Here is a 72,089-nt window from a genome sequence, read left to right as displayed (position 1 = left end):
CAAGACTTAGAAATCACTAACAAAAATATAATATCCAAAAATGACGCAAGAAAACGTTTAGTACCAAGATCCTTAGTCAAACAAACTGAATCCCAAGTCCTGCAAAACAAATCAATAAAAAGGTCAGCAACTTGTAACAAAAAAAAATCAAATGCCACAACTATATACTAACTTAAATAATAAAATCAAAATCAAACTTACGTCATCTGAATCTTCCTTCTCTTCTACCTTCTCCTCTTTCTTAGTCTTAACGGCAGCGGCTGCAGGTGCAGCACCATCACCAGCTGCAACACCACCGCCACCAGACGGAACAGAAGCCAACTTCTCCCTTCCAGATGCAATCAATTCGGTGACATCCTTACCCTTAACTTGTGTCAAAAGCAATTCAATTTTGTCATCATCTGCATCAGCTCCAACTACATAACACAACACAAATTTCCATCATGAGTACAAAATCTCAGCGTTTTGCAGCACATAAAAAGCATAAATTTTGTGTTAAAACACTCATTCAAGTTATTATTCAGAAATGCATTTAACAAACAAAAAACAAAATTTCATACGGAACAGAAGCCACCAGACCAGCTGCAGCAGCAACTGCAACACCACCGCCACCAGACGGAACAGAAGCCAACTTCTCCCTTCCAGATGCAATCAATTCGGTGACATCCTTACCCTTAACTTGTGTCAAAAGCAATTCAATTTTGTCATCATCTGCATCAGCTCCAACTACATAACACAACACAAATTTCCATCATGAGTACAAAATCTCAGCGTTTTGCAGCACATAAAAAGCATAAATTTTGTGTTAAAACACTCATTCAAGTTATTATTCAGAAATGCATTTAACAAACAAAAAACAAAATTTCATACGGAACAGAAGCCACCAGACCAGCTGCAGCAGCAACTGCAACACCACCGCCACCAGACGGAACAGAAGCCAACTTCTCCCTTCCAGATGCAATCAATTCGGTGACATCCTTACCCTTAACTTGTGTCAAAAGCAATTCAATTTTGTCATCATCTGCATCAGCTCCAACTACATAACACAACACAAATTTCCATCATGAGTACAAAATCTCAGCGTTTTGCAGCACATAAAAAGCATAAATTTTGCGTTAAAACACTCATTCAAGTTATTATTCAGAAATGCATTTAACAAACAAAAAACAAAATTTCATACGGAACAGAAGCCACCAGACCAGCTGCAGCAGCAACTGCAACACCACCGCCACCAGACGGAACAGAAGCCAACTTCTCCCTTCCAGATGCAATCAATTCGGTGACATCCTTACCCTTAACTTGTGTCAAAAGCAATTCAATTTTGTCATCATCTGCATCAGCTCCAACTACATAACACAACACAAATTTCCATCATGAGTACAAAATCTCAGCGTTTTGCAGCACATAAAAAGCATAAATTTTGTGTTAAAACACTCATTCAAGTTATTATTCAGAAATGCATTTAACAAACAAAAAACAAAATTTCATACGGAACAGAAGCCACCAGACCAGCCGCAGCAGCAACTGCAACACCACCGCCACCAGACGGAACAGAAGCCAACTTCTCCCTTCCAGATGCAATCAATTCGGTGACATCCTTACCCTTAACTTGTGTCAAAAGCAATTCAATTTTGTCATCATCTGCATCAGCTCCAACTACATAACACAACAACACAAATTTCCATCATGAGTACAAAATCTCAGCGTTTTGCAGCACATAAAAAGCATAAATTTTGTGTTAAAACACTCATTCAAGTTATTATTCAGAAATGCATTTAACAAACAAAAAACAAAATTTCATACGGAACAGAAGCCACCAGACCAGCTGCAGCAGCAACTGCAACACCACCGCCACCAGACGGAACAGAAGCCAACTTCTCCCTTCCAGATGCAATCAATTCGGTGACATCCTTACCCTTAACTTGTGTCAAAAGCAATTCAATTTTGTCATCATCTGCATCAGCTCCAACTACATAACACAACAACACAAATTTCCATCATGAGTACAAAATCTCAGCGTTTTGCAGCACATAAAAAGCATAAATTTTGTGTTAAAACACTCATTCAAGTTATTATTCAGAAATGCATTTAACAAACAAAAAACAAATTTCATACGGAACAGAAGCCACCAGACCAGCTGCAGCAGCAACTGCAACACCACCGCCACCAGACGGAACAGAAGCCAACTTCTCCCTTCCAGATGCAATCAATTCGGTGACATCCTTACCCTTAACTTGTGTCAAAAGCAATTCAATTTTGTCATCATCTGCATCAGCTCCAACTACATAACACAACAACACAAATTTCCATCATGAGTACAAAATCTCAGCGTTTTGCAGCACATAAAAAGCATAAATTTTGTGTTAAAACACTCATTCAAGTTATTATTCAGAAATGCATTTAACAAACAAAAAACAAAATTTCATACGGAACAGAAGCCACCAGACCAGCTGCAGCAGCAACTGCAACACCACCGCCACCAGACGGAACAGAAGCCAACTTCTCCCTTCCAGATGCAATCAATTCGGTGACATCCTTACCCTTAACTTGTGTCAAAAGCAATTCAATTTTGTCATCATCTGCATCAGCTCCAACTACATAACACAACAACACAAATTTCCATCATGAGTACAAAATCTCAGCGTTTTGCAGTACATAAAAAGCATAAATTTTGTGTTAAAACACTCATTCAAGTTATTATTCAGAAATGCATTTAACAAACAAAAAACAAAATTTCATAAATCACTCGGTTATGTGCAGACAAGAACATAACCCCCCCCCCTTCCCCAAACTCTGGTCAAACTTGAATTTTTTTTACATAAAATTTAGTATATATTTGTATATTTCAAAAACTCCACAAATTCCACTTTAATAAATCCTGATTAATCACTAGAGACCCTACCCCACCGCACGACTATCGTCTAGCAAGTTCTACAACACTGTGCATAAATATACAAAACTAATAACCTCTTGATTATTATTATGAGTATTATTATTATTATTATTAATTCATATGTAAGTTTCCAGTTACCAAATTACTAACTAGCAACTATCATTAAACAAAACATAAAACTTATAAGTCTAATATATGCAAACTTTATCCTTCAATAGTAATCTACTTATAGCAAACAATGTATCAGAATCATATTACTCCCATATTATTATCAAGCACAATCATCATTATAATGGATCATGTATCTAAATTGTATTATTACCTGAAGCAAGGATGCTCTTCAAATCCTCAGCAGAAGGACTTGTGATACCTCCCAAAAGAGCCAACAAGTATGCAGCAATAACCTTCATTATGCTGCATCAAAACAACACAAAACATAACAAGATTTAATATCAAACCCACAAAATCGAACCTTGTGATTCCAAAATTGAGACCTAATTTACAGATAGATGATGATGATACCTGGAAATTAGTTACCGCCGCTCTATGATTTGCTTGGTTATGGTTAGGGTTCTAAAGCCGGCATGAAACCCTAATTTATAACAGTTTGGATCTTTTGTGGGCTTGGTTTTTTATGAGAAGTGGGCTGGTCTATTATGTGTGCGGCCGGTCCATTCTTCCTAATTAGTCTTTTTTTCTTTTAACTTATTTTGATAGAAACAAGTTAATAACTAATAAGCTTACCCAGTGTTGTAGTAATTGTTAGTCGGGCGGTAGGATGGTGGCTAGCGATTAACTAGGAATTAATTGGTAAGTTAACTTAATCGGGGTTAATTGAGATTAATCGATTATTAATTGGGATTTTCACAACTTTAAATTAATCTAATCTCAGAAAAGGACTCTCAAATGTTATTCTTTTGATAAGTCATGATAAAAAGCTGTTTTTGCTTAATTGAAAAGGCAACACCCTAAACAAATTGACCACTTTGACAAAGAACACACAAGATATTTTGATAGTGGTAAAAACAACAAATACAAAAACAAATATTGAAATCAAATAAACCAAGCCATATAATAATAAAGTTCCAGGTTTCAATTCAGGCAAAAAGGTAAGATTCAAAAACAGAGCTAAACAATAAATTGCAGCCGATCGACTTCCTAATACTCTGAACATGAAATAATAACTCGCATTACGCTAATAGCCATAATATTGGGTAGGGATGATCGATTGGAGCTTGGAATCACATAGAGAGTCTATACCTTAATCGATCGACGGTAGATTGAGATGGGGCAATTGAAGAGCGCTAGGCATGAAGTTGAAGATAAATATTGGAGATTTGAATCCATTTATGGTTGGGATTGATTTGATAGGGGTTTTGATGTTTCTGGCAATTGAGATCGACGGGGAGTAGTTTGGGCGGCGGTTCATCGATTGGACATGGTAGACTAATTGTGAAAAAGGTTTTGCTGGAGATTAATAATGGTTGTAATATTAATCACCCGTGGAATGGAAAAATAAACCCTAAATAAGGTATGAACGGGTAAATAAAATTCTAGATGATTGATAAGGGGACACATGTCCCATAATTGATTCCTTTATTAGATATAGATAGTTTAGAAGTTCATATTTAGATTTAGATGTAGATGTAGATGTAGATGTAGATGTAGATGTAGATTTCTCCATTCCATTCAAATTAATTAATTGAAGGACTATTTTACCTTAGTGAATTAATTAAATAACTATTTGTCTATATCCCCTTTCTAAAAGTATCAATTATAGAAATGAGATAATTTTAACCTTATTTTCACCTTGTAACTTATCAATATTTTACCATTATCATCATCATTTCTAATTTTAACCCAAACTGAGATAATTTACAGAAATAATGATGATAATGGTAAAATATTGATGTTTACTGTCAAGATTCAAATTTTTTTTATTTTCAGTTTTGATTTCTTGTTTCCATCTTTCAAACCAGGCATTTAATAAGAAGACGAATCTTCAATCGGTTCTACTTCATAAGAGTATTCAATCACCCTTCAATTCGAGACAGTTATTAGGTCTATTGTCACTATTGAGTTCTGGTTCCGTTGATTGTAAGGAAAGATATGAGATGGTGCAGAGTAACTAATTCATTACAGGTGTTTTCTGCTCATACTTGAGATGATTGTCGGAATTGCTACGGCGGATCTTTCTGCCGTGAGTGTGACTGCATATAAACTTTACACGAATTTCCGGCGCTGTTCCGGTCTGGAATTGAAAATGGGTTCAACATCACCGCCGATGATGAACATATATGTCAGATTTAAAAGGAATGTAAATGAAAACAAAAGAGAAAGAAGGGAGATCGAGATTTGAGAAAGGGCCGATTCTAATGGAAAGCTTGGTGAATGAGCGTTTGGTATGGAAAACTGGGTGAAAGAGCGGAAAATTAGTGATAATGATCAATAAAAGAAAAGGGGGCATTTTTGTTGTGAAATGTGATTTTATAAAGAGAGGGGAATATACGTGATTTTAGATTTTGGATTGGGGATATATGCAATAAATGAAGTTAGTAAGATCATTTAAATAACATTATAATTTTTTATTTAATTTAATATAATTATGTATTTTGCATCATATAAACAACTATCTACTTGATTTCTGAAAGATTGTATTAGTTGATTATCAAAATAAAAAAATAATAATAATAACGATCACTAGTTAGTAGTAAGTTCTACCTGTAGTCAATGGTAGTAACTAAGATCAGCAATTTGATCCATCAATGGCAAATGTTATTAACAGCTTGACCATAGACATCAAATGTAGTTTTAACTTCACAGTTGTGCTAGCACTGATTGAATTTTCAAAGCATCATCAAAAAATTGGGAAAATTTCTAAAATAGCCCTTTTTAGAGAGAGAAAGTCCAAAATAGCCCCTTTTTTACTCGGAATATTTAGAATTTAGACCCTCCAGACGCATTGAAAAAAAATAATAATATAGAGGGAGCAGGCCAAATAACTAAGGAAAGGTAGGGAGAAGACCGGATTTAGGATAATAATGAAGGGAAAGTTCAAACAATTTTGAAATCTTGGAGTAAAAGCTCAAATTTCTACTAAACCTTTTTTTCTCAAAAAACCGTCTTGAGAGACTTTTTTTTATGTTTCCTACATTTTCCGTCCATATTTTCAAATTCTAGGAAAAAGAGATTTTCAAATCTCGTATTGAGAGACGAGATTCTACCACCACTCACCGTTCGCCTTCTACCACCACCACTACCGCCACCATCCACACACCACCACCACCACCACCATCCACCCCCACCACCCACCCACCGTCCACCACCACCGTCTTCTCCATCATCATCATCACCTTCTTCATCTTCACCTTCTTCATCTTTATTTTCATCTTTACCGTCGGATGGTAGACGGTGGTGGTGGAGGACGGTGGGTGGTGGTGGAGGACGGTGGGTGGTGGCGGACGATGGTGGTGGGTGGTGATCGATGGTAGTGGCGGACGGTGGGTGGGTGGTGGTGGTGGTGGTGGATGGTGGCGGTAGTGGTGGTGGTAGAAGGCGAACGATGGGTGGTGGTGGTGGTAGAATCTTGTCTCTTAAGACGAGATTTTTTCCTAGAATTTGAAAATATGAAAGAAAAATGTAGGAAACATAAAAAAACAGTCTCTCGAGACGGTTTTTTGATTAAAAAAGTTTAGTAGAAATTTGAACTTTTACTTTAAGATTTTAAAATTATTTGGACTTTCTCTTCATTATTTTCTCAAATCTGGTCTCCTCCCTAACTTTTCTTAATTATTTGGCTTGCTCCCTGTATATTATTATCTTTCCCCAATACAACTATAAAGTTCAAATTCTAAAAAAATTTAAGAAAAAAAAAAAGCTATTTTAGGCTTTCTTTCTCTTTAAAAGATTGCTATTTTGAGAATTTCCCCTCAAAAACTTTCATTTTAATAGTGACCTGAATTATAGATATTATCCAATTAAACATAAGCATAAAACAAAAATCAAGTAGAAAGAAACAAAAGCATTTCATGAAAACACATGAAGAATGAGTCCAACTTGCATCATTCCATAATCCCAAAATTAACCCTTCCACAATAAGGGTAATAGCATAACAAAACATCAAACAAGTTCCCAAAATTTTAAAACTCTTATATTTAAAACTAAAGCTACATTCTTTCTTACTCCTCTGTCTTCTTCTTTTTCTTATCTTTCTTCTTCTTGCTTGGTTTCTCAGTTTCAGCTTCATCTTCATCATCAGCTTCTGCATGCTTTCTCTTCTTTTTCTTCTTCTCAACATTCTCCTCTTCATTCTTCGGCTCTTCAACGGCTTCGGTTTGTTTCTTTTTCTTTTTGTCTTTCTTTTTACCGGCATCTGCTGCTGCTTCTTCATCAGCAACTTTCTTTTTCTTTTTCTTCTTATCTTTCTTTCCCTCATCAGTTGGTACCATCTCCGCATCTTTCTCAGCTTCAGCTTCTATCCGTCCAAGAACCGAGTCTGCTGATGCATTATAAGTCTGCAAAAACATTGCAGCACCAATTTAGTACAATACAAATGAATGTTTGAAGTAAAATAACGAATTTAAAAAAAGTACCTTCGCAGGAGTGATCATTGCTCCATCTCCTTTCTTAAAATCTTTGTTGTAAGCCTCAATCTTCGGTTTGCCTTTAGTTGATCCAGCAGAACGACCAAGTTCCCGCCCTTCAAGATTTCTTAATCTTGTTTCAAGCTACATTTTTTGTTAAAAAAATCAGCAATTTTACAAAAAAAAAGTCAATATTTTTACAGTCTCGTAATACAAAAAGTAACAAGAATACCTTGAGGCGATTCTCCAAGCCCATGGAATTATCTTGATTATCTCCAAGAGCATCATAACGAATTGCCAATGCAGTTTTGGCAGCAAGAGAACGGGAAATCTTTCCCTTATGTTTCGGTGCAGCTTGACCGATTAAACTTGCATGATAAATAAGCCCGTATTTAGGGGTTGCATGTTTTGTCTTCAAAGCCCTAAAAAGAGCCTTTTCAGCACCAAGAATCTGAACCGTACTCCCGGGTTGTTTTGCAAGATTCAACAAACTACCACCGTGAGCAATAAGACGAGCACCAACAAGCTCTCCAACAATTGCAGTGAGATTAGGGGCAATAGTATTCATCCTGCTTTTTAGATAATCATACAGCTGTGCTCTGTATTCTGAGAGTGACAATACTTGATCACAAAGATCCTTGATATTCACTAAATCAAGATCACTGACTTCAGTTCCCATGGAAACTACTGCAGCCTCTTTTAGTTCCGCCTCAACCTCTTCAGGTAGTATCTGTTTTAACAGTTAAAAACTTATCGTAATCAACATACAAAAGGTCACAAATGAAGATTATATTGAAGTATGCACATACCTCAGAAAAATCAAGTTTTGCAGCATTTGTGCGGTAACCCATGAGCTTAACTGCTTTAGCATAAAGAATATTGTCTTGAACAATCTTAGCAAGCTCGGGAAAATGCCAACCGTACCATTCACGAACCCTCATTGCGTAAGTGTTAAGTTCTTTATCGAGATCATCCAACAAGCCGATAGCTTGAATAATCATTGTGTCAACCTGTTACAATCACATTTGTAAACAAACTTTTCAAATCGTATTCATTGAAGTATGGTATTACTAACGAAAGAGAAACGATGGGTACCTTATCTGGGCTGAACTTAAGCTTGTATCTAGACAAACTATGAGATAAACCCAAGCTCATTGGAGCTAGATCTTGTGCACCTAAACCAGTTATGAGTTCCGTCAATTGACTTCTAACTCCCCTCATAAGTTCCATCACAGTTTGGTTGTGAACACAGTCTATTTGCTGCATAATGATGAGTTGAAATTAAAATCCAAATTTATTGCAAACAATTTAGTCCTTTACAACTCTTCAAGCCATAAGTACAACTTACCAGTTTTTCCTTTATAGCATTTCCAAGTTTAGAGTCTCCAACAGCCAATGACTCGCCATCACAATGAGCACGCAAGAACTTACGCAAGTCTTTGCTGGTTTTGCTTTCAATCAAGAGTGTAGCTGCTGATAGTGCTTCTGAAGTGTTCTCAAACTTGGAGAAAGCTTTCAGCTTTACAAACTGTTGTTATTAAGTTGAGTTCATTAGTGCATGTTTTGTTAAACAAGCCAGACAAGACAACAAGTGTCTATAACAAACAATCATTTGTGAAAATGGAATGAATGACCTAAAATCAAAGACTTTCTTCAGCGTTCGCAACTTCGCTGCACGTAAAAAGTTTTGAATAATATTCCAAACATTTTTGACATGAAAACCAAAACCTAACCACAATTCTCGCTTAATTGATCATGGGTTCACCGAACAAGCGGTTGATTCGATTATTTGCGACTATGTGTATCGATCTAACCTCATAACAGTAGCAACAAAACATAGCTTGACAGTTAAAATGTCAAAACTTTATTCGGAAAACCATAATATTAAAAGTTTTTGAAGACATATATTAATACATTGTTAGACAACTAGTGTTAATAAACAAGCATATGTGAAAATGATATAAACGGCCAAAAACCAAAAATTATCACATAAAAAAAAGTGATAAAAGTATCATCACACACATCAACACAAATCATGAAAACAACATACAACTAGTTCTAAAATTGACAAAAAAAAATAAAAAAAATGAAACCAAACTTCAAATTAAACACCAAAAACACAACACTTCAAACTCTTAAAAAAGAAAAAAAACACTATTAATTAACAAAGAAAATGAATAATAAAAGTGTTAAAAAAGAACCTGTCTAGCAGTGTCGGCGGATGAAAACTCCTTCCACAAATCCTGTAAACACAAAATCCGTACAATCAGAAACACATACAGAATGTATACAATATGTATCAGCTTACATCGACTTTAGACAGCTTTCCTTCGTCGAGAACTTTGAAGAGGGCAAACCCCGCTGGGGTTTCAAAGAGGAGTAACATTGTTTCTTACTTCTAATTAGTCCTGAAATAAGACGTTAATTAATGATTTGTGGTGCTAATAATAATAATAAGAAGAAGAAGAAGAAGAAGGTTGATGTTGTGTGCGGCGAATGGGAAAGAGTAAACCCTAGAAAGAAAGAAAGAGTTATATTATTATTATTCTTATACCTCAGAAGAGAAGAGTTGCTGCTGCTGCTGCTGCCGCCGCAAAGGAGGAAGGTGGGTGATGAAGAATTAGGGTCTAGGGTTTAAAGAGATGGAGGCCGTCGGTAAATGGGTGTTTCGGTTTAAATATGCCTTTTTTGGGTTGTTTTTTATTATTATTGTTGTTGTTGTTGTTTTCTTACCCTCTAATATATAGGTTTTAATACATGAATTAATTTATAATTACTAATTTAGATGTATGTGATTTATTTATTTTAACTGTGGATAGTATATATAAAATTATCTTGTTTTTTTACTATGAGTTTTTCATACAAGGTAAAATCTAGAAATGCAATATTTGTAGATGAATCGACTATAAGTAGAAGCTTAAGAGTTACGTTCCCTAGTTTTAAGGTTAACTGTGTTTAACTTACACGAATTGACGAGGAGAATAAAGAATTAGTATACTTTAATGAGTTTTTTTTTCAAAAACTTATTCCAACTCTAGCATGCGTGATGTTTATAAGAGTATGCAAACTATGTGCGAGTATATCCTCAACTTCTTACATCTAAGAAAAACAATAAAAACTATTTTAGAATTCACTTGTGGGGTTATAAGTTTTTATTTATAATAAAACTTAACACATATTATCATACTAATTTGAGACCCGTCTACTATACGGGTAGTTCGTGAAAATACAATATTTAATAAATAATCGATATATAAGAAACAATAAACCTATTAAACACTATTAATACACAGTCGTTGTATAATAGTCTTTAAAACATTTTTAAAGTTAAAGATATTATAAATATCAAATATTTAAAAAAAATTGGAAGTAAATATTAAATTAATAAATTTTAAAACATAAATTTTAAGAATGATAAATATTATTTTACTATTATAAACATGTTAAAAATGATGAGGTTTAATGTGAGAGTGACAATTCGAAAAACTTGTAGCTTTCTATTAGAGAGTATAGATATAGATATAGATATAGATTTTTCTTTAATTTTGTCATTGGTTTGTTATACTTAGGGCTATAAGTGAACCGGGCGTTCGGTAGGAAGTTCGTTTATGTTCGTCCGTTTAATAAACGAACCAGACACGGGCAAAAAAATTTTGTTCGGTAAGCTTAGTGGACGAACACGAAAAAAGGCTGCTTTCGTTCAATAGTGTTCGTGAACGTCCGGTAACGTCCTCCCAATAACGTCCGTTTAATAGTGTTTTGAATGTTGAAATCCCTCCCCCCCCCCCCTGAAGAATGAAGAACTTGAAGCTTGTTTCTTGTAAAATACTAGAAGTTTGTGGATTTTAGACACCAAAGCATTATTCTGATATGAGTATGTGTTTGGTTACTATGGTAAGTATTTTTTAATATCATGTGACGTATTGTTCATTAGTGTTTATGTTAAGTATTTTGATATGTTTATGCTTGTTTGTTTATTAGTGTCCATTGGTGCTTGTTTGTCCATTAGTGTCCGTTAGTGTTCGCTTGTCCATTAATGTCCGTTAATAATAGTAACGGACGGACACGGACAAACTCAATTCCTTAAGGAACGGTCGTTCGGTAGGGCGTTTGTGAACCGTAAGTTTGTCCGACAAAGCTTAACGTACGAATATATTGATAGACTTACGTTTTCCAATCACATCTTAACTTTTAACATTTTATTTGCTTTTTCTTCAATTTCGTTTTCGGTATACTTATAACTCCTAGTGTATTATTAAAGAAAACTTCCAAACTAGAAATGTGTAATGTTATGATTTTCGAACATCATATTAATATCAGTAATATATATACACATATAACAAAACAATATAACAGTTAAAATAATATTTCAAAGTAAAACACGTATACCTATTAACTACTCCTAAGAGTATTCTCGGCCCATTCCTTTAAAATATGTGAGGGGAATTTGTAAATTATATGGTATGGTTATGAGTGGTTGTGAGTAGAGGAGAGAGAAAATGTTATAAGGGAAAGTTAAATTTGAGAATTCACTGTTCATACTGTATAATTTTTTAATATTTTCTAAAAATAGTTGTGAATGGAAGAAAGAGAAAAAATAATAATAAATGAATAAAAGGTATTATATAATTAAACAGCAGAGAGAAAAAAAAGTGATTTTTAGTGTAATTATATGATATATATAAATATAAGGTAAGGAATGGGTTGGAAATGCTCTAACACCACCAAACCTGCACATTGCACGATTCGAACCACTCAACCTTAGGTTGGTTAGGGGAATACACATTTATCAAAGAAGTGGGTAAATAGCAAGTCTTACAAAATAATCAAACCAACATATTTATATACTCTTGTATGCAGAGGACAACAATCAAAACAACACATCCATAGTTCAAGTCACAATATAACAATATTGTACTGTGTTGTATGTGCATATTGAATTCTTTACATAGTAATGTTGGCTATGAGACGACACAATACTCACCATATCATCCTCCTTCAAACTAAATGCTTGATGACTATCTTATGCACGCCTGTATTCATCTCCGCAGTCACCGATCACTCTCATCAGATCTTTTCCTTTACTTATAACGTCTTGAATGCTCTTTACATCGTCTTCATCAAGCGTAAGTGAGAATATAGCACTTGTGTCTTTAATATGTTCCGATAACCCAAGTCTAACACCCACCATTGACCCAGCCACAGCGGGCTGAAATCCCACAAGCGTTTACAATGTTTTAAGTAAACGCGTTATGTTTAATCCAATCAAGAAAGAAATACGGGATTGGTGAGTTTACCTGATCTAGTATGTACCTCACAGCAACAGTTGGAATCTTGACTCCATGTTTTAACGCTACCTGATTTAGCGCTTTAAGCAGAGCTTGGAAGAGACTCCATCCACCCCATGCATCCATCATCTGGCATATGTATTGCAGGTGGATAAATGTTCTCCAGTTGCATACAGTTACACTTTATTTAACTTATTCTTTATGTGAAAGTTATTTATTGAAAAGCTTCAATCTTTTGATTGTGATGAAGTGTAACATACCCTTTTGTATTTCTGAAGGGAAGGGGTGTTGAGTGGAGGTCCGGCAAAAGGGATTGACAAGTTGGTATCTAAGAACTTTTCAGATAATAGTCCGCCCATTACCGTTCCGTAACTACACCACAAACAGAACATTAATCCATGCTATAATGCTAAGTATAATGATTCCCTTATTAAAAAGATATAAGGATGTGAGAAAGAGACGTAATAAGTTTCACTCCGGTGAGTTGGCAGAGTTCTGCCATCCTTTGTTGAGGTCGCATGTCCACAAGTGAATGTTGAACCTGATGATAGTAGCAAACACATAGTAAGACTGCTTAAAGTCGGATTTCTTAATAAGATATACATATGAAAGTATGAAACTGTGTCAGGTTATTTTATTACCTGATTGCTAACAACTGGAATACCATTTTCCAATATAATCTGTAACCTCTCGGTGTCAAAATTGGTCAAAGCTACGGTCTTAATCTTACCTGCAAGCCAGAAGATGAAGTAATCCAATCTTCTCAAGAAGTTAGTGAAAACAGAAAGAAAGTAATAAAGATCAAACCTTCTTCTTTCAAATCCGTAAGGTGTTTAAGGGCATCAAGATAGCCATTATTGGAGTAATCCCACCTGGTTCATGAGGCAAACAATGTCATCTTTAACATGTCAAAAAAATATTTGAGAAAAGCATACTAGTCACAAGAACTGCATGCAAATATTTTTGTATAAAAAGAGAGAATGCAATCAATACCAATGAAATTGAAGCATGTCCAAAGAAGCAACATCCATTCTCTTTCGTGAAATATCAATGTTTTGCCTAACATAACTGCTTGTCATTTTAATTGGCGGTGGGACCCACTTGGTAAGACTGCAATTCAGCGCAAGAACACACGTTTAGATAACAAATCCCAACAGTGAATTGAGCATGTAATTTGTGTCTTCGGTGTGAGCAAACATGTAGAACTATTAACTAACCCTTTGACTTTTTCTAAAAGCTCAGGTGGACGTTCTCTGCGGACACGATTAATAAATATACCATAGAGATCTTCTGCAGGTCCATCTGCAAAATCAAAACAAATGACACGTTAAAATATGATAAAGATTGTTATCAAAAGTAGAAACCGAACAAATTAACACGAACAATAACTTGTTAACTACATGTATTGTTAGAAAATTACATATATCAGCCATATCAAAAGAAGTAATGCCAGCATCAGCATAACTAAGCATAGCATCAACCGCATTATCCCTATCAATCTTGCCCCATCCACCACTAGTCTGCCACATGCCGTTAATCACACGACAAATTTCTAACGAATCATTCCCATTCTTAACAACACACACTTTCTTATCTTCTGTCAGCACACAACAGACCGTTCGTGAAACACGAGCTCCAGTTCCAATCCCTCTGATACAGTTTAATTTAAGAGGATTCAAGACGAACCGAGTGAGCGTGTGGCTTAACACCTCAGGCATTTCAACAAACAGATGGTGCACAAGAAAAAAAAGACACAATGTTCAAAACTACCACAAATTCAAATATGCAACCTATTATAGATAACTATTTGGCAGTTTATGGTTACGGGAATCATTGATCCAGATGCTGCCACGTGTCCATCCCCAAAACACTCACCATCCTCTATAGGCTAACTAGTAACTACAGTAACTTAATTTTGTGTGTATTGCGAGTATATCAAATGGGTCGGCTTGGGTTGCTTTTAAAATTATATGGGTTGGTTTGGCTAAGATATTTTAACTAAAATGGTGGTGTGCGTGGTGCGGTTCGGTGTGGTTTTCGGCTAAAACCAAAACTTCGGTTTTTGGATTTTTGAAACCGTTCGTTTTCGGTTTTCGTTTTGGTTTCGGTTTTTACAATTTGAATTTGAAAATTTTAGGCCGAAAAGAAAGTTGGCCGAAAATATTAAGTTTAGGTATACTTAATTTTGTTAATTGTTAACTAATAGACTATTATACATTTGGCCAAATGTATTTGAGTTACATATTTATTAAATTCTTATAAATTACGTAAAATAAAAATATATATATATAAAAATATAGAAATTCGGTTTGGTTCGGTTTTTATTACATGCAAAACCAAAACCAAACCATTAGTTCATTTTTTACAAAATCATATAACCAAACTGTCAGTTTTTGTTTCAGTTCAGTTTTTCGGTTTATTCGGTTTCAGATCGGTTTTTTTCGGTTTCTTGCACACCCCTTAAATGGGTCTATTAAAGCCCATTTTAACCCAGAACCGATTTGACCCGAACCCGTTCTAACCCGGACCCGTTCCGACCCGACCCAACCCAACCTCTTTGAATGTGACCCGTTTCGACCCTAACTCGTTCCCACCCGACCCGACCCGACCCGTTTTCATATTAAGTGAGATTGGAATAATTAATGAAAATTACAGTGATCAGCCATGTCGAAGGTGGATAGACCGGCATCGGCGTAGTTTAGCATGGCATCAACGGCGACATCACGGTCAATTCTACCCCAACCGCCACTCGTCTGCCACATTCCGTTAAGTACTCTGCATATCTCAAGCGAACTGCTGCTGACGGTTTTCAGATGCGACTCCGACCGCTTCACACCGGATATGGGTCCTCCTAATTGAAGGTGTCCGAGGCTGAGGTTTGGAGTGGTTAGCAGTGGCGGACCCAGGATTTTTTGTCGACGGGGTCCCAACTTTTTCGGTTTACAAAATTTTCAGGTCGGTCGTTATTCGGGTCGGGTCGAGACGAGTAACATAATAAAACACGGAAATATGGTGTCATTGGAAACGAGTAAGTAGAAAGAATCTAGATTAGAAACTAGATAGAACATACATTTTTAATTCATTTTTATTCATACTCGAAAAACATAAACATAAGCTATATATATATATATATATATATATATATATATATATATATATGGTCTTACATAAATAACCAAGACATGAAAAACTAACTCTTACACAAATAAATTATTAATTATAATATACATACATAAGATAATTAATAAAAGAATATGTAAAACCCATGTTGTTAGTATATATGTTGGATGGTGATAATGACTATACGAGAGAAACTAAAAAAAACACAAATACCCCAACTAAATAACTAATATTGACTATGATATAAAAAAACAACAAAAACTGAGTATGGAGAGGCTTGAACCTGCAACCTCTAAAAGAAAAACAAGGGAATTTCCACTAGACCAGTTTAGCCTTAATAGTATGGGTTCCAAGTATTAATTTTTATGGGGTCCTTACAAAATTTAGTATACCGTCTCTAAGTATTTTTTAAAAAACATTGGTGTCCCGGGACCCCGATGGGACCTATGTAGGTCCGCCCCTGGTGGTTAGGACTGGTGAGGGTGTAGAGAGTACGAGCTAAGGTGGCTGAAGCCATGCTTGATTTGACAGGAACAGGAAATGGAATATACGAGGGAGAAGAAGATAATGTTGTTTCACTTGAAAACTCAAAACAATTTAGATGGGGCAAAAGGGTAAATACAAATAACAAGTAGACCAATTTAATCGTATTAAAGATTAAGCAAGTTAGTTATGTCCAGAGTGGACACCTGCTTTCATTTATTATTACCCTGACGAACAGGATCCTATGTGTGATTCCCTGATGGGTCCAATGGTCAGAGCCCGTAGCTAGGGTTAAGTTTGTAAAAAACTTTATTTCATTAATAAATGCTTCATTAATAAAAATGACTTTTAAATAAAATTGCATAAGACAGTTTTATTAAAATAATAAAGCCTAACTGTCCATCTGGATACATGCATTCATTTGTTTTGGTCACACTTCTTCTGGTTCACAATTCTCACGAAATACATACTAACTTGTTAATCTAATTTAGAATTTTCTTCTATTAAAATGTTAGGAAACCACCAAATGGCTTTTAATCTTAAGGTTTCCATACGAATCTCAAAATTCAAATGTTAATTCCTAAAATCCCTTACAAGACGTCATTACACGAACGAAGGGGTAATTAGTTGATTACTCTGGCTTTATGCAAATTATTACATATTTAACTCTTATAAGTTTCAAAAGCTACGTATTTGGGCTTTATTTCTGGGCAAATACCATACAAAACTAATATACTTTCTGTTTTTCTCACAAAAGTCTCTCAACAATTTTTTGCGTGTTAAAGTCCCTCCGCATGTTAAATTTGAACAAAAAAGTGACTTAAGTTATAAAAAGTTAAATTATGTGAAACTTATTTTCTTTTTTGCTTACGAAAGTCGGTCATCCGGTTGATGTGAAAGGAAGTGATGATAAAACCCCGTTTAATTATTTGTTCCTAGTTTCCAAGTGTTTTAATTTTGTTTTTGCTTGTTTTCTTGTATCTGCGCATGCTTAGTTAATTCTCACCATATTCTTCTTTTTTTAGTTGATAGCCATAGCAGCAGCCAAAAACTAATACAAAGAACTAGTGTTCAAAGTTATAGTATTTCTTGGTATTTTTAAGGATTCAAATAAACTACGTGATCATAATCATTTCTATTATCATTTATCTTGTTGATTTAGTAACATTTACACAATGATATGCAAAACAGACCAAGCCGACTAGCGTGATATAAACCCTACAAGGTTCTGGTTGGTGGATTACCCGACAACACATAGTTTTTATACGCTGCATACAGTTTTGTAAGTTGTGTCACTATTTTGTTCAATTTTAACATGTGGAGGGAATTTTAACGTGTAAAATATTGTTGATGGACTTTTACGAGAAAAAAATAGAAAATATGTTGGTTTTTTTATGGTATTTGTCATTTATTTTTTTGGTTTACTAACAAACTAGGATAATAACCCGTGTTACACACGGGTGGAAAACATATCAACAAACAATATAAAATATAAACTACGCATTCAGTCAATACAAATATTTGACATAAGTTTTTTACTCTCAGATGTTACAAAATATTTTAAACTATATCTATAACATAAAAAGAAAATACATTATAAATAAACAATGCAATGAATAAGAAATAATATAACATAAATAAACCATTAGACCTGAAAAAAAATAAAAAACAAATATTAGTAAAAGATTTTCTAATATTAATTGAAAACTAAGTTTACAAATGCATACTAACTCTAAACTGTATCACATTAAGTTTTTGAAAATCTCTTTGTAAACAGCTTTATTTAATTTTTTTAAATGTTCCTAATTGTTCTAAAGAACGTTTTTTTCTTTTTTCTTTTAGAGTCATCATCATCATCGTACTCAGTATATCCCACCAATAGCAATGATATGGTAGGGTCTGAGGAGGGTAAGATGTAGACAGCCTTACCTCTATCCCATAGGGATAGAGAGGCTGCTTCCGGTGAGACCCCCGGCTCGATAGTAGTTTTGCATCAAGCCTTGGACATAAGGCACATAGCACTCAATCATCGGGACACCGGCTGATTGGTGCATGTGCCCTTGTCTTTCGGCTATCAACGCCACCACATGATGCCTGATTAACCTTCCGCCACTTTTAACGTTATTTTCACGAGATTAGTAAAATAACGTCAAAATTAGTGCAATTTTACTTTTTCCCACCCGAGGGTTCACACATATATACATTATATGCGCGCACCGCAAACAGGGCGTTTTTTTTTTCTTTTAGAGTTTTTTTATAAATAATTTTTAGAGATATCTATATTTTTATAGCATTTTTCATGTCTTTTCTTAATAAATAAATAAATAAAACTTAAAGAACATTCGGTTTGATCACCATTCACCGACTCTTCTTTTTTCCTCAAGAGTAAATTAAATAATTGACAATGTGGTTATTAATTGGAATAAATAGACTTAATCATGGAGTTAATTGCATTGATTTTAATAAATAGATTTAATTGTAGAATTAATTGAATTAAATTGGAATGCTTATTTTAATTTAGTGGATTAAAAATAATTGTGAATATGTGGAATTATTGATATGGAAATGTGATTACATGAAATCCTATGTGGATAAGCTAGAATAAGGACATGTGAAGAGAATCATCTTGCTTTAATATATTAGTAAGATAAGATGTTCCTAATTGTTCTAAAGAACGTTTTTTTAATAAATAAATAAATAAAACTTAAAGGACATTCGGTTTGATCACCATTCACCGGCTCTTCTTCTTTCCTCAAGAGTAAATTAAATTATTGACAAGGTGGTTATTAATTGGAATAAATAGACTTAATTATGGAGTTAATTGCATTAATTTGAATAAATAGATTTAATTGTAGAAATAATTGAATTAAATTGGAATGCTTATTTTAATTTAGTGGATTAAAAATAATTGTGAATATGTGGAAATTATTGATATGGAAATGCGATTACATGGAATCCTATGTGGATAGGTTAAAATAAGGACATACGGAAAGAATCATCTTGCTATAATATATTAGTAAGATAAGATGTTCCTAATTGTTCTAAACAACATTTTTTTCTTTTTTTCTTTTAGAGTGTTTTTTTATAAATATTTTTCAGAGATATCTATATTGTTATAGCATTTTTCATGTCATTTCTTAATCTATATTATATATAATATGTAAGTGAAGGGCAAATTAAGACGCTAGGATTTAAGAGATTTACAAGTTATGATGCATAAGGTGCATGTTTAAGTAGGGATAAGTTTGTCTTTTACACACATATCACCCACGTTCATTTGATTTCTATAAAAATAATTACAAGTATAGTACCTCAACTTTACTTAGATGTTGTAAATTTAAGAATCAGTTACAACTTTAATCCCTCATGATTACCCATTTTTTACTCTAACTTTATTCTTTTTGGTTTTCTTGATATATGTTTACAAAAATAAGGTTAACAAAAATCTGAACATATCTATTTAAACGAGCTTATTTTTGTCGACGTTTCAATATATATTTTTTTTCAAAACAGATCGACAGTTTAAAATGTACAAGTTATTACTGCATGAATGTACAAGTTTTTTAAAGGACAAATGTTTACAATCTCATGTTTTCATATAATTACATATTTAACCCTTTATCTTTTTAACTTATTTCAATTCAAAATTTAAGTAATACTTACAACCTTGACCCCTCAGGTTTATCCAAATGTTACTCAATCCTTTCATATATGTTTTATAGAAATGCGATTAAAAGTATTCAAGTTATATAAATATTTAAAATAATTAAACGAACGTGAGTCAGGCTCGGTATGAAGTTCGAGTTGAGCTAGAGTATTGTTCCCCGCTACATCGTGCGGGCACCTGACTAGTAAATAAATAAATAAAACTTAAAGAACATTAGGTTTGATTACCATTCACCGGCTCTTCTTATTTCCTCAAGAGTAAATTAAATCATTGACAAGGTGGTTATTAATTGGAATAAATAGACTTAATCATGGAGTTAATTGCATTAATTTGAGTAAATAGATTTAATTGTAGAATTAATTGAATTAAATTGGAATGCTTATTTTAATTTAGTGGATTAAAAATAACTGTGAATATGTGGAAATTATTGATATGGAAATGTGATTACATGGAATCCTATGTGAATAAGCTAGAATAAGGACATGTGAAGAGAATCATCTTGCTTTAATATATTAGTAAGATGTTCCTAATTGTTCTAAAGAACGTTTTTTTTCTTTTTTCTTTTAGAGTGTTTTTTATAAATAATTTTCAGAGATATCTATATTTTTATAGCATTTTTCATGTCATTTTTTAATAAGTAAATAAATAAAACTTAAAGAACATTCAGTTTGATCACCATACACCGGCTCTTCTTCTTTCCTTAAGAGTAAATTAAATTATTGACAAGGTGATTATTAATTGGAATAAATAGACTTAATCATGAAGTTAATTGCATTAATTTGAATAAATAGATTTAATTGTAGAATTAATTGAATTAAATTGGAATGCTTATTTTAATTTAGTGGATTAAAAATAATTGTGAATATGTGAAAATTATTGATATGGAAATGCGATTACATGGAATCCTATGTGAATAGGCTAGAATAAGGACATGCGGAGATAATCATCTTGCTTTAATATATTAGTAAGATTTGGGCTCCATTGCTAATCTCTTAGGTCATGTTCGTTTCAAGGATTTGGAAGGAATACTAAGGAATGGGATTTTAAATCCCATGAATTGATATGTTCGTTTCATTAAATGAAAGAATGAGAATGGAAACTAAATCCATCAAATCCCACCTATTTGAAAGGATTGTTATGGAAAATAAAAACCCCTCCAAAAAAAATTCAAAAAAATTAATAAAAAAATCATAACTCAAAACATATTTATTTTTTTATTAATTTGATATTTATGTTTTGAGTTATGATTTTTTTATTAATTTTTTTGAATTTTTTTTGGAGGGGTTTTTATTTTCCATAACAATCCTTTCAAATAGGTGGGATTTTGAAATCCCATGAAATGTGAGATTTGATGGGATTTAGTTTCCATTCCCATTCTTTCATTTAATGAAACGAACATATCAATTCATGAGATTTAAAATCCCATTCCTTAGAATTCCTTCCAAATTCTTGAAACAAACAGGACCTTAATAGTTCAAACCAGGAGCACTGAATAGTAAAAATAGAAAAATCAAGGTCCGACTGTTATAGTAAAATGACCCATTCTGACCCGACACCCAGCTCGCCCGCCCTGATTTGCCAGGTATAGTAAACAAAATCATGAAAAAAACATAAAAATATTATATCTGATATTGCGTGTTTTACCCGTAAAAAAAACCCTTTGGGTCCCTGAAAATCAAGAAAAAACAGACCGCATATGGGGTGAAATAAGTAGCAACAGCAAGAAACAAACATCACAAACGACTAATCAACCACTTCATAAAAAACCATTATCCAACAAACTACTTAAACAACAGTTTATGCAAATCTTGAACTAGAATTTAACTTAACATAGGTTTTAACCATAAAGGCACCAACAACTTTTACCACTAACAAGCATTGAAATTTCATAAAACCAGCAAACTCGCACGCATCATTTCTTTGGTTCTTCCAGTTGCTTCTCTTTCTCAATGATCACATCCTGCATCTGAAAGAATAAATAAAACAATATTAAAATCATTAAAGAAACTTGTTGAAAACAAAATATTAAATGGAAGCATATATACCAGTGTATGGTTTATCTCAACCTGATGAAAACAAAATATTAAAAGCATACCATAAAAAAAATTTATCGTTCATGATAAGCATTAATGAGATGAATGTGATAGCCACCGTATCATACATTATTATGTTTGTTAGTAGTTGAATAAAATAGAGGTGTTAAACTTAATCCCTGAATTAAACAAATTCATCATATAGTATGATTCAAGAAGAGTAAAAATAAATCTAGATCATAAAAGGCGATGTACCTCAAGGTAGGTTTCAAATCTGCCTTTTGTTTTCCTGAACACACTCCTCAGACCTTCAACGGCATCTGATAAACTGCAAAATCCCAAAAAGGGTACAAATATTAAATGATTATTGCATTACAATTTAATTGAGTAACATAAAAGGTAAATAACAAAGATACAGATGATAATTTATGAGAATCATATAGAAAAACGAAAAAAAAAACATTAAGAATTGACGATGATATACAAATCTTTTAAAATTAATTAATATTAACAAAGATAAACGGTAACCCTTACCTTTCCTTGTCAAAAATCAGGCCAGCCTCGAGGACGAATTGAGATTGACTTCTTAGGTTCTTAGCACCAAGCCTGCAATGGAAATAAATCATTAAATCTTTTGTGCAATGGAAATTTATAATAATTTCTAGTTACTTGCACAATACTTCTTGCTTTGATGCTTCGAGCCGTTTTACACACATTCACGTAATCAATCTCTGGGAGTTTGCTGCAAATACAAGTAAAAAGTAAACAAAAAGTTAGTAAAGTGAATTTAATAACGCGGGAAGCTACCTGTAGCTTTCAATTTCAGTGATTTCGCGCTCCACTTCGGCACAAAACGACTTGATCTTGTCAGCAAGTTCATTAGCACTGCATTTGCTTCTTGGACTATGATATCGACAAAACATACCATCCACATCGCCCTGAAAGATATACAAGACAATCATCTCATGCTACACAACCAAATAAAAATAAATAAATAACATTACATAGATCTGAACTCTGAAGTCATACAAACGCAAGATTATATATACACACGATTTATTACCTCCTCATGCATAGAGTTAACATGCCCCAAAAGCAACTTCTTTGAAATTTCTAGGGACAAGTTATCCATGGAAATTAAAGATATTAAATAATTAAGCCCCAAATTATTTAACCCTTACAAGAGCCTATGGATGTGAAAATTTTATAAAACTAAACACATACATTTAGTCCAGAATTTAAGATTAAATAGAAAAAAAAGACTAACTTGAGCTGGTGTGACACATGTCTCCCACTCTCTTAGATGCTTACATAATCATGTCTAATAATAGTAACGGTTTAACACAAAAGGCCGATTAAAATTAGTCATTTATTGCAAGGTAATCGATTCAAAAATCTTTTTAATTTCAGAACCATGGGACATGTGATTTAGCATAGACATGTGATTCAGTTGTAATTCTACAACGAGGTGATGTCAATCACAAAACGAAGACACTTACAGAAATAAGATACTTTATTCCAATAAATCCCCAGACCCAAATTATGTACACACACTTTGAGGGGGTAAACGAATGTAAAAGTGAAATTAAACTAAAACCCATAAGTAGAATAAAGTCTTGAGAAAAATCAGGAAAAGAACGAAATTCAGCGAGCATAATGAAAGTTATCGTCATGCTAGCTAAAGCTCGTCCTTTTTTCGTGATTCTACTTCGAATTACGTTTTTAGATTTTCGTTCAATTTCCTTTCAAAGCCCATTGAACTTTTTAAAGTGAGAAAATTACTGGGGCTTAGGGGTTTCGTTATAAATGCCACCAGCCACCCTAATGGTAAGTCTTCAACAAAAAAGGCATTTAATGTGAAACTAGCCACTTATTGGATGGAAAATCAATTTAAACTTGTTCAAAGTTACAAAAACATAATGCCCGCGGTTAGCCTAGAGGTCATGAACCGTATAAAAGATTCAAAGTTCAGCAAGATGATAAACAAATCCAAGCGAAATTCCATAACAAGGTGATGCTATACGTATAATAGAAAATCTTGTAGAATCAAGATAGATTTACCCAAAACCCCCACTCCTCTAATTATTAACACTTAGAAGAATCTTTAGACATGAAAAAGAAATTAAACTAAAACCAAATCCTTTTATTCCGATCATCAGAAAAATCAGAAAAAATGAAATTCAGCTAGTCTGTCATATATCCTTTCCATCTATCCTAATAATAATAATATTAATAATAATAACTCTTCATAAAAAGACGCACTTGTAAGATGTAAACTCAATTTAAACTTGTTTAGCATTCTAGAAACATAAGACCTGGACCTGCCCTATAAGTCGTGGACTAACTGCAATTCCAAAATAAAGTGACAGTACTTACAAAATAAAATATCTTACACAATTAGGCTAATCGTGTTACAGTTACAAGAGTTCTATAGAAGTGATAATGAAATTAAACTAAAATCCAAAACCCTAATCATATCACGAGAAATATCAACTTCACGTGCCAAAAATAATAACTCGTGCAATATATGGCGTTACGTATGACTTTTCCATTCCTAATTATAGCAACTACTTACAAAACAACGCCTTTTGGGGCTAAACCTTATCCGATATAATATCAATTTGAACATGCTAACAATTTCCGAAACATCAAGCTTCGGTTCAGTACATGATTGAACAAACACCACGAAATCCACAAGGTAGCATGACGTGTGCCCTTTCCACCATTAATAATAATGATAATAACAACTCTTAAATGAAAAGTTACCATTCTAAGGTCAATCTTGTCATTTCTTTCGGTGACAAATCAATTTAAATCTGAAACCTCTTAAATCCCATAAACATAAGACTTGTGGTAAACACTTAACATAGAGGTTGTAAAGAACCTAAGCCCGATAGGGTGTGGAGTCTTTATCCTGCTTTCCAAATTCCAAGTCACGGTTTAATACAATGACACTCAAATGGTTTAAACTACGGAGTCCTGCCTATCTACGCGCCTTTGAAATAAAGAACACACGATTCATGTAATCAGATAACATCATACCATGTAAATACATAGCAATCCTCTTTATCGGTATCTACATTCAATGGAAACTACATCTTCTCATGTATCCCTTAATAATAATAACATTTTCCAGTTCAGTAATTCAATATCATCAATCTCTCAAAATTATTATTTTTATCTTGCCTTAACAACCAACAACTAACTTTTGCAGCCTTTTAACCTTTAGCATTAAAAAGGTTATTTGACATAATCACATCAAGTTCTAGCAACAATATTTAAGCTTCATTTACCTGTAAAAAGCCCAATATTATATTATTATTATTATTATTATTATTATTCCAGTTGACAGTTTATCCTAATTGTCAATCATATTGTTGTTGATGAGGTTCTTCAATATAATTAACACTAACAAAGATCATCTCTGATTAATAGCTTATGTCCAAATGTTAATAACAGCAGTCCACAAGACCTAATTAATAACTACTTCTATAAACATAATACACACACATATATATATACACACACACATATATAAAGAACAGGACAAAATCAAATATTACCGGAACCTCTATGGAGATGTGTTCGCCGGAGACATATCCAGCGGCTTTGTGAGGAGGGCATTATTGTAATTTGAATCGTTATTTTCCAAGCTTCCATATGTGTGCTCTGCTCCCAATGGTGAGGAGGTGGATTAATTGAAGACGTGGGTACTTGAATATTGCATATACCCGGATTTCACTCGACCCGAAAGGCTAAATCGGTCAGGAGAAAATAAAATTATGCATTGATAGTTAAGTGAAGGCTTATGTTATAACAGGAATTATAGTTTTTGTAGGAAGAATTTCTCTCACCACATGCAAGTCACATGCTAAATTTCTCTATCATTTTAAAACTTTCATAACTTTTTTTTACGATGTTTTTATTGAAAAACAAATTCACCATAATAACGAGCGTCTTTTTATCTTTTATATGAGTATCATATTGTAATATAAAAATAAAAAAAAAATTAGTGGGTGTTTTACAAATTGTATTTTATCGAATTATGTTTTACAAAATTGTGTTATACGATAGTTTTTTTCATTGTGTTTTTTCCATTGTGTTATTTACATTGTGTCATACAATTGTGTTTTCTATTGTGTTTTTATCATTGTGTTTTTTTTCCATAGTGTATTTTTTCATTGTGTTTTTTCGGACTTTTCCGGCGAGGTGGTGGCGGTGGGTGACGGTTGTGGTGGCGGTGGGCAGTGGAGTGGTGGTGGTTGTAAGAGATGAGTAAAGATGTAATTGGGTTTTATGTAAGTGGGTTTTTGAAATTAATTTAAATGGGTTTTGAGATTAAAGTAGGTGGGTTTTGATATTAATGTATTAGACTAAAATACCCTCCTTCCTAGCCTTCTTAGAAAAATCAAACTTCTTATTTGAACCTAACCCGTTAACTGAATACCTAATTAAAAGAATTTTTTACACTATCCGTCACTTAATGGATAAGATATAAACTCTACATTATCTTGGAGTTGATTAGCCGTCTATTCCTACTTGAAAAATCGTTTATCAAAAACTAAGATATAGAAAAACCAATCGATATAAAAATAGGTGAAACGAAAATAACATTAGATTATGATAAAATGACGACTTCTCTCAAGCTACGCGGGTGAAAATGTGATATTCAAGTATTGGTTGTACGTCAGATGCAATTAATTTGAGAGAAAAGATTGAAACGTGACCGTACATTTGTGTGATTCATGACTATATCTTTTCTAAAGCATGACGACTTCAAATATATGGTTATTCCCGTGTTGGAGCTTGGCAACTGGGAGAAATCGTCTCTCGCTGTGCCGAAGCTAATGGCATATTGGTTTGTAGCTGGTGCTCGACTCAAGTTCTCAACCTAATATCATATCATTAGTCAACAATCCTGAATCTTGGTGTGACGGGTTTTGCTTCAGCAGAACCAAAACAAGACATAGAAACAATTAAAATTTAGGTTGTCAGGTCTAATGCGTTTAACAAATAAGTCGCATTCGAGTTGACACATTTAACTCATTTAATGAAAAACACACACACTTATTTATATTATATATGTCAATACATCGGGGTTACAAATTACACGCAAGAACATTTTCTTCAATGTGTCTTAATTTCAAAGTTGACCACGGTTACAATAAAGCAAATCAAGCATAATTTATGACACTTATTCAAGGAAATACATAGAAAAAAACACAAGATAAGTTATCACAGCAAGCTTTAGGATCATTTAAATACATATTTAACAGCACCAGGAAGATGCGTAAGCTCGAAATAAATGTCCCAATTTATTATCTTGGGATCAAAATAGAACATATCGGCTTCATCATTGTTTTCTCTTACTAGTTGACGAAGTTTTTCAGTATCCAAATCATCATAACTGTTAAAAGAAAGAGAGATAAACTAATATTAAAATCAAATCAATCTGAAAGTTAATTAAATTGTCATATACGAGTGAACTTACAAGGATTTTGGGAACAAATAGGGTTTGTATAACTCCACCATCCGTAACACATAATTAGTCTTTCTTCTAAGATTTGAATGCTTTCCATTAAAAGCATGACATAAAGCTGAATTCACAACGTTCAAACCCTGAAAACACATATTTGGATATTAATTTTAAACATTCACGAATGAGAATATCAATATTATATGTATAATACTCTGCTATATAAAGCGTTACAAATTTTGTAACAAAATACTTTGGTCACTAATTTTCCATTAGAAATTCGGTCACAAATGGATTTGTTGCCCATTTTGCAACAAAAATTTCGTCGCAAGTCATGGAATGAAAGTCTTAGCAAGCATTTCTTACGTAGAATCCTACAAGAAATCATCAGAGAGTATTCCATCGCAAATATGATATACGATACGTTTTTTATCACTAAAGTTGCAAATATGATTTCATTGTGAAAAAACAAAACGTCAAACTAGTGATAGTGCGACTTGATTTGATATGATAAAAGTGTCACAACACGGGTCTTTGCCACAATATATCTCTTGTTAATACTCAATTTTGTAAGTGTATGAGAAGTCTTATTAACCTGTAATGGAAGGAGATAACGAAGAGAAAAGTATCTATGAAAGCTAGCCATGGAGTTCAACACCTTAATCTCACTAACTATAACTGGTTTGCCTTTTTTATTAATCCATGGATTCCTTGTAAAATACTTATTCGCACTTTGTTGAATTGATTTGTACTTCCATGGGTTCGATACTGAAGACCCAATATGATATACTATTTCACACGATGGTTGATTTGCGTGTGCTGCCATTGTCGCGATCATAGCATTCACTACTATGTCCGCAGGTATCTGCTCATTCATTGCTTATAAATTCATAGTTAGCGATTTTGGTCATAAAACAAACTAGTTAATTAGTTAACATCATGAATAAACTAAACCCACCGTGTCTATTATAGATTCTGAATCACCGAGGAAACATGATAGGTAGCCCTTGCCACAACCAGCTGCCAAGCTATCGATTGTCCTGAATTTTTTAAACACATACTATGGTATTATTCTATATGATTTCTTATAAGAAAATTTTGTTAGTTATTAAAATTTGGTGTATTGGTTTTTATTAATCCCAAATATCATCTTTTGGTTGCTGCCGGTCCCAACTAACAAATTGGCTGTTGATGGTATCAACTTTTAACCTATTTGTACTCAACGTTCCGCGACTAATAGAATCCTAACGTTGTTACTTGCACATCGCCGAAAAAAATGTTTGGTCGAAAAATTCACATTTTTTCGGGAAAACTCAACATTTTCGTCCCAAACATCTTTGTAACCATAGATCGGACCTTCATGAACATTTTTCTAGTAAAAACCAAAGCCTGAACCCTAAAACTACTGTCTCGATTGGTGGTGCTCAAATGGTGATGGTTGGTTGGTCGTGAGTCAGTTGGTGGTGGTGATATTGTTTAGGTTGAGTTTACCGACAAAAATGTGACTTTTCCGGCCAAAATCATTTTTTCGGCGACCTACAAGTAATGGCGTTTGAATTCGATTTGTTGCGGCTCGTTGGGAACAACTACGTTAAAAGTTAGGACCGTCAACAGTTAATTCCTTAGTTGGAAACGGCAACGACCAAAAGATAATAGTTGGGATAAATAAAAACAATACACCTTAAAATTTTCAATCATTAGAATGATGTGATGAATTAAATACCTTATGCCTTCTATCCAACCGGGGAAGGGTTCTTTGTATGTGGCCGTTATAATAGTTGGTCGAAGAATGACTAACGGAATATTTCCTTTCATGTGTCCCAGAATCATTTCTGCTGATGCCTTGGTAAAAACATAGGTATTTGGCCACCCGAATTTATGTGCCCTGTATATAATAAACGCAATGCGTAACTTAAGACACTTATAATAATTGTTTTAAATAAATGTAATCAAGGATATTAATTATTTAATTGAACTTTTTTTTAATAGCTAATGATATAGTACGTACACTATGAGGATTGAAAATGTAACCAAAGCATGATTGTGGGTTGTGTTTCGACTTGATAGGTTGAAGGTCAGCAGTCAACACAATAAGAATAAGAGCATCATGTTAAAACACACAAACCTGTACACGACTCTTGTAACCATGGATGATGGAGTGATACGGTCACAACTCACAGCCGTCTAATTAGTTTACCCTAGTTTCTTTTTCATATGGCTACTCAAGATTACAAATTAACAAAACATACAAACAACTAAAGAAAATTTGTTTGTATAGTATACAATACCTTATAAATACGTTTATAAAAATAAAATGGTCAACTGTAACGTCCCCGACCAATTTAGCTAAGTGTGTCCATGAATTTATACTAAATCTGACTCAAAACTCATTTAAACTAAGTCTTAAACCCGCAAAATCTATGTTAGGTTCATCCTGTATCAAAAGTTCATATCATAGTCAATAGGATAAATGAGAAAAGAAGAAAATATTTGAAGGTAAAAGCAAAAACATTTTTTACCTTTCAATACCCAAATCTTTCATGGCCAATGTAATTAGTTCATCTGTAGATGCTTTATCAGAGCTAAGTTCTTTCAATTTCTTTTCAATAATTTTCTGTTCTGTGTTGATGTCTAACCCGTGTGCACCGTTTAGTGCTTTTCCCAAACGATATGGAGTTTCCAATATGAGCCCAGGAGTTTCACCCGAGACAAAAGCTGAATTAGAGATGATTCTAAAATTTATTACGGTTGCAAATAGTAATAAAATTTGTATTGTTAGTATCCATAATCTAGTGTTGATCAAAGGGATTCAACAATACATATTTTCTACAGACCAGCAAAATAGCAATGAAGGATTTTAGCTTAAAAATGATAAAAAGTTTTATTCGTTTAGAGTTACCTGGCCTTTTTTTCCTTATATTATGCAAATTTTAAATTTGACATTATCTATAATCTTTATGTAAATTTTATCATGTTACTTAGACCAAGTGTTATGGACTTATGGTCTTAGAAAAGGGCGTCGCTATGCCTAAATGGATCTCCTCAGCACACAAGTCATAACATATCCACTGCGTGGCATTATGGTCCATTTAGTAAGCACTAGTACTAATATAGTAATATCAAGTGTATGTATATACTAACCTGTAGATATGTGGAGAAGCAACTTAATTTTAACACATTTGCTAGCAAAATTTAAAACATGTTTAGCTCCAAATGTATTCAAAGCTAATGCCGTGTCATATCTGTAAAAAATTTAATAAGAAAAATCAAAATCAATCTTCATAATTGTTTCTCATAAGTCATAACTATAGGTTTTTAAAGGGTGACAACACCAAATGTCTCAAAATAGACAATTTTTTCATATAAAATAACTCATAGTAATATATGATTTTAAACCGAAATCCATAGAATTTAATATTTAAGTTAGAAAATATTTGTACCTTTCATCAAAATTGGTGGTGGCAGCTACATTGACAACAACATCAATATCTTCCCACATCTCTTTAATCAAACTAGAGTCTTTTATTCCCAAATTTTCATAGGTGATGTCTCCGGCAACCGGAGTTACCTTTTCTGACAAGAAAGACTGCAGTTGTGTACCATACTTCTCTTTCAAGATATTGAACAAGTCCTTTGCTACCGCCTGTAAATGATTTTAATTATTACTTGTTTTTTTATTAGGGTTTATGTACACATATATTATTGTTCGATTTGAAAATTATTTAACTTTTCTTTTAAGTATTTATGTAATTATGTTTATTGATCTACCGTTTTATTCGGTATACTTGACGTGTCTACATGTAAGTTGGAGTTAGTTAAGCTATCAATATCAATTTCCTGAAATGGCGAGAGATCTTCTTTTTGTAACTAGTCTTGGATTTTGTTACAGTTCTAGACAATTCAAAAACTGGCCGGATTGAAATATAGAAATGATTCCGTGATCCTAACATCAAGTGATCGACATAATAACAAATTAAACAATATGATCGTATTGTATCAAATGTGCAACATTATTCTTAGTTGTAAGAAACATCCGCAACACAAACCCGAAGTATAAATAGTTAATTACATCCTTCCGTATTGAAATAACAAAATACAAACGATTGATATATACCTCCTTATTGAAACATTGCAAAGCGGTTTCGGCATCAAGAGCCCTCACAGGAAGATATAACCTTTTCACATTCGGTTGAACTCTAAGTATCTTCTCCACAAATACTACACATTATACGTACACAAATAATATGATGTTTGTGAATAACATTAACATACACACACACAAATAGAGAGAATGGATACTTTTAGCAAGAAAACCAGTGGCACCGGTGATTAAAATGGTCTTGCTATCAAGAAAACCAAGAATGCTATCCAACTCCATTCGTCGCAAGTATGGCAAGAACTGAAGAACACAAACCCTTTAGAGAGAGAGATTGGTGAAGAACATAAGAAGGAGGTTATATATAAAGATGGAAATTAACTAGCTAGGTTAAGGTGAGAAGGGAGTTGGAGGTAGTTGGCAGGTGATCATGTGGGTAACGAAAGAGCACACCCGATCAATGATTGGCCACAAGTAATAAGTGACTAACAATGGATGATACCCTTTTATTACGGTCATGCTTTACTTTTCCTTGTGCAACATTAATTATTACCCTTCCCCTAGTCATGTCAAACAAAATATATACTTCTTAAAATTTAGAGTTAATTGTAGTTATGGTCCATATGGTGAAATTCAAATCATAGCTTTCAACCATGTGGTGACATTTTCGCAGATAAGGCCCTTCTGGTGGTCCTTTTTTTTGCAATTTGGGTTTTCCGTCCAGTCAAATGTTTGGTTGACCATTAAATCCAGGGGTAAAGTCGTCTTTTCATGCCTAATAATAAAAATAATTAGAATAATAAGACTTAATTGCAGTTTTGAATCATGTGACCCAAATATATAGTTCACATCTTCTTCAATCTTCAATTTGCTAAAATTTTTTCTCTCTCTAGAACTCTCTCCCTTCTCTTTAGCCGCCCCCTTCTTTATGTTCATGATTTCTTCAATTGGTGGATCTAATCCACCAAATCCTCCACCCAAGCTGCCTATACCTCCTGAACGTGGCCCAAATATGCCTAATTCCCACTCTAATTTGAGAGACATCGGGTCTCCATCTCAAAAGGACGGGTGCCACTACCACCCAACTTGAGATTGGGTCCAATTTATGTACCGCATATGTTTCTACCACCTCTGATGGTCCGATTAAGGTCTCAATTGATAACCAATTGGTAGCTTTGTGTAACATCCGTCTTTTGAGAATATTAAATAAAAGGAAAGTTTTATTATTCAATGCGTGTCGTTATTTAACTTGCTAAGTAATTAAGGGCTTGAGTGGTAGGCTTAGAAATAAAAGATGGACTAAGGGATAGTAATGGGTCTTAAGGTCCATGGGCTTGGGGTATATAAACACCCTTAACCCTCCCTAAAACTCTAAACCCACATTTTTCCACCTTGCCTCCACACACTCAAAACACACACAAACACCCCTTTCCATATTTCGGCCAGATCCGAATCCAACCAAAGCAAGTTTGTGTTAGATCTTCACCTAAACAACAAGAAACAAAGAACTAATCCCGTATCTAATCAGATCCAACGCAAAACCGGATAAAAAAGGTACGTTTTAGTTAAAAAGGTTAACTGTTTGAGGTCGGTTTGCCATGAAAGTCGTTAGGATAGTAGATCGAGCTGTGAAATACAAGAAAAACATAAACTTGCCGAGCCGTGAGTTAACGGGGAGCGGTTTGGGGTGAATGAGCAACCTCCGGGCCATGTAAAAGCAAGAAGACCAAGTTGTTACGACCCAAAACTCACCAAAACAATAAAACGGGGCATAAGGATGGTTAAGGGGCAAAATGGGTAAAAGAATGGTTAAATGAAGAAAAACCCCAAATCTGATCGCATAAAGAAGAATCGCATCGCATAGTCATGCAATGCGATTAGTTGGAAAAATGCGATGCAAATCTTTGACCCACGCAATGCGATTGGTTGCATCCATGCGATGCGATTGGTTGACCTATGCGATGCGACTGGTTGCATCCATGCGATGCGATTCGTTGAGCCATGCAATGCGATTCATTGAGCCATGCGATGTGACTGGTTGCATCCATTCGATGCGATTCCTTTAGCCATGCGATGCGATTGGTTTTACATGCGATCTGAATTGTTGTAAAACTTAACTCGACCCCTTGGACCCTGCTAGGAGGGGCACAACCCTCGAACCCCCGTTCGTTAGGGACTTCACTATCCTAGAAGTATGATTTGTTTAGAAGTAGTAAATTGATACTTAAATTATTACATAGTTAGCCGTGCACAGCTAAGGAAGGGTGTCACAATTAACTCAGAAAGAAACCGACTTCAGGTGAGTTTCTAGCCCCATTTCTCTGTTACGTTTTTGGGGCTATGTGTATACTTCTATGTGATTAGTTAATACACTTACCTTAATTGGTAAGTGTATGCTATAAGAATACTTATAAATGATACTTGATGGGTATAGAAAGAGTTAAGGGTATGTGCAATGATGTAAACGGGAATATATATATACACACACACACACACACACACATATGTAAGGTTGTATGGCAAAGAATGTATGGTATGTATAGTTGTATGGCAAGGAATGTATGGTTTGTATGGTTAAAGGGTTGTAGACCCTAATAATATATGAGAAAAGTAAAAGGTTGCAGACCCTAATAATATCTGCGAGAATAAAGTGTTGCAGACCCTAATAATATCTACGAGAATAAAGGGTTGCAAGCCCTAATAATATATGCGAAGATTAAAGGGTTGCAGACTCTAATAATATATGTGAAGGTAATAGGGTGAAAGGCTCTTTAAAATATAGAACGATTATGTATGTATCATTTAATGAAAGTAAGTTAAAGTATGAAAGTACGAATGTATGAAAGTATAAAAGTAAAAATGTATATAAGTATGTTTGAATAAACGGTAAGCAGGTTAAGTATGTAATATATATCTTCGGATATATGTATGTAAGAATGTGAATGTAATGTATGTTACCTGATTAACTAGAACTCACTTAGCGTAACTGACTTTTAGTATGCACGCAGTAAATAGGTTAAAGGAGCTAGCTTAAGGATGACACATGGTAGGGACTGGGAGGATGGCATCTTGAGAAGAAGTATTTTGAAATTTTATGTTATGTTTAAGACAAGTTAACTTCTGTTAATACAAGATTTGATTATTTGTAATATATTGGTTAATGTTTTATGATTTCGTGAAAAGTTTTAATTCACTCTGATATTTAGAATTGTGTTTATCAGTAAACCCAACACCCAATGTAGGGCATCGGGATCGAGGCTTTACACTTTGGAGGTTAATTGCACCCATGTCAGCCTGAATGTGGCGTCAATTGAAGCAGAAATTGACTCCCCTAGTTTGCAAACTAAGAGCGGCGTGAAAGCTTCCCAACCTACAACCGCCACTAGCAGTAGAACAAGATCAGGAATCAAATTAGGTGGCCATCGTGGTCCTGCGAAAACAAAGAAATCAGTCAGGTATAACCCACTGCTTGATAACCTTCCTGTCAACGAATTTGTGCTACAAAACTAGGCCTGTTGGTGCAAAACCATCCCGTCAACTAATATACATTTTTATGTTATTTGGTTATTGTGATGAATATGCGGTGTGTGTATTTCAATAAACATTACCAATTTTTATCAACAATCATTTTAGTCCAGTTCGTTGCGTTTGTTGTACTTGGTATGCTAGACCCGCGTTCGAAACCCATGGTGCACGGTTTTGTTATTATTTTTACTTGGAGGGAAATCTTTTAACAGACCAAGGGTCCAAATTGCATGTATTTAAAACCACAACGTTGCAAATTGCAAGGGTATAATGGTCTTTTACAGAAAAACAAATTTTGGGTTCACGGCGGGATCCCGATTGCAAAAAATGACCACCATAGGGGCTTATCTGCAAAAAAGCCACCACCATACTAGTTTTAAGTTTCACCACAGAGACCATAATTGCAATTAACTCTAAAATTTATTTCTCATTTTATAGAAAATTCCAATGCCCCTTCCACCATACTATTTTTTTTAACTGTAACTTGTATTCTTACAAGAGCCAACTAACAATAGTAGCCCTAAGCCGCCATCCCCATAACCTGCGTAGCGAGAAGACTAGCCGCCAAGCCAAAGTACATACACAAAGCAAATTCACACCAATTCAACAATTATAAATACTTGAAATTCGATCTATTTAAACCACAAAAAACTCAAAAACTTTATATCACCGATTATGTTTTCAATCGTGACATCTTTACCTTCAAAAATCTTCTCATTCCTAGTTTTCAAACACGCCAACAAACTAAAATAACGATCCATGGAAAGCTTCATTCTCGCCACCTCCCACCTACCCACCATAACAATCTTTTAATGTATACGTGTTGGTGTGTATGGGTGAGAGAGATGATATATGGTGAATAATAGCTTTTTATAATTGGAAGAAGTGTGAGTTTTTGTTAAATTTTAGAGAGGCGGTGTCACACGCTAACCTACGGCGGAATGTCGGGGCGTGAACTGTTGGTTCGCAGCTTATAAGACACTATCATGTAATTTATGTCAATATCTTATTTATTTATTTAAGATTTCAAATCAAGTACACAATGTTTCAAAAATTACAAAATAATCCGAAAAGGAAACCATTAAACTCAAAACAAATAATCCAACTTAAATAATCGATAACACTTTGTCTTTTCATTAAATGGCCTATGGTCTTTTCTAAATGATCTTCACCTTCGCTTCAATTCATATGATAACCTGAAATATGCGAACAAAATATATATGGTTTTCAACACGAGGTTGAGTAAGTAATAACGAGTTTTTGACATTAATTATAATATATGAGAAAAACTGCAAATCAATATTGTGAATATCAACAATGAAATAATGAGTAAATAATTTGTTTCGTTTGACCATTGCCTAGCAAATTGGGTTTGGCTACTAAGACAGAATAAATACAAGTAAGGGTGTCGGTTGACCATTGCCTAGCGAATCGAGCTTTGGCTAATAAGATGGTATCAATGAGTATGCTATAATAAATGATCGACCTCTCCGAATGCTAGAATTAAACAAATAAGCAAGTAAATATCAATTAAGCATTTAATTGATCAACAACACAATAATCATGATTTGCTAGTATAGATAATATGTAGTATTAAAATATAAATAAGTACATATAAGTTCCTAAAAAGATTTTAAAAAGCAGTAAAACTAGGGAGTGATTACTCACCTTAATGATTGGTGAGCTAAAAAATAAATTAAGAATAATAAATGAGTCCCGGGCCTTTAACGTGTTGACTGATCCAACGCGAACTGACCTGGAAATTTGAGATAGTACATTAGGGTTAAAAATGAGAACATAGCCGTTGGAATCAGATCAAACGGATGTATAAAACTCAAGATATGAAATATTTAATGTTTAAGCAAGCTGATACTGTTCAGAATCCGAACTTCGAATTGGGATTCGGATTCTGATCAATCAAAATTTCAAAAAAAACCAAAAGTCTTTTGACTCGATAGCTAATTTTGAGCAAAATATAGAGAAATCGAACAGTCAAATATTTTGACTATTATGCCTTGAAACGGGTCGGGATCAAATTGACCATCGAGACTCCCTTAATCCTAGAAATTAGGTATTTGTTAAATGAATAAAAACCTACAAAAACACAGCAGACAAGTTACCTAAACAATGAGTAGAACCAAGAGAAATTCATGGTCAAATGAGTCTTGAACACCAAGGTCAAACTAAGCTTGAAACTTGAATAATTTTGAAGAAATTGATAAAGGAAGAGAGGAAATTCGTGGAATATGGGGAGGACGGATGGAAGGCAGTAGTTTTTAAGGTTTAGAGATATATTATGATTAAGTATAATACTCCAGAATTGTTTATTTGGTAATACTTCGTTTAAGGAAACTGAATAAGCTTATTATGCAAAATCGGGTCAATTAACTTAAAGATTTCGTTTGCACAACAAGAAAATGAATGTGGACATGTTATACTATCAGATGACATGACTTGGGGCTTAATTTTCGTGATTAGGGTCAGTTTAAGAAAGATTTGACATTAAATGAAAACCTAACGATCTGTTGGTCTGCTGTTTGGTCGCGCTATGTAACACCCTGGCTAAAGCGGAAATGTCTGAGTGTGACGTACAGATTGCTCAAACACACGTGACACTATTAGGTGACCATAATAACATTATTTCATTTAAATCATCATGTAACACAAGTTTATCAAATAATACAAGTTGAAACAATAAATAAATAAATGATAAGTTGTTCTTTGAATATCTTATAGGCATGCTATATGTCTTCTAACTTTCATCCTCGTATCTTTACACCTGTAACATATGTATAAAATAAAGTCAGCTATGAACATAGCTGGTGAGTTCCCACAGTTTTATATACATATATAAAAATCATACAATTCATGGACAAGTGATAAACGAGTAAGTAAAGTCCTTTCCTGTTGGTATCAACCAACGTACTTGGGTATTCGCGCAAGTAAGGTCCTTTCCAGTTAGTAACAACCAACATACTTGGATAATGAGGCCCTTTTCCACTCGGTACAAATGGACCGGAGTGCAAAGGGGAGCGTATGATCATACTTAATGAGGCAACCACCACGTGCAAGTAAAGTTCGAGCAAGTAATTCAAATAACACACAAGTCCATATACGAATTGTAGTTTGTAATCGAAATAATAATACTTGAATTTTATAATGGATATATATGCTACCCCAAAATATGAAAACGTTTTAAAAAGGGGTTGTGACAAACTCACCTTAGGTATTGAAGCAAAAAGGAGAACTCGAAAGCGTTGAAAAATGGCTAACAACCGAACGCGTCACGAAAGCTGAAACAAGCGATCCGCACTAACTAAATTGAGTAAAACAAGACTTAATCGATAATCGTGCGGGATTGTTTATTGTATAACTTGCAAGGAATACTTTATATTATTTTTAGATTATTATATTGTTATTTATGTAGCCCTGCTTGTGGTGCGCACATATGATGTATATATGTGTGAACCCTCGGGTGGGCAAAAGTGAAATTGCACTAATTTTGACGTTATTTTACTAATCTCGTGAAAATAACGTTAAAAGTGACGGACGGTTAATCAGGCATCATGTAGTGGCGTTGATAGCCGAAAGACAAGGGTACATGCACCGATCAGCCGGTGTCCCGATGATTGAGTGCTATGTGCCTTATGTCCAACGCTTGATGCAAAACTACTATCGAGCCGGGGGTCTCACCGAAAGCAGCCTCTCTATCCTTATAGGGTAGAGGTAAGGCTGTCTACATCTTACCCTCCTCAGACCCTACCATAGCTTTGCTATTGGTGGGATATACTGAGTACGATGATGATGATGATGATATTGTTATTTATGCTTTAACGGCAACTCATTTATTAATATGATTTAAGTATTCTAACGGCGGGAATATGAAGTTTAAACGTTCGAAATACTTGAACTATTGTTTATAAGCCATAAATATAATTATTGCATTTACGAAACGATTTTTAGAAAATTAAAGTTTACGTTAAGATTAGTAAACGATTTTTAATAACTGCGTACGAAAATGGAAAACTTGGTTTTTAAGTTTAAAATGGTGAGATATATTTTATAGTTAATTTACATAATTTTTATTTAATTAAAAAATATTTTTATAAATTTATTTTGATTTTTTAATTGATTTAAAAGGTTAATTAATATAAATAAACTGATATTAAATAATACAAAAAAAATTAGTGTATGACCCGGGTTTCGAACCCGAGTCTTGGTGATACAAGGTCAGTGTGTTATCCAGCTGTTCTGGGGAAGACATCCGTTTTGATCATAGTTTTAATAGGTTTTAATAATAATAATAATAATAATAAACCGACTTTTAAATAGAAGATGCGCTTGACCCGGGCTTAGAACCCGGGTCTGTTGGATACATGTTACGAAGTTAAGCTGTTGAGCTATAGATCAATTCAGTTTAGGTTTAAGAAAAGTTATATAAATATAATTATCAGAATCATCTTCTTCATCTCAATAACCCTAATTTTCAATTGACGAATCTGTTTATTGTTAGATAAACTTACTTTGGGGGGTTTTGATTCTTGAAGCAACGACGTTCATTTGCATATTATAATTACCTTATAACGAGATGATTTGACGGAGAACAGGGGCTTGCTGGAGTCGATGTCCTTGGGCTTGATTACGGCCAAGTTAGAGGAGATTAGAGAGAAAGAAAGGTGTGAGCGAGTTTAGATTGAGGAGAGGGTGGTATTTATACTAACAATTTGGATCGTATACGCGTTAATTTGGTTAATTGATTTTCAAAAATTCCGGCGTCCATTACGGGATTGATTAGGTCGTTATGACGCAATTAAATGGTTTGTTAAGATATAATATCGATGATTACCGAATTTTATATAATTTATTTGGATTAAACACACGTTTTAAGGTGGTGGTGGCCACATTCGGTGCCGGATTCCGGAGGCCCATCGGGAAAACGGGGTAGGGACGGGTGGGTAGGGTTTAATATTAATATAATTTAAATAGAATTTACAGTTTGCACCCCTAGAGTTTAATAACCCTTTAAGTTTAAGATTAATATTTAACATTTCATTTTTTAACCCTGAACTATATAATTTAAGTTAAATAACTTCGATTTTGGAATATTTAAGTGTCTAATCCCGCCAAGCACAATTAACGATAAAGCCCGAGATTTTGTAAATGAATCAATACTATTCGAACGCACATTGAACATCAAACGTCGGAATATAAACGACGAACAAACATACTTTGAATGATAAACCGAGTCAGAAAACATTGACGAACGTCAAACGAAATCTCGTGAATATAAAATATATAACTATATATATATATATATGTATGTACTTGAAAACAGAAATCCAAAAATTCAAAACGGGTCAGGTTTTCGGGTTTGAAAAGTAACGAATGTTACACGCTACGTGACCAACTATGGTGAACCCTGTTGCGCAACGCAACGGGTGATGCTTTAATAGATTTTCCAAAATGTCAAATTTAGTCCCTGTACTTTCATAAATACGTTTTTAGCCATTTTAAGCGATTTTAAGAGTTTCTAAGGGTTGTTTAACGAGTTTGAAAGTTAAGTTCTTTAAGGGGTCAAGTTATTCTATAAAGGCAGACAAAAATGAGAAGGATTTATAGCCACACAAAAAAAAAGTTTTAAAAAATTAAAAAAAAATCATAACTCAAAATATAATAAAAAAACAAAAAAAGTAAAAACACAAAAAATTTTCCACCGTCTTCCTTGTTCTTAAAACACACACACAATGTTGAGGGAAAAAGATCATTGTGTTTTGTTTTTATTTTCGTTATTGATTGCGTCTTTTTTCCTTGATATTGTGTATTTTTTTCTTGATATTGTGTTATATTACTCAACAGTGTGTTATATTTTGTTCAGCATTGTGTTATATTTTGCAATTTATTGTGTCTTTTTTAGTTATAATTGTGTATTTTGTCTCTGCATTGTGTCTTTTTGGCGTTTTTTTTGGGATGAGAATGACGAGGGAAACATTTTTGTTTCTTTAAATTTTTTTCGTTTTTATTTATATTTAGAGTTATGATCTGGACGGACATCAACATAAAAGTTTTCAAGTGTAAATCACATTGAATGTCTTTAAGTTAAAGTTTATAGTACATTGTAAAGACATCTAAAGTTTTTCGAGATTTGTCGTTTATACTTCGATAGTTAATGTTTTAAGTGTAATTCATAAAATGTGTCGAAAGAAATACACACACACATTTTTTTGGACCATTTTCCGCACTAAATTATACAATAAATATGTTTGGGTAGAGTTTTGACTACACCACTATTTTGCAAACTCTGAAAAACTTACTGGACGTCACGTGACGCAAAACGTCCCTATGTGCAAAGTTTTAACTACGTATGATGTTATAAGTTTGACATTTTTGGCTCACCAAAATGTTATCTTCTTGTAATCAATGTCTTTTTACTATGAAAAAAGATGAGTCAATGTTTTTTATTGACATAAATCGAAATTAGTAGTTGTCTAAGTAATGAATTAAATAATGTGTATTATTTGTTTTATAAAGAACTTGCTTAATGAATATACTCACCATATCAATGTGACACCTTGTAGGCTAAGTTTTCAAGAGATAGTCGAGCAACGCTTGATGTGTCTTATGGAAGTTAAAAGACTAAAAGCTGCTCAAAAGTCAAAACACGCGGGTAGAATCATCAGACACGTCATAATCCTGTGTTGTAATTTCTGTGTACTCAATTTTGTAATATCAATTTAACTCACCCGTCTATATAATGTGAAAAAGTAAGCAATGCATCATAACTATTTAAAAAATATTACCTCAAAACCTTTAAATATGTACTTACAATGACCGACTCATGCCCGACTTATCCCCATCTAAGTACTTGGTTGAGAAAATAACCTTTAAATGTGTACTAACCTTTCTGCCTAACCTTTCTCGTCCATTGAATTGTGTTTCTGGAGCGATGAGAGACAGACTATTTCTTGAATGTGTGCCTTATTAAAAAACCTTTAAATATGTACTAACTTTCTGCCTAACCTTATTGGATGTAATAGGTGACATGTGCCCCTTATGTCTATTTCTTGAATGTGTGCCTCCTATTGCTGTTGACATAATAATACTTCGTGAGTAGAAATTTTAAGGATAATGACGGGCAGAATCCATAAGAGAATCCTAACAGTGCATCAGGATCACAGACAGACAGGATCCTCAGTAAGTTTCGTTATTTAATTATCATTATCCTTTCAATCTTGATTTGGTCTTGCAGGCAACATTCGACAATTATTAATATATAGCTGAATACTCAGTCAAACATTGAAAATTATGGACGTTGGGGGGACTTACAACTCGTTTATGGCAAGGGTATGCAATATGTAACCATTCCAAGATCCTCACCAGAGCATTTAATGTTCATTATTGCTTGTTATTACTTGTTATAACCATTGTAACTATAAATAGAAGCTGTAATGATTGTAATAGGACACGAACACACATCGGTATACACACTTTTGTACTGATATTAACGATCAAACACTTCCAACACTTGTATTGACCAACTTTTACCTAATAATATTAAGGTAAGAGATAGTTTTCCCCTCTAGGGGTTTAGTATTTTGGAAAGTACAAAGACTAAAAGTGAAAATTTACATTTTGATCATTCGCGCGACGCGAACAGATCAAGTTTAAAATCTTCGCGCTACGCGAAAGACAAAATACATAATCCAAATCTAAACGGAGCCGAGATAAAGCACCATGTATCATCTTCATTGAGGTTAATAACTACTTCTAAAAGCATAAATAAATAAATATTAAAACAGAACAAAATCAAAGATTACCGAAGCCACAATAGTAACCTTTATGAAGATGATACATGGTGCGCTATCCCACCAGCTGTTTGAGAAGGGCATTATTGTAATTTTGAAAGGTCACCATCTGCGTACTCTACTCCCAATGGTGAGGAGGTGGGTTAATTCAAGAAGGGGTACAGTCCGATTTGACCCGACCCGAACGACCGAATTGGAAACAAAAAAAGAAATTATATGTTAATAGTTAACTGAATACCGATAAAAAAATTACTACCTTGCAAGGAAATTTCTAAGGTTCGATATAAAACTCTACATTATCTTAAGGCTCGATATAAACTCTACATTACCTTGATGTTGAGTAGCCGTCTATTCCTACTTGAAAAAATCGTTTATCAAAAACTAAGATATACGAAAAACAAATCAATATAAAAATAGGCGAAACGAAAATATCGGATTCTGATAAAATGACGACTTTCTCAAGCTATGCGGGTGAAAAGGTGGTATTCAAGTGTTTGTTGTACGTAACGTGCATTTAATATGAGAGAAAATGGTTATTCACATGTTGGAGCTTGGCAACCAGGAGAAAGCGTCTCTCACTGTGCCGAAGCTAATGGTGTATTGGTTTGTAGCCAGTGTTCGACTCAAGTTCTCAACCTGATATCATATCTCAACAATCCTGAACCTTGGTGTGACGGGTTTTGCTTCAACAGAACCAAAACAAGACATAGAAACAACTAAATTTTAGGTTGTCACGTCTAATTTGTTTAACAAATAAGGCACATTTGAGTTCGCACATTTAACTCATTTGATGAAAAACACACATTTATATCATATATGCCAATTATCAGGGTTACAAATTACATGCAAGAACATTTTCTTCAATGTGTCTTAATTTCACAGTTGACCACGGTTATAATAAAGCAAATCAAGCATGACACTTATGCAAGGAACTACATAGAAAAAACATGAGATAGGTTATCATAGCGAGCTTTAAGATCATTTAAATACATATTTAACAACACTAGGAAGATATGTAAGCTCAAAATAGATGTCCCAATTTATTATCTTGGGATCAAAATAGAACATATCGGCTCTTTGTTTTCTCTTACTAGTTGACAAAGTTTTTCAGTATTCAAATCATCATAGCTGTTTAAAAAAAGAGAAATTAATACTAAAATCACATCGATCTGGAAGTTAATTAAATTGTGATCATATAAGAATGACTTACAAGGTTTTTGAGAACAAATAGGGCTTGTATAACTCCACCATTCGTAACACATAGCTGGTCTTTCTTCTAAGATTTGAATACGTTCCATTAAAAGCATGACATAAAGCTAAATTCACAATGTTCAAACCTTGAAAAGTGAAAACACATATTTGAATATTAATTTTAAACATTCATGAATGGGAATATGATACGCATAATACATAAATAAAAAAGGTGGTTATACTTATTAGCAAATTATTTTTGCGGTAGGATAGCCCGGTCGCTAGTTTTGTGCGGACAAAAGCAGTCACTACTTTGCTATATAAAGCGCTACGAGTTTTGTAACAAATACTCTGGTCACTAATTTTCTACTAAAAATTTTGTTGCTGAATTTGCATCAAAAATTCTGTTGCAAGTCATACAACAAAATCATGGCAAGCATTTCCAACGTAGAATCCAACAAGAAATCATCACATAGTATTCCGTCGCAAAAATGATATACGATACAAAGTTTTTTTATCACTAAAGTTGCAAATACGATTTCGTTGTGGAAAAAGAAAAACGTCACAATAGTGATAGTACAACGTGATGTGATATGATAAACGCGCCACAACATGGGTCTTTGCCACAATTTCTTGTGAGCAGTCAATTTTGTAAGTGTATGGGAAGTCTTATTAACCCGTAATGGAAGGAGATAACGAAGAGAAAAGTATCTATGAAAGCTAGCCATGGAGTTCAACACTTTAACCTCACCAACTCTAACTGGTTTGCCTTCTTTATTAATCCATGGATTCCTTGTAAAATACTTATACCCACTTTGTTGAATCGACTTGTACTTCCACGGGTTCGATACTGAAGACCCAATATGATATATTATTTCACACGATGGTTGATTTGTGTGTGCTGCCATTGTCGCGATCATAGCATTCACTACCATATCCGCGGGTATCTGCCAGTTCATTGCTTACAAATTCATGGTTAGTGATTCCGGTAATGAAAACAAACTGATTAATTAGTTAAGATCATGAATAAACTAAAGCCACCGCGTCTATTACAGATTCTCGATCACCGAGGAAACATGATAGGTAGCCCTTACCATAACCAACTGCCAAGCTATAGATTGTCCTAAAGTTTTCAAATACATCGTATTATTCTATATGATTTCTTATAATTTGCTAGTTATTAAAATTTTCAATCATTAGAATGATGTGATGAATTAAATACCTTATGCCTTCTATCCAACCAGGGAAGGGTTCTTTTTACGTGGCCGTTACAATACTTGGCCGAAGAATAATTAATGGTATATCTCCTTTCAAGTGTCCCAGAATCATTTCTCCTAATGCCTTGGTAAAAACATAAGTATTTGGCCACCCGAATTTTTGTGCCCTGGGTATAATGAATGCGCAATGTATAACTTAAGACGCTTATAATTGTTATAATTGTAATCAAGGATATTAATTGAACTTCTATATGGTGGAAATTTCCAAATATATGATGATTTAGGGAAAAAAAAGGTTATAAATTTAAGAAGGCATTGAAAATGTAACCAAAGTGATTGTGGGTTGTGTTTACGGCTTGGTAGGTTGAAGGTCAACACCCAACACAATAAGAATAAGAACATCATGTTAAAACACACGAACCTGTGCACCACTCTTGTAACCATGGATGATTGATGGATTGATACAACCTTTTCACATCAGGGTCATTCATAGTTTATGTGAAGGAGATTTGTAAGAAGGATGAAAAAGGCAAGTGTTGTGGAGGTTGAGGTGGAGGTCATCCATCCTTGAAGATCCTTTATCATGGATGATGAAGGATGGTGGTTTATGGGTCCTCCATATTGGTGATGTGGAAATTATGAGGTTGTTTGTGGAAAGAATGAATATGTTATTGTTGTAGGTAGAAGTGTTTGTAAAAAAAATGAATAAAAAGTTGATGCGGCACGCTGACTAGGCTGTTTCTGGAGAAAATTACTCTGAACTGATGCGGACAGTCTCACAACCGTCTAATTACTTACCCTAGTTTCTTTTTCATATTGCTACACAAGATTACAAATTAACAAAATACAAAAACAACTACGGAGATTTTTTTTTTTGAACAGAAAATTTTATAATTTGTGTATAGTATTTAGTACCTTATAAATACGTTTATAAATATAAACTTGTTAACTATAAACCGACCAGCGTAGCTAATTGTGTCCATAGATTTATACTAAATCTGACTCATACTTATTTAAACTAAGCCTTAAACCCACAAAATATGTGTTAGGTTCATCTCGTATCGAAAGTCATATCATAATCGATGCGATAAATGGGAAAAATAAGAAAATATTTGAAGGTAAAAGCAAAACCATTTTTTACCTTTCAATACCCAAATCTTTCATGGCGAATGCAATCATTTCATCTGTAGATGTTTCATCAGAGCTAAGTTCTTTTAATTTTTTTTCAATAATTGTCTGTTCTGTGTTGATGTCTAACCCGTGTGCACCGTTAAGTGATTTTCCCAAATGATATGAAGTTTCCAATATAAGCCCGGGAGTTTCACCAGAGACAAAAGCTGAATTAGAGATAATTTTAAAATTTACCATGGTTGCAAATGTAATAAAAACTAGTTGCTTGAAACCCGCTCGTTGCGGCGGGAAGTCAGTTGGTATCAGTCAAATCCGCGCTACGACAAGGACATGGCATGAACCAAGTCGATATAGGTTCGATTCGTTATGGTATCGGTTTGCAGAATTTTAAAAAATTTGCGGGCATCAAAAATTAACATCCATGCATCTATATACAAATTGACATCAAACCCATCAAAACCAACTACATAAAACATAGTGAATGGAGGCGTACAAAATGTTATGCAAAATATACAACTATCAAATCAACAACTTAGATTAAATTGTATATTTATAAATTTGTATTGTTAATATCCATAATCTAGTGTTGATAATTGATATGAAAGTGATTCAAGAATACCAAGACTTTTATACAGACCAGGAAAATAGCAATGAAAGATTTTAGCTTAAAAATGATAAAAAGTTTTATTCGTTTAGAGTTACCTGGCCTTTTTTTTTTTATTTTTTATATTATGCAAATTTTAAATTTGACAGAACCTAGAATCTTTATGTAAATTTTATCACGTTACTTATACCAAGTATTATGGACTTACGGTCTTAGAAATGGGCGTCACACTACTATGCCTAAGTGTATTCCACCTCAGCACACAAAATCATAGCATATCCCCTGCGTGGCATTATGGTCCATTAAGTAAGCACCGGTACTTAGATCATGTGTAGTAGATGGAGTTTTTATGTAAGTGTTATGCGTTATGTGACGTCACGTCACTATATGGGTTTTATAGTTAAAATAGGTGTAATGAATCCTTTCAAGTCATAACCTTATTATTTTATTATCATTCCTCCTCTTTATCCGCCATGTGGGAAGTCCCCCCCCCACCCTTCCAGAGAAGGGGGTGGGTCCCAGCCCTATGAGCTTCAGGGATGGGGATGGCACCCCACCACAGGTGGTCTAATATCACGTGTATGCAAATACTAACCCGTAGATATGTGGAGAAGCAACATAATTTTAACACATTTGCTAGCAAAAATTAAAACATTTTTAGCTCCCGGTGTATTTAATGCAGTATCTGTACAAAAGTAAATAAGAAAAATCAAAATCATTCTATATAATTGTCTCATAACTATAGGTTTCTAAAATTTGGCAACACCAAATGCCTCACCTCAAAAAAAACAAGTTTTTTTCATATGAAATAACGCAAGAACGTAATATACGATCTTAAACAGAAATCCATAATTTAATATTTAGGCATTGGTTATTCATACACCCTTGACCTACCCACACACCCTTTAACATGGGGTTCCATACGATAATATAGCCCCTATACAATCGTATGTAGGGTGTGTGGATAACCAAAGGGTGTATAAATAACATATTCCAATATTTAAGTTAGAAAATATCTGTACCTTTCATCAAAGTTGGTGGTGGCAGCTGCATTCACAACAACATCAATATCTTCACACATCTCTTTAATCAAAATCGAGTCTTTTATTCCCAAGTTTTCATAGGTGATGTCTCCGGCTACCGGAGTTGTCTTTTCCGACAAGAAAGACTGCAGTTTTGTACCATACTTCTCTTTCAAGATATTGAACAAGTCCTTTGCTACTGCCTGTAAATGATTTTAATTATTATATACTTGTTTTTATTAGGTTTTATGTGACATATATAGTATTATTTCTATTTGAAAATTATTTGACTTTTCTTATTTAGTATTTATGTGATTATGTTAATTGACCTACCGTTTTATTCGGTATACGTGACGTGTCTATATGTAAGTTGAAGTTAGTTAACTACCAATATCAATTTCCTGAAATGGTGAGAGATCTTCTTTTTGTAAATAGTCTGGGATTTTGTTATAGTATACAGACATGCATGCAAGCATGCGTGCGTGCGTGCATACAATTCAAAAGGTGGATTGAAATATAGAAATGATTTCGTGATCCCAAAATCAGGTTATGGACATAATAACGAATTAAACAATATAATCATATTGTATCAAATGTGCAATATTATTCTTAGTCGTAAGAAACATCCGCAACACAAACCCGATGTATAATTACATCCTTACGTATTGAAATAACAAATATATATATACTTGAAAAAGGATCGAACTCTAAGTATCTTCTCCACAAATACTACACACATACACAAATAACAAATATATACCTCCTTATTGAAACGCTGCAAAGCGGATTTGGCATAAGGAGCCTTCACAAGAAGATAACCTTTTCGCATTCGGTTGAACTCTAAGTATCTTCTCCACAAATACTGCACACATACACAAATAACATGGCATTTGTGAAAAATATTAATACATACATACATACATACATACATATATATATATAGAGAGAGAGAGAGAGAGGATACTTTTAGCATGAAAACCAAGAATGCCATCCAACTCCATTCGTCGCAAGTATGGCAAGAACACAACCACTTTAGAGAGAGAGAGAGAGAGAGAGAGAGATTGGTGAAGAAGAACATAGGACGGAGGTGATATATAAAGATGGAAATTAACTAGCTAGGTTAAGGTGAGAAGTGAGTTGGAGATACGTAGACAAGTGATCATGTAGGTAAAGAAAGAGCACACTCAATTAATGTTTGGGCATAATTGTTACGACTAACAATGTGATACCCTTTTATGATAGTCGTGTTTTACTTTTCCTTGTGCAACATTAATTATTACCCTTACTAGTCTTGTCAAACAAATTAAATATATACTTAAAAATTTATTTATCTTTATAAAAAATTCTTCACGCCTCGTCCATCATGCCTCTCTCTTTTTTCTTACTGCAATTTCATTGGTACAAAAGTCAGCTAACAATAGCGGCCCTAAGGGTGTCCCCCACCCCACCAAAAAAAAATGAGGACCGACCAGCCGCCAAGCCAAATAACTTACACAACGCAAATTTACGCCAATTTGACAAGTCTAAATACTTGAATTTCAATCTTTAAATCACAAAAAAGAGAGAATTTATATCACTGATTATCTCTTCTGACATCTTTACTTTTGAAAATCTTCTCGTTTATAGTTTTTCAAATACGCCAACAAACTAAAATAATGATTGTAGAAGTGTGAGTTTTTGTTAAATTTTAGAGGGGTGGAGATAAAGATTGTTGAAGAAATGTAGTGATGTTTTTGTTAAATTTTTTAAAGAGTTAATTGTAAATATGGTCCATGTGGTTTAACCCCAAACGCAAGTTAAACCCCGTTGTGCCACCTTTACATATATGGGCCAGGTGGTGGCACTTTTTCTTTGCAATCGAGACCCCGTCGTTCGGCCGGGTACCCAAAGTCAGTTTTTTATGAAAGGATTGTTACAACCTTGCAATTTGCAACCCTGTTGTTTTAAATACATTCAATTTGGACCATCGTTTTGTTAAACGGTTTCCCAAAATAAACGATTTCCCAGAGCGGTGGTGGGGTGCCAGAGGTCGGTGTTTCAAACAACGATCCAAACACAATCATAACCCCTAACTCTGAATTCAACCCCCAAAATAGAATATAATTTAAACTTTAATAGAAAATTTAAGAAAACAAGAGTATAAGTTAAAAAAAAAATTAAAATTAAAACGACATTAAAATCTGATGGAAAGTGGAAACGGTTACAGATTTGAATTATTTGTTTTAATTTTCGTAATTTCCAATATTCAAAATTTTATTTTTAGAAACTCAACTAATTAAATAAAATATCCTCATATACATATTTGAAACTACAGGACGATCGATAGTTTGGCGGTTGGTGTCACATCCTGACTTAGGGTCTAGACGTGTGACCCAAAATTGATACCTGTTTTATAAATATATCAGAGTTTAAGGTTGTAAAATGAAAGACTTGTTTAAAATACTATTATATTCAAAAGACGGGATTAAAACACCCGTTAATTGTTACAAAAAGTGTTATGACAAAACAATAATTTACAATATTTTATTAACAAAACTTCATCTAAGCCATCAGATCGTCTAATGGCTAGTCACCATCTCCAATCACCTATCTCCATTACCTGTAAAACAGTTATAAAAATACATCAGCAACACATGCTGGTGAATACGCTGACACAAAACATTTAAGTACTTAGTTATCCCCTCGGGTATCTTATGACCCGGCCCATCGTGGCTTAGGAAATAACTAAGTCAAATTTATTATTATAAACATCTAGTTATACTTAAAACCACTCAGCGATACCGCAGCATCGAGAACTTAGCAACTACCAATATACACGAGATAATCCCCTCTTAGACATTACTTAGGTCCGGCCCAACGTGGCGGAGGCATTAGCAAGTGTAGTGCGGTGTGCCCACCGTCTACCAACATATGTAAGGATCCAAACAAAAGTATACAATAGCTTTAGGGCCAGCAATTACTTTTGTTTATACAATTTTAGGGATATATAATCTCATGCAAACATTTAAAGACTTGTTTTATAAAAAGTTGGACGTATTCACATTTCTTCTTGTTCGATTTTTCTCACTTGATTTGTATAGTCTTGTCACTTCAGACCTATAGTACGAGAATAACGTTTTATAAATACTAGATCAACGATTTAGTTTCAGACCTTTAGTCCGTTTGCATAACCTTTACCTTGACATTTATCTCTTTATAAAATATAAGGACCTCTAGTCCTTTCTTTTTGTTAATCATTTATAAATGTCACACCCCGCCAAGGCGGAAACGCGAGCACGTGACGTCATGTATACCATAAGTATATGATTATCACAAACATAGTGGTATTAGGATACCATTAGTTTTCAAAAGAGTTTTACAACCCACGAATTGTTTTTAACAAGATAATTATACATAATAAGAGATTTCTCGTATATGACCCAGATATCAATCGGGTTATACATCTGAAATCCCTCCAAAATAGGTATCCTAATTATACATCGAGGTCCCGGTTCCATGATTTCCTTACAAGCTTGTTAATTCCATGAAAGAAACATACAATTTAAAAGGTCAACACAATGGTTGGTGAGTCCACAAGTTTTAAGACTCGAAGTAAAATCACGCTGTTTATAAAATGTTGAATCAGTTCACAAACACGTATACGATAAATTATTGAAACAAATACGGTAATCCTCCATAGAATGCGCAAATTCTACGAATTAATATACGATCCATGAGCCTATAACCAAACCACGACTTATATCATTTTTGCCCTGTTCAAATCTCACAGATGGAATATACGCACCCTGTTTCAATGCAATATCGGAGGTTAGCGCGACTAACCTAACAGTAGGGGGAAATGTCAACGTCAATAGTACTATCCATATATTCCTGTGGCTAACTCCGTTAGCTAATGGTTATAGTATGCAAGCAAGGGACTTATAGCACTACATAGTTCAACTCATGTTCGCATAAGGATTGATGTTTTGTTTATAATTATCGTATATAAAAGCAGTTGCTTATGTTTCTCCCCCTAGTTAAAAGCAATAAAACAGAAAAAAGGGGACATGAAACTCACCTTGTGAGTTCACTGATCGATTCGCTAGCAATTTTATATTAGCCCGGTCCTGCTGCCTTCACACGTCCTAAACGCGTAAGGTAAGTTAGTTCGTTACCGACTCGCAAGTCGGTTTATGCTAGTCGCTTTCACCCAACTAGCCGTTTCGTTTATTTTTGGGCGACCCGTTGGTTATAAGTTTTTATATTTATTTTGGAGAATAAATGTTTATGTATATGCTTATATAAATATTAAAAATAAATTCTTATTAGTGTCGGTGTAATTTGGATATAACATATTAGTTTGAGACTAGTAATATATATTAAAATTATATATTTATGTCTAGACAATTTTCCTTAATTTACAACCAATATTTTTGTGAAACATAATATATTTATGTTTTCATTCGAAAATTTTAAAACCGACTTTATTTATAGTTTTGATCGTTTAACTCGTAAAAATTATTACTTTTACGCCTAACATTTATATATTTCCCCAAAATATATATTTATGTAAAAATTGTTGTTTCGACTACAAAATGCCATTATTAAAAATAATGCTTATTATTTGTCATTTTCAAACATAAAATTTAATAGTTTTATTCAAAATTACGTATAGTCATTATAAACGCCATTTCAACATAAAAATATGTTTTTGTTACTCAAAATTATAAAAATACGATTATTTTTGTCATAAAATTGTATGTACACTTTTAATTGTGTTTTCATATTATATCTCTTTAAAAATCCATATTCTTATGAATCAAGATTTATATAATTTTTGCCAAAAATTTCCATATTTCCCTTTAAAATTACTAATCTATATATATATTCTCACTAAATCGAGTCTTAGACCGAGATCACACTTTTACTTGTATATCTTTATAAAAAAACACCATTTAAACAATTTTTATACCATTATTTTTCCATGAACATAATATGCATAAAAAAAATATAAGTAGATCTTAAGAATACAACACTAAGTTTGTAGCCATCTTAACCATCTTTGCAATGTATAAACCACATTCATGCATGTTTTTGGCCCCATATCATTTAACCCATTCAAATCTCTATATTTTTTTTTCAAGCGTACCATGTTTATGTTTAAGCTTCTTAAACTTTAACTAAGCATGTTAGTGGGTGGATTATTATTTGGGTGTTAAAACTAGCATAAGCACAACGTATAAAAATAATAATAAAGGCTTAGAGGAATTTGGCTCACTTAGCACTAGGATTAGAGATTAGAAAGAAAATAGAAAAATCTTGAGCTTGTATTTCCACTTCTTAAAGCATCCTAACCCATCTTTAATCTTGAATAAAGCTTGAAATATGAATAATGAAAGGTGGTGGAATTGTATTTGTGTAATGCAATATGATGGAATGTGGTAAGGGTGGCTTGGGGTTGGTCGAAACACAAGAGCAGAAAGAAAGAGTTCCTTGAATGTTGTTTGTGTTTTGTGTTTGTGGATAATATTCCAAGCCTTCTTTTTATATAATAAACTAGGAGCATGGATGTTATTTGTGGATAATATTTCAAACCCTATTTTTATATAGTAAACTAGAAGCATGGTCTAAATAATTCACTATGTATGTATGATTTCTATATCTCAATAAAATCAAGTAAAGTAAATATGGATGATGGGTCTTACGATGGTGAGGTGAGTAGGTGCAAAAGTCAAAGTAAGAATGGGGTAAGATTTTGTTTTGATTGAGGGTATGTTTTTGATAGAAATATTTGACCAAGACTCTTACATCATCTTCATGTAATTGATGTATTATATTTTAAATTATAATAAAGTTGTGTGTTTGCTTTGTTGAGCCCGTAACACACACAAATTTAACAAAGGTGGGAGGGGCAAGTGGACTTATGTTGCTTGGATGATATCTATTTGTTTGTAATTTAATTCCACACAAATGAATGGGTATATAGGTGTTTGCAAGAGTTCGAGATGAGTTATATATTTGGGTTTAGGATTTAAATACTCTAAGTTACAAATCAATAATATTAAATGTTAATTGTATAAACTAATTATTGATAACTTAAATTTAGATGGGTTTGGTTGTTTAGTTAAGTGTTGAAGAAGATGACTTAGCGCATTCTTAATAAATAACATTACGTACACACATATGCGCGTATATATATTCGCTTGTAATAAACCTAAACGTTAAAAGAACCATTTCTTATTTGATGTTCAGATGCTTTATAAAAATGATTATAATATATAGTCGTATCACATAGGATTCAAACCTCCTAGTTTGTTATATATATACGCTCGAGTCGTTTAAAGTTATCACCAACGTCCGTGTTCGTCGGACAAATTCCGAAATTTCGAGTAATTTGAGTAAAAACAAATTACTTATATGTAGTGTAGCGTTCCTATGCGGCCTATGCTAGACTTGTCGTGATTAAACTTAAAAAAATTTAATCATGTGGAAATTAACGTTAAGAAATCATAATTAAACATTGTACGGAAAAAGACCTGTTTAGCGGAGTGTCACAATAAACTACGTTTCTTTCTCATGAAAAAACGTATATTTCAAGTTTCTTCTATTATAAGAAATATAATCTTTATATTAAATAAAGAAATAATATTTTATCTATAATCTTGACTTATAAAATCTATTTTCTTACTTTATTATATGAGCAAGGTACGGGCTATATCCTCGACTAGGGTCTAAACCATTTATAATATAATAATCGGGTTGAACCCCTACCTTGTATAGCTTGATATACGAAATGCCTAAGCTTTTGCTCGGGCAGTTCTCCTACTTGACGGTGGAAAGTCGAGAGAGTAACTATATAGAATTTTAGCACGCACTTCGAGGCCAAAAACATCGAAATATCGACATATCGGGTTTGTGGCAGGAATATCGAGGTTGTGTGTGTGTTTTGGAGGTGTGAGGGACGAATGAGAAATCCCCCATGGCTGCCCAATTTTTAGGCTAAGGCGCGCATCTTCGCGTCGCGCAAAGTTGCCTAGTAGGGTTGCTGAGTCTGCCAAGTAGGCTTGCCACGTGTCACCGCGTGGAGTTACAACTTCGCGTCGCATGAAGCTGCGAGACTCTTGCTTCTTCGCGTCGCGCGAAGATGCAAGCTTTCAAATCTTACATTTTCAGTCCCTTATCTTTTGGTAACTTGCTGTGTCTTGATCCCGTCTCAACATCCAAAAATACTAAGGCGGCTCTCAAGTGGCTCGCGGCGATGCGAGCGTGTGCCATCAAAGCGCCACATTGCACCCATCGCCCTTCACCCGAGCCCGTGCGCGTCGGGTGTTTCGCACCCTCCGCTAGGACTAGGGAGAGTGGTTAGCCACATAAGAACATTATCATGGAAGGTTCCCTCCTTATAAAGTGCTTTATTTTCTTAACCACTTTTCATGTGGGATGGAGTCTCCTTACTTCATTCCCTTAACATAAGCTATTTCCATTCTTTAACTTATTTTTCCCTTTGTTTACACCATGAATATTTTTAATCCCTCATCTTTATTATTTGTCAAAATTGGACCAAATTTTTCGTGATGATACAGTTGGTTATGGCAAAGGCCGGTCAGCATGTTTCCTTTGCGATCCTGAATCAGTTGTTGATGTGGTGGATTCAGTTTATGCATCTTAACTAATTAGTTTGTTTTCATAACTGAAATCGCTAACTATGAATGCGTAAATAATGATTTAATAGATACCGGTGGACATGGTGATGAATGCTATGATTGCGATAATGGTGGCACACGCAAATCAAGCATCATGTGGAATAATATACCATATTGGATCTTCAGTATCGAACCCATTAAAGTACAAATCAATTCAATGAAGTGGGTATAATTATTTTTCAAAGATGCAAACTAGTTAGTTAGTGAGGTCAGGGTGTTGAACTCGATGGCTACCTTTCAAAGATACTTTTCTCTTCGCTATTTGCTTCCATTACATGTTAATCCAAATTCTCGTACGCTGGCTATTTGCGACGACGAGTATTGTTTTGCTACGATCTTGGTCAGTCACAAAGCATGTTGTTTTAAATAGTTATTGCAATGAAATCATCTTTATGACTGCCTTTTCTTTGCATAAAGGAAAGATGAGTTTGATGCCCTAAACCGTGACATAAATTTTGTCGCAAATGGCGGCAAAGTGTACTACTCAGTAGTCACTTAACTTGTAACCAACTTATTTTGTCACAACCCATGACAAACTAACGACTGATCGTTATGTCGCAAAAAATGTTGTTAGCACATAGTGATAGTACTCTTTTTTTTATGTGTTGATAAATGTTTAATATATAAATGCATGACTGCGTGTTTTCAGGGTTTGCAAGTTGTGAATTCAGCATTATGTATGCCATGCTTTCAATGGAACTTATTCAAATCTTAAAAGAGAGACTGGTTTTGGTTGCGTCTAGTGGAATTATACAAACCTTATTTGTTCTCAAAAGGCTTGTAAGCTAATTCTTAATTATACGGCCACTTTAACTTTTTACAAAAATTATAAATAATGTTTACTTAATTAATTTATAGATGTGATTTTGAGCGTTAATCTCTCTCTCAATAGCTATGACGATATGAATACTGAGAAACTTCGTCAACTAGTAAGAGAAAACTACGAAGGGGAAAACGGTATGTTCTATTTTGATCCCAAAACAATTGGGATATTTATTTTGAGCATACACACCTTCCCGGTGCTGTCAAACACGTATTTAAATAACCACACGATAAAAAAGTTATGTCCTATTTATTACCATGCTTATTTTTTGTATATGTGTCATAAATTATATTTATGCTTTATTAATGTAACCACATGTGAACTATAGATTAAGATAACGTGAAGTACATGTTATTGTATGTAATTTTTTCTCCCGTGTATAATATATAATATATTGTATTTATTAAAAACTTAAACATGACCAGTTTTTTAATAATCTTTTACAAGTGCATGCATGCGTCATGCGTGCGTGCGCACATACGTAGTGAGTTACTGTACAAAATGTTTTAAACATGCGAAGTATACAAAGGTATTAGAGCATGGCACATGTAACTTTGATGGGTATATACATCCATATAACTATAAGCATAGTAACACACCTATAGTCGTATCAAATAATAAATTACACATCATATATGCATAATACGCACAACTATACATTAGTTATTTAACATTATTTATATTATGACGCACAATTGTCTTGCGTAATGTTTGGTATATCTTAAGTTTTATTAGTAGGAATAAATGACTAGTCAACTTAAATGTAAAATATATTCCATCTCTCTTCGATCATATGCATATTAATAATCACTAACATGTGTCTATTTAATTAATAGATAATTTAGGTGATGACGACAATTAGAGCACCGGAAACCTTCATTGTGAAGGAGGGAAACCCATACTAACTTGGGATGAGCGAGCTAGGCATGATTTAATAGAGTTACACCTCTACGAGGATGCGGTTTAGGATAGTAATTCGTGAAGACGTAGGTTTAGAATTAATGACTTTTTAGGGGAGTATATTGTACGCCGCAGACTTTGCTTTTGGTATATATTAACTTTGTTAGTGACATAGGGTACTGTGTTCTAAATTTAGTAGATTGATTGGAAATAGGAAAAATTGTAAATAATAATAATAATATTGGCCATTTTTCATGTTATTTATTATGTTAAATAACCTTTTTAATGACAGCTATGAACAGGCTGCAAAAGTTAATTCTTAATTGTGTTAAGGTATTTCATTTGGAACTTGTAATAAGTTATTTCTAAGACGAATCACTGTGCTGCGGTTTTCATGTTGTTGATGTCACAGGAAGAACTTATGATAGCTTGGAAAAATTCACTGCTAAAACATTAGCTATGACTCAAAATAAGGTAACCTACTAACCTTTAATTATGATTGAGTTGGTGGATTTATGTATTTCTCAATGGATCTCAAGATTTCTGTTCTTCTGTTAAAGACTGCTGTTTAAAGAGCACATAGATGAATAATAAGAAAAAATAAATAAATAAATAATAATAATAATAATTTTTTCATAAAAACCTGTACAATTTTTGCTGTAACCAGTTGTATCTTATGCATCAATAGTTGTATTTCATGCTCTTAATGGATTATAGCATGTTTTCACATTACTTGTCTATTCCACAATCAGTGCCATAATTTCATTTTCAGGGTTAAACTTGGTACTTAACATTATTTAATTCAGTCATAAGTTTGTACAAGAAATACCATTTTGTTCAACCAAATTAGATAAACCAAACAAATTAGATAAACAACATTGGGAACAACCTCATTATGTTCAACCTTAAGAATTAAAAGAAGCAAAACAACCTTATAATGTGCTAGAACATATGCTGACTTTTAAGAAAGTCAAAATTAACAGGATTTGCTAAAATTTCATGCGGCCATAAACTTCTTCATCCTTTCATTTCTTCCTATGACAATAACATTCAAAATTATACCATGTTGGTGAACAAAAACAAAATAAATATTAAGAACCAAAGTTTTCAGTTAAAAAACTCCATCCAGAAGTCGCAGACTAAAAGCAAACGACCTCATAATGTACAACATGTGTTGACTTTTATGGTCAAAAAAGACCTCAAGTCAAACTTATAAACATATACCACATGGGATATGCAAATATGGGATCAAGAAATAATTTGTTGGGCCACTGAAGTGATAGGGATGAATCCAGATGGAGATACCAGAGCATCGATGTTAACATCAGTTGGAGTGAGAGGTATGACACCATCTTCCACTATTTGAACCGAATACGATAGTGCAACTGCAGAAAGAATATGAAAACATTATATATACATGTAAAAATGTATTTTTGAATCAGCATTTACACAGCCCCATACACATCCAGTATTCCTATTCCTTTGCTTACCTAGAAGAGGTTGCTTCCAGTTTCTTTGTTTTGCAAGTTCTCGGTATTTTGACAGGAAGATGTCATAGTATCTACTCCATGCAAATAAAAGTGATTAAAATGGAAGAAAGTCAGTAAATCGAATATGAAGATGTAAGCCATGGACATTTCTAAGAGTTCCTTTTTTAATTATCAGTACATTAAAAGATGAAGATGGACGGATGGGATGTTAAAAAAAAGACCAAAATGCCCTTATGGACTCATGTGCTAAGTTGGTATAAATATAAAAAGAGGACCTAAAGCTGTAAGTCAAATAACAAATTTGAAATGCTTTGCCACTCTTTTGTAAATGGAGATACAATGTTGGGCCTAAATTGCATGGTGAAGGGTGGCTTTGTTACTTTAACTAGTCTGCATATACAGAGTTATCAGTGTAACTATTTACATAACAAGACAAACTTAGAATGTATAAACTATTAAGTGAAACTAAAAGCAGAATAAAGGGTTATATTAACAGGTGCTTAACGCCTTACTGTATGCTCGATTTTATACTTTTGTAAATTTGTACACAAAAATATGCCATCCACATGTCTAAGCAAATATCACAAGATAGAACTTACCCTCCACCACGCCCCAATCGCCTTCCAGTTTTATCAAATGCGAGTCCTTAAAAAAATCAATTATCAGATAACTTTGAACAATGAATCAATCAGATAATCTTTCTTAGTTGGGAAAAGCTACCAGGTAACAGAAGCAGGTCAACGGGTTCATCTGCCAGCATAACTGCAGCAAACACATATATTACAACTAAGAGTAGACTAAGATATCCTATTTGTCACGAAAATAGTTGATGATCTAAAATGTCAAGTACTAACCATCCTCTCGATCCTTCCCGTCAGCATCCACAGGAGCAGGCTCTAAAATTTTCATGGAGTTTGCAATTAAATCATGCATACGTGATATATTCAGCATTCGCATGTGGCAATTATTGTCCTCCACTCGTGGAACATAAAGTATCTTTGTAGACTCTGTTTGTCCATCTTCAGTAACATATCGTATGGTTTTAATTAAAGATGTTACAATTTTTATTTGTGCCAAACAAAATCAATTTATAAATCTATGATGAAACACACACCTTTAGTGGGACTTTGAAGAACATGTTGCAGCAACTTTGATGTATCAACTTCCCTCAATGCACTACAGCTTATATAAGCACATAGTCTCTTACAAGACTTGAACCATGGAGCTTCCAATATCAAATTCTGAATTGCATCATCTGGAAACAAGCCAAAAACAATAATAATAATAATAATAATAATAATAATAATAATAATAATAATAATAATAATAATCATGGTTGCAGAAGTCGTTAGGCGCTCCCAAATCGGTTGACTGGGGAGTTGCGAGTACTCGGTCTAGGCAGAGAGTACTCGAACATGGTAAATAATAAAAATATATATTTTAGGAAATTATATTTATGTCAAATATCATAAGTTTACTAACATTTATAACAAAATACATGAATATCAATATAAATAAAAAATATACATCTTTAAATACTAAAATAATAACCATTAATTAAAAAAATGATATTCATTTGGCCCGAGTTGACCCACTAGATCCAATTCTGGCTGAGGCCTGAGGTTGACTACTTCAAGTGGCGAAGCTTGGACGAAAATGTTGGGGGCGGACTCAAAATGTATATAAATTTTCATAAACGAGGGGAGTCCGGGCACAAATTTTCGGATAAAAACAGGTAAATTTACACTACTGCGCAAAAGGGGGCGTGACAAGGCCACCCTGGGCCACAAGTATCCTCTGCCACAGACCAGTTTTGATCAATTCCAGGTAACTAGGAGGAGTTAAAGAAAGTTGTCTCAACACCACACCTAGCAACAATTACTCGGCGAGTACTCGACCCTCTAGACCTACTTCTACAACACTGATAATAATAATAAGTTTTGAGGTCAAACATATTGCTATTTGAAACAAACATAACATAAAAGAGAGCAACTATAATTTCATAGGCCAAATATCTTAGCAATCAATAAAATTACTAATTAAAGCATTTCATCTATTGTAATTTGCTCTAATTATAAATATAAATGTGAACATAAGATATATATATAAACTAAATACCTTCTTGAGATCTAAGGACAGGATCCATTGATCTGAGATCTTTCTTGATTTTGGATCGGAGAAGCTTCTTGTGACTGAATATTTCTTCCAGCTGAGTGGTGGCCATGCTGACGTATGAGGCACTAGGGCGCAGGATAAGGGGGCGGCTGAAGGAGAAAGTGTGAGGTCGGGCTATTGTGCACTGCCGGGTTACCATCACTCCCACCAAAACCCTTTGTACGACCAACATGTCATTCCTTAGATTTCTTTTTTATTAAAAAATTTATTTTATATGTAAAATGTAATTATCAGAAATCAAATTTTATTTTCAGTTTTAAATGGTGTATTATTTCCGGTGTTTTGAAACCCGGCCGGTTCATGGTATTTAGACTGTTTTCCAACAACCCGGCCGGTTCTTGCGGTTTGCGGTCGGTCCGGACCTGGTGAACCGGTAAAATGTAATTAGATCCACGATTTTAACCAACATTGCAAAATATTACATATTCTGGCCGTTTTCTTCCGGCGACTCTAAAAGCAAGCGAGATTGTGAATGAGAAAAAGGCATAGAATGTGAAGAAGATGGAGATGAAGATGATGAGACGATTCAGTCATAAAGCTTACCTGATCTGTTAAATTAGATTAAGTAGAGGAAGATGAAGACGATGTATTTAGATTTAGGTTAAAATGAAATTTTGCATTGTTAGGTTTAGGCCGTTTAGCCTTTAGGTATTGCATAATTTCAATCTTTTTTTTTTATAATTTAAATAAATTAAAGAGACAATATCATGGACCACGTTTTTACCTGACGTCCTATTTGACTATTTTTAATTATTTATTTATTTATTTATTAATACTATTATTTGTATTCGTTTTCTGTAATCCTTTTAAGTGCATTAGTTTTGTTTATATATGTTTTAATTTATTATTTATAATATATATATATATATATATTATTTATGACACCATCCGGGTCAAACATCGGTCCGCCCTTCCTGGTCGGTCCGACCTTTGATCCGGTAAAGCATCCGGGTTGATGTCCGGGCCGGATCTGAAAACATTGATTATTTCGGTCATAGAATAGGTTCGGTATCGGTATCGGCCGATACTGACACCAGCATATAAAAGATGTTTGTTCGTGTTTTATCTAAATTTAATAACACCTGCTAGATAGATATCTAATATCTTAAATCTATAATATATATATAAACGAAACCTTTAAAAACTCTCTAGTTGCTCTCCAGCTCATCTCAAACCATCAGATTATTTTATTTGTAAATTGAGACTTATCATGCTTTTGATCTGAAATCACGGGTATGGGTCTCGTCAAACCCAGATATATTGTTATCTTATTAAATTAAAAATTAATCTCACCAAATATTTGATATGAAAATCTTATAAAATAGACATATACTAAAAATTAATATATGATTTTTTAAAATAAGATGCTATTTAAGAAAAAGTTTTATGGTAAAAAAGATAAGTGGGTCATGGGTCTTATCAAACCCAGATATTTTTAAATCAAGTTATAACATCTAATTTGTTTGTAAAACTCTTTAATCATCAAACCTTAAAACAAGCCCCGTATACGAGAGGATAAAAGCTAATTTCTAGTATTTAAAAGTATGAGGAGACAAAAAAACAAAAATAAGGAACGCATAATGAAGCAAATTAAACTCAGGACAAAATTAGTGAAGATGATATAAGAAGAAAAGGGACATTCATGGGTATTACCCATGCACTGGTCAATCGCGCAGTGCCATCTTATTTCTACCCTCATGTACCCACAAACCACAAAATCACCGGCGATGCCTACTGTCACACCCCGCCAAGGCGGAAACGCGGGGATGCGACGTTCATGGATAATCACAGCTATTGATTAATATGGTGATCCTACATGCGACGCAATGCTTATATACGCCCCTAAATTTCTTCCTGATTTTAATCACCTGAAAAACATACTAAAAAGTCAACATAATATTGGTGACACAGGTTTTAAATGCATGATTAAACCCGTTGTTTTGAAAATATTGAGTTTCACATGTTTAAAATGTATAAAAGAAGTAATGATTTCCCAAATATATGCTTTAATAATTAAAACGTTTATCAAAACCTTATGTTTTCATGATAAAAAAACGTACTTTAAAACTTGTTCATGTTTTCATAAATAGCATGCAGTTTAAAACTTATTTATGTCTTCATGAATTAAAATGTATATTAAAAACTTATTTATGAAGTTGAAAACCTTGTTTGTTACGTGTGCGTTTTTCCGATTAAAGCATTGTCAAAAAGTTTACGTTTATGAATTTAAAAGCCCTTTTAGATATATAAGTGAATGTATACAATGCAATACAGTATATACGATAATCTAAACAAGATCGATAATCCTCTGTAAACTAGCTAAGAATACAAATTAATATATGAGAATGAGCCTATAATCAAGCCTAAATCATGTTGTACGTTTAATTGCCCAGTGTCGTCCCACGATAATTGTATTAGATTACATGCACATTAACACGTCGGTTAGAGCGACTAACCATGAGCGAGGGATCAATCCCGATAGTACTAACCCACATATTTCTCGGCTAAACCCATAGTTAGTGATTATAGAATGTATTGATCCGAAGATCTTAAGGCCTCATGTAAATCATGCTCACACAAAGATTCTATGTCTTGCTTACTAATGATCGTATTAAATAAGTTTATGCAAAGTATCAAATAAGTTTATGCAATGTTATGAAATAAGTTTATGTAAAATTATAAAATATGTTTATACAAAGTTACTATATAAGTTTATGAAATGTAATCAAATAAGTTTATGAAAAGTTTCTAGATAAGCTTATGCAAAGTTACTAACTAAGTTCATGCAAAGTTATCAAATAAGTTTTGTATGTTTCTCCCCCTGGTTTGTAAAACAGTAAAAGAGAAAAGGGGCCGTGAAACTCACCTTGGCGTCAGTGAGTGATGTGTAAGAACTCTTGTTTGTATTCGTCCAACATTGGTCCTAAGACAAGTATGTGCTAACTTAAGGTTGGTTCAACATATTATATAAGCATGTCGGTTTATGCTACGTGTTCACCCAACAACATAGTTCTTTTATAAACATATAATTCCAACTATATATTTATCTTTGTAATTCAGATAATAGTGAATAAATTTATGCGACATTATATATTTATTTTAGGGAAAGTACCGATTAAAAATATACTTAACCATATATATTTATAAGTCATTAAGAAATTACTTATTAAGATATTTTTACAAAAGCTTAAGTAAAAGACTTTATATACTCTCGAAATACTTCATAAAATGTCATAAGATAGGACTGCTAAGAAAAAGAGAAACAAGTGTTTAAAATGATTTTTTTTTCTTTTTCTTTTAGTAAGTTACAACAAGGTGGAGATGGTGAGTGTTTGACTAATGAGAGTATTTTTTGTGTTGTGTGAGTTACAATAAAGTATAGATAAAGACAGAGGAAAAGGACAAAAGGTAGCATTTAAAGGCATTTCTTTTAAGTAATTGTCTATTTAAACCCTTAAGTATATTAAATTATCGTCTATTTTTTTCCCTTTTCAATTAGTTTTACCTTTTAGGTAAACTAAGCAAGGTAGTTGTGCTCCTTTCGTAACTAATGGTGAAACTAAATAGGTGTATTGGTTTTAATTAATCACAATTATTGGAACCCAATTTTTGACATATCTAAATAAAGAAAATTGATATGTTTATTTAAGAAACAAAAAAAAATTAATCACAATTATTATTTTTTTGTCGCTACTGGTCCCAACTAATGAATTGGCTGATAACGATCTCACCTTTTATATATTTGTTTCCAACGATGCGCAACTAATAGAATTATAACACCGTTAGTTGCAGGTCGCCGGAAAAACGTTTGTGACTAAAAACCTCTCAATTTTTTGAAAAAACCCAACATATATTTAGGTTTGCGGTTGTGCACATTTCATTTTTTAGAAAGATGAAGGTGATTTTATTTACGTTAATTGTTACAAATTATTGGCCCCTGTACTTTGGTAGCATACACTTTGGTCTCCTTTGAACTTTTGCTATTAGAGTTTCAACTTTGTTAACAAATTTTTTTACATTTTTATGATAAAACTTTCAAAATTTCAACTTTGGCATACAACTTTAGATTGTCAACTTTTAACCATGAAACTTAAACATAATGTATCGAACCGATACAAACCAAGTTTCTGTCGCGTTCCCATTGCAACGCATGACAACTTTTGAACATGTAATGCATTTAATACCCTCAACCGTCACACATAGGTTGAAATATTTGTTTCCATCAAATAGGCTAAGAGCCCTTTACTAAAAACATTATTATTAAATAATTTCAAATCTTCCTTAGCAATGCGTGTGGTTAACTTGGTCTATGAAAACAAACAACCGTGTTATTAAGCCATGCGTTACCGATGAATGCCCAGGGGCGCTACCACGCCCAGGTCGGAGCCACATTAGAGAAACCACTGACTCCACTTTAACGCTCCACCTTTCAAACCCTTCTGGCATTAACGGGCTACCACACATCCTTTCTGGTACCCCTTCCCACACCCCACCAACATGTTTTAACGCGCTGAAATGCCCTTAGACTGCTAAAGTGCTACCACGTCTGAGATGAAGTGGCCTTAACGCATAGTGTGTTTAACGTTCACAACATTCTAACCTTATATTAATGATTCCAATAGTCCATTTTTATGTCAGCAACATCTAATAGATGATTTGTAATTTATAATTTAATCTCTCAATGAGGCCAAGTTGTCGCAAGTTATTAACTACGTTGGTTCCCAAGACCCCAACTCTCAATTCATCAATGCCTGCCTTTTATAGCAAACGTTTCATAATTAGTAATTATTGATATTTTCTCTACTTTATGTTACTTCACACTTCGATAGGTGATATCCGTGACCAGCCCCGGCCCCGGATCACATCCTTCACCCGCTCCTAACCTTGAAAGTAAGAGACTTTATCCTTATCCAATTCCCTTGGGCGCTACAAAGTATCCTACTCCAACACCTGGGAATGGAAGCAAGAATCCTTCGGAATGTATTGACTATTGAAGATTGGTATGTTGACCATACATTTATGACAACAAAATAACAAAAGATGTTGAGACATTTTACCAAAGACAAGATTTATTCTTTAAGTACGCTAAAAGATGTCCAACAATTCACTCTAATATCCCTATCTGAATATGAAATATTATTAGTTCGGAAATACCACAATTAAATGCATTAGTGTATTATATCGTATTGTTAGCTATATATGATTATTATTTTCTTTAATTATATTTATTGACATGTGTCTAGCTAGGTGACATCGGAATGGGTTGAAACATATATTTCAGGTATGAAAGATATGTGTTTATATTAACTAACCCATCAAAACAAGTTTTGTAAGTCTAGTCATACAGAGAAACACAACAGGGTATCAATACAATAATATATGGTTACGAAATGACACAACAGAAGTTTTCACGTGAAAATCATGCGACATTGTTCAACTTAACAATTCACATGTCAAGGGACGAAGACACTAATGATTGAGTACAAAAGTTTTGAAGCTTTCACAGAAGATCGATATTTACCATTTTAACGGATATATAAATCAGGGGGAGACAATACGCGCTGCACTCTTTTTCCCTTAGCTATGGTTTTATCCCACTGGGTTTTCCTAGCAAGGTTTTTAATGAGGCAGCATCTCCAAGCCAATGTTTAAAAACCGGTATTTTACTCATACCAGATTGAGTTAAAAAATGGTACAATCGGTTGAACCAGATTGTAGCAGGAGGTTCAACCTGGTTGAATAATTTACCCGATAATTTTATAAAAACGCAACTTTCAACTCAAAAAATAAACCAAAAGTACATTAATCAACAGTAAAAATAATCCAAAAGCTAATTCATAATAAAAAATAATAAAAAAGTACTTGCTTTTTAAACAAAGCTTTTTTAAAAATAAAAGTGTACAATAGGTTTATGACATCGTTTACCGTTTACTCGTTTAATATTATCCGCTAGGTTAAAAGTCATTTTTAAAAACATGGGACACAAAAAATATCAAAAACCTATTGTGCTTAAAACCGGTATTTTTTTAAAAATCGACAGTTCGATCCCCTAGCAAACCGCATAAAAATACCGGGCTCTAAATACCGGCTAGTTACTCAAAACCCGGTATAACCGGTTCAACCGACCGGTATTTAAAACACTGCTCCAAGCGTATTAAGTTGATAACCAAGGAAGAGTGTTATAAATATATTAATATTATGGTTATCAATTCTTAATATAGATTAACTTCTTCTCCAAGTTTTTCTTTCCTATAAATATCCCATTGTATCTCATGTATTATACACATAATTAATGATATCTTCATCTTTCTTTCTCAGTCTCTTTCTCACATGTTTGACTATTAGGTTTGTTTCAGAACACTTATTTTATTTTCACAAAAATTATTTTAACATTTTTGTGAAGCCCTTTAATATTACAGCATTATCTAATGTTGTTTTCACATTTTTGTGAAGCCCTTTAATATTCATATGAGCATTTGATGTATTATCACCATTACTCATTTTCATGTGAATGCATTAGCTTGATCTTTAATCTTTTGATGCATGTTTTGTTGTTATGACTTAAGATGATCATTATTTTTAAATATGGTTAAATCATTGTTCTCCCAACTTTAAGAGTGTGACATATTATTATCATTGATAAACTAGTAGCATTTCAAGTCATATTTAATGAGTCATTATTAAAACCAAGTGATCTATTTAAAGTTTAACATTGTGTTCTCAATAAATATACGTAATAAAAAAAATTTGTGTTCAACTTAACATATTTTCTTCGCTTAAGTAAAAGTATGGCATATAATAGCATGCATTATACACAGGGATAACACTTACAAATCGTAACATATTTTCACGATATCTTAATCTAATAGTTCACCTATGGTTACACTAATAAAGCAAAACATAATGGTTTATTGGATTTTAATAATCCCTATTGACTGGTATTGGTCGATAATAATCACTGTTTATTTTATTACCACTGACGGTCCCAAATTTTAAAAAGTTGGCCCCCAATGGTCCCCCGTTAAAAATGACTTAACGGCGTTATACTTTTTTCCGAATTCCAAAATAATGTTTTAGGGCTTTTGATCGGAAGCAGGATACGAGTCGATTGATGTAAAACTTCGTTCGAAACAGTGCTCCAAAACAAGGAAACAATGCTTTAATTCGGGTGTCTGAACTTACAATTAACAAAAATCAAGTCGTTTGGATCACCGTTTCGAGCTAAGTTTTACATCAATCGACCCGTATCCTCCTTCCGATCAAAAGCCCTAAAACATTAGTTTGAAATTCGGAAAAAAGTATAACGCCGTTAAATCATTTTTAACGGGGGACCATTGGGGCCAATTTTTATAAATTTGGGACCACCAGTGGTGATAAAATAAATAGGGATTATTATTGGTCAATACCAGTCAATAGGGATTATTAAATCCAATAAACCAAATATAATTTATGATATTTAAGCAAAAAAAAATACAATACAAATACGACATAATAATTAACTTGGTGTGTGATGCTTACGATCACTTAAATACATGTTTGACAGCCCCGGGAAGGTGTGTATGCTCAAAATAAACATCCCATTTGATTGTCTTAGGATCAAAGTAGAACATTTCGACATCAATTTCGTTTTCTCTAACTAACTGACGAAGTTTTTCAGTGTTCCTGTCATCGTAGCTGTCAAATGAAATAAAGAGAAATCAATGTTGAATTAACATATGGAAATGAGTTAAAGTGGCCATATAATTGCGAATGAACTCACAAGCTTTTTGAGAACAAATAAGGTTTGTATAACTACACATTCGCAAAACAAAATTAATCTTTCTTTTAAGATTTGTTACAAGTTCCATTGAGAGCATGACACAATGCGGAATTCACAGCTTGTAGACCCTGAAAACACATGGTCCATACATTAATATATTTAGCAACATTTTTTTCAATGTAAAAGAATTTGGGCTAACCTGTAGTGGAAGCATATAACGAAGAGAAAAGTATCTTTGAAAGCTATCCATAGAGTTCAACACCTTAACACTGCTAACTATCACCGGTTTGCCTTCTTTGTTAATCCATGGATGCTTTGAAAAATAATTATACCCACTTTGTTGAAGTAATTTGTACTTCACTGGATTCGATACTGAAGATCCAACATGATATATTATTTCACATGCTGCTTGATTTGCGTGTGCCGCCATTGTCACGATCATAGCATTCACCACCATGTCTGCAGGTATCTGTTAGATCATTTTTACCCGTTTACAATTAGCGATTTCGATCACGAAGAGAAGTTAATTAGCTACGATTATGCATAAACTGAACCCACCGCGTCAATAACCGATTCAGGATCACCAAGAAAACATGATAATTGGCCCTTGCCATAACCAACTGCCAAACTGTCGATAGTCCTGTAATTTTAAAATATGTACAAGGATATTATTAATTTTAACTGGTTTTCTTTTAAGAAAATTTTGAATATTGTTAATTATTAAATAAAAAAACTAGAATGATATGATGAAATGGTAACCTTATGCCTTCTATCCAACCAGGGAAGGGTTCTTTGTAGGTGCTGGTGATGATAGTTGGTCGTAGAATGACTAATGGAATGTTGCCTTTCAAGTGTCCGAGAATCATTTCTCCTAATGCCTTGGTAAAAAACGTATGTATTCGGCCATCCGAATTTATTTGCCCTGCATATGTAAGGAATGAAAGCAAAGTACAATTACGACACTGGATATTTATTAATTTAGTGATGCTTATAGATGTCACATATTTACTTTCATAATCTGGACATAATACGGTGGAAATTACCAATATCAGTTTGAAGGTTAAATGAAAATAATATGATTTGAAGGTGATAACAAAACCATTTTTACCTCTCAATGCCCAAATCTTTCATGGCCATTGTAATTGATTTAGCAGTAGCTGTTTCGTCATAACTAAGTTCTTTTAGTCTTTCTTCAATGATCTTCTTCTCTGTGTTGATGTCCAGTCCATGAGCACCATTAAGTGCTTCTCCCAAATGATACGGCGTTTCTAGTATGAGCCCCGGTGTCTCACCAGATACATAAGCTGATTGAACAAATAATATAGTTATAAATTCATCATGTGTTTAACTAAAATGCTGAGTGCGTATATACTAACCAGTGGATACGTGGAGAAGCAACTTTATTTTATCGCATTTGGCAGCGAAATTTAAAACATTTTTAGCACCAAATGTGTTCAAAGCTAATGCTTCGTCGTACCTGTAATAAACCAAGTGAGTAAAATCAATATATATAATTCTATTTAACTGTTTCATATTGCTATATAAATGGTTCTTAAAATGTGATTAGTATAAATCGCCACATCAAAGTTCTCAAAATAAGTAATAAAAATGTTTTTGAACAATCACTTGAATAACCGACGGACAATTGACCCACCAGATTATTCCCATTCCACTAAGAAGGAAATTCACCATAAGTTGACAAATTAGAAAGATCTTATCATTAAATGACCATTAATTGATCAATAAAAATTATGATGAAAGTAGATGTACGTACCTTTCATCAAAATTGGTGGTGGCAGCTACATTGACAACAACATCAATATCTTTCCACATCTCTTTAATCAAGCCAGGGTCTTTTATTCCCAAATTTCATAGGTGATGTTTCCAGCGACCGGAGTTACCTTTTCGGACAAGAAAGATTGCAGTTGTGTACCATACTTCTTTTTCAAGACATTGAACAAGTCCTTTGCCACTGCCTGTAAATGATTATAAATATTAATTAGTTGTTTTCAATATCTTAGGTTTTAAGTGGAATATTATATTATTAATTATAGTCTGAGTTAGCTTTCTCTTTATTGTTTCATTTAATATTTATCTACCTTTCTGTACACTGTCAAAAGTCTACCAGTAATGTATCTATAGAAAATATCAATTTCCTTAAATGATAGGAGATTATCTTTTCGTACAAATTTTGGTATTTTGTGAAAGAATACTGTTTCAGACAGAGTGTTATATATAGTTGGTTGGCATAAAGAATTAAAAGATTTTTTTTTAGAAAAGTGTGAATCATAATGAGTATATTTTTTAAACTGTCTCACATATAGGGTTATAATCACCACTTTGATCAATTAAGAATGAGTTTTCTCCCATGTACGTTTGTCAAAAAATAAAGTTGAATGCGACGTTAAACTAATCACCAAACCATTTGACATTATGTTTTGTAATCGCCAAATCATCATGGTTAAGTCATGTAGTTCACATACTAGGGTCAGACTCATTGCCAAATAGTTTGGTGATGCGTTTTGAATTGTCAAATTGCATATAAGTTTGTGCAAGCTTATGAATGGAAATCTTGAATTTGAACTAAATGGTTTGGCTATGAGTTTTGTGTAGTCTTATCACTTGGTAAAACTAAACACACCGAGCAAACGATGTGGGAATAGACGATAACTTTTGTGGTCGCACCAGACCAATTCCGACACACGTATAACAGGGCCATATGGGAGACATTAAATTGAAATGGCGATGATCCTTAGATGTGAAACACCTAGTGGTTAACTCCTTGTATTGTGATTAACTCATGCTTCATGAATAACCATTTATACATGCATGCTTACGCAACTTTAGAAATGGGTTGAAAGATAGAAATGATTGCATGTTCCCAATATCGATCAAGTGAAATATAATAGCGAAGCAGTATATATACATCTTGTATCGAATGTGCAATATGAGTTCGTAAGAAACATTCCCAACACAACACAAACCTCACCACACCAAGCACCAAGTATAATTAGCGATCAATAAATTGAAAACATAACTTACCTTCTTACGTACATATTAAACTAACAAATATATACTTAAAAAGGGATCGATACATACCTCCTTATTGAATCGTTGCAAAGCAGATTT

At 33.6% G+C, this 72,089-nt stretch overlaps 5 protein-coding genes, 1 long non-coding RNA gene and 2 pseudogenes across 7 annotated transcripts; all 8 read right to left on the bottom strand.

Moving 5' to 3' along the window:
* Positions 1 to 20: 20 nt before the first annotated feature.
* LOC143568046 (uncharacterized) lies at positions 21 to 733 on the bottom strand (the record flags this gene model as incomplete). The annotated part of the gene is made up of 3 exons (XR_013141514.1): positions 21 to 99; positions 202 to 284; positions 580 to 733. It is a non-coding gene; the product is annotated as an uncharacterized LOC143568046 (long non-coding RNA).
* A 6,191-nt stretch (positions 734 to 6,924) lies between these two features.
* LOC143568050 (putative nucleolar protein 5-2) lies at positions 6,925 to 9,862 on the bottom strand. The gene is made up of 8 exons (XM_077054296.1): positions 9,785 to 9,862; positions 9,678 to 9,719; positions 8,825 to 9,004; positions 8,572 to 8,736; positions 8,286 to 8,486; positions 7,709 to 8,206; positions 7,486 to 7,620; positions 6,925 to 7,407 (listed from the first exon to the last, which is right to left on the bottom strand). Exons 1-8 carry the CDS (start codon positions 9,860 to 9,862, stop codon positions 7,072 to 7,074), a joined length of 1,635 nt encoding a protein of 544 aa, XP_076910411.1. The 3' UTR covers positions 6,925 to 7,071.
* A 2,437-nt stretch (positions 9,863 to 12,299) lies between these two features.
* Positions 12,300 to 15,551, bottom strand: LOC143568043 (flagellar radial spoke protein 5-like). The gene is made up of 9 exons (XM_077054293.1): positions 15,418 to 15,551; positions 13,982 to 14,066; positions 13,758 to 13,874; positions 13,572 to 13,636; positions 13,406 to 13,494; positions 13,226 to 13,305; positions 13,025 to 13,136; positions 12,774 to 12,893; positions 12,300 to 12,685 (listed from the first exon to the last, which is right to left on the bottom strand). Exons 1-9 carry the CDS (start codon positions 15,524 to 15,526, stop codon positions 12,500 to 12,502), a joined length of 963 nt encoding a protein of 320 aa, XP_076910408.1. The 5' UTR covers positions 15,527 to 15,551; the 3' UTR covers positions 12,300 to 12,499.
* Positions 15,552 to 21,707: 6,156 nt separating this feature from the next.
* On the bottom strand, positions 21,708 to 23,062 carry LOC143568042 (uncharacterized). Its single transcript, XM_077054292.1, has 5 exons — positions 22,875 to 23,062; positions 22,741 to 22,809; positions 22,602 to 22,673; positions 22,323 to 22,395; positions 21,708 to 22,000 (listed from the first exon to the last, which is right to left on the bottom strand). Exons 1-5 carry the CDS (start codon positions 23,027 to 23,029, stop codon positions 21,947 to 21,949), a joined length of 423 nt encoding a protein of 140 aa, XP_076910407.1. The 5' UTR covers positions 23,030 to 23,062; the 3' UTR covers positions 21,708 to 21,946.
* A 4,258-nt stretch (positions 23,063 to 27,320) lies between these two features.
* Positions 27,321 to 31,937, bottom strand: LOC143568041 (alcohol-forming fatty acyl-CoA reductase-like). Its single transcript, XM_077054291.1, has 10 exons — positions 31,843 to 31,937; positions 31,658 to 31,761; positions 30,984 to 31,186; positions 30,685 to 30,785; positions 30,063 to 30,258; positions 29,267 to 29,428; positions 28,502 to 28,583; positions 28,139 to 28,408; positions 27,559 to 27,686; positions 27,321 to 27,474 (listed from the first exon to the last, which is right to left on the bottom strand). The coding sequence occupies exons 1-10, from the start codon at positions 31,919 to 31,921 to the stop codon at positions 27,321 to 27,323; spliced, it is 1,479 nt and encodes a 492-aa protein (XP_076910406.1). The 5' UTR covers positions 31,922 to 31,937.
* Positions 31,938 to 43,944: 12,007 nt separating this feature from the next.
* LOC143568056 (fatty acyl-CoA reductase 3-like) lies at positions 43,945 to 49,132 on the bottom strand (annotated as a pseudogene).
* Positions 49,133 to 58,618: 9,486 nt separating this feature from the next.
* On the bottom strand, positions 58,619 to 61,276 carry LOC143568040 (5-formyltetrahydrofolate cyclo-ligase, mitochondrial-like). The gene is made up of 7 exons (XM_077054290.1): positions 61,145 to 61,276; positions 60,141 to 60,281; positions 59,881 to 60,045; positions 59,747 to 59,788; positions 59,626 to 59,671; positions 59,027 to 59,097; positions 58,619 to 58,921 (listed from the first exon to the last, which is right to left on the bottom strand). Exons 1-7 carry the CDS (start codon positions 61,248 to 61,250, stop codon positions 58,785 to 58,787), a joined length of 708 nt encoding a protein of 235 aa, XP_076910405.1. The 5' UTR covers positions 61,251 to 61,276; the 3' UTR covers positions 58,619 to 58,784.
* Positions 61,277 to 68,721: 7,445 nt separating this feature from the next.
* Positions 68,722 to 70,946, bottom strand: LOC143568045 (fatty acyl-CoA reductase 3-like; annotated as a pseudogene). Its single transcript, XR_013141513.1, has 8 exons — positions 70,735 to 70,946; positions 70,337 to 70,437; positions 70,069 to 70,264; positions 69,720 to 69,882; positions 69,519 to 69,600; positions 69,160 to 69,429; positions 68,999 to 69,088; positions 68,722 to 68,875 (listed from the first exon to the last, which is right to left on the bottom strand). The product of XR_013141513.1 is annotated as a fatty acyl-CoA reductase 3-like (transcript).
* Positions 70,947 to 72,089: the final 1,143 nt, after the last annotated feature.

The sequence above is a fragment of the Bidens hawaiensis genome, unplaced genomic scaffold (assembly GCF_021521415.1).
Source record: "Bidens hawaiensis isolate Kalapana, Puna unplaced genomic scaffold, B.hawaiensis_p1.1 tig00023795_1, whole genome shotgun sequence".
Lineage (NCBI taxonomy): Eukaryota > Viridiplantae > Streptophyta > Magnoliopsida > Asterales > Asteraceae > Bidens > Bidens hawaiensis.
Note: the sequence above shows the minus strand (reverse complement) of the source record. Positions and strands in the feature narration are given on the sequence as shown.

What these genes read in the sequence shown, in the direction of transcription:
- LOC143568043 (XM_077054293.1), bottom strand. Translation starts at nt 15,526, where the DNA reads ATGTGGCAGACGAGTGGCGGTTGGGGTAGAATTGACCGTGATGTCGCC. An exon ending in CTTTTAGAAAAAGTCAAAGG is followed by an intron (nt 13,875 to 13,981) that starts GTTAGTTAATAG and finishes GCTGAATTGCAG; the next exon opens with TCTTACCAAGTGGGTCCCAC. An exon ending in CCCTTCAGAAATACAAAAGG is followed by an intron (nt 12,894 to 13,024) that starts GTATGTTACACT and finishes TACATATGCCAG; the next exon opens with ATGATGGATGCATGGGGTGG.
- LOC143568041 (XM_077054291.1), bottom strand. Translation starts at nt 31,921, where the DNA reads ATGGAGTTGGATAGCATTCTTGGTTTTCTTGATAGCAAGACCATTTTA. An exon ending in AAAGATTTGGGTATTGAAAG is followed by an intron (nt 29,429 to 30,062) that starts GTAAAAAATGTT and finishes TATTATATACAG; the next exon opens with GGCACATAAATTCGGGTGGC. An exon ending in GTTATCTCCTTCCATTACAG is followed by an intron (nt 27,687 to 28,138) that starts GTTAATAAGACT and finishes ATGTGTTTTCAG; the next exon opens with GGTTTGAACGTTGTGAATTC.
- LOC143568042 (XM_077054292.1), bottom strand. Translation starts at nt 23,029, where the DNA reads ATGATTGTCTTGTATATCTTTCAGGGCGATGTGGATGGTATGTTTTGT. An exon ending in ATCAAAGCAAGAAGTATTGT is followed by an intron (nt 22,674 to 22,740) that starts GCAAGTAACTAG and finishes TTTCCATTGCAG; the next exon opens with GCTTGGTGCTAAGAACCTAA. An exon ending in CTGATTTTTGACAAGGAAAG is followed by an intron (nt 22,396 to 22,601) that starts GTAAGGGTTACC and finishes GGGATTTTGCAG; the next exon opens with TTTATCAGATGCCGTTGAAG.
- LOC143568040 (XM_077054290.1), bottom strand. Translation starts at nt 61,250, where the DNA reads ATGGCCACCACTCAGCTGGAAGAAATATTCAGTCACAAGAAGCTTCTC. An exon ending in TGTCCTTAGATCTCAAGAAG is followed by an intron (nt 60,282 to 61,144) that starts GTATTTAGTTTA and finishes GCTTGTTTCCAG; the next exon opens with ATGATGCAATTCAGAATTTG. An exon ending in CGATTGGGGCGTGGTGGAGG is followed by an intron (nt 59,098 to 59,625) that starts GTAAGTTCTATC and finishes TGCATGGAGTAG; the next exon opens with ATACTATGACATCTTCCTGT.
- LOC143568050 (XM_077054296.1), bottom strand. Translation starts at nt 9,862, where the DNA reads ATGTTACTCCTCTTTGAAACCCCAGCGGGGTTTGCCCTCTTCAAAGTT. An exon ending in GCTTGGAGAATCGCCTCAAG is followed by an intron (nt 7,621 to 7,708) that starts GTATTCTTGTTA and finishes CAAAAAATGTAG; the next exon opens with CTTGAAACAAGATTAAGAAA. An exon ending in CAATGATCACTCCTGCGAAG is followed by an intron (nt 7,408 to 7,485) that starts GTACTTTTTTTA and finishes ATGTTTTTGCAG; the next exon opens with ACTTATAATGCATCAGCAGA.